This window comes from Narcine bancroftii, chromosome 1 (assembly GCF_036971445.1).
Source record: "Narcine bancroftii isolate sNarBan1 chromosome 1, sNarBan1.hap1, whole genome shotgun sequence".
NCBI lineage: Eukaryota > Metazoa > Chordata > Chondrichthyes > Torpediniformes > Narcinidae > Narcine > Narcine bancroftii.
This window is the reverse complement of record NC_091469.1, coordinates 462,185,176-462,257,264: the sequence shown is the minus strand read 5'-3', so window position 1 is coordinate 462,257,264 and position 72,089 is coordinate 462,185,176. Positions and strand designations below refer to the sequence as shown.

At 41.8% G+C, this 72,089-nt stretch overlaps 1 protein-coding gene and 1 long non-coding RNA gene across 2 annotated transcripts in view; both read right to left on the bottom strand.

Annotated features, from left to right (window-relative positions):
* The window catches only part of LOC138751840 (uncharacterized), a 15,508-nt gene extending 12,761 nt beyond the window's left edge, over positions 1 to 2,747 (bottom strand). Inside the window, exon 1 of the long non-coding RNA XR_011350227.1 lies at positions 2,594 to 2,747. This is a non-coding gene — a long non-coding RNA (uncharacterized lncRNA). The remainder of the gene's footprint in view (positions 1 to 2,593) is intronic.
* Positions 2,748 to 13,016: 10,269 nt separating this feature from the next.
* On the bottom strand, positions 13,017 to 23,760 carry klf6a (Kruppel like factor 6a). The gene is made up of 4 exons (XM_069914673.1): positions 23,413 to 23,760; positions 20,238 to 20,814; positions 17,021 to 17,144; positions 13,017 to 15,435 (listed from the first exon to the last, which is right to left on the bottom strand). The coding sequence occupies exons 1-4, from the start codon at positions 23,512 to 23,514 to the stop codon at positions 15,384 to 15,386; spliced, it is 855 nt and encodes a 284-aa protein (XP_069770774.1). The 5' UTR covers positions 23,515 to 23,760; the 3' UTR covers positions 13,017 to 15,383.
* Between the last annotated feature and the right edge of the window lie 48,329 nt (positions 23,761 to 72,089).

Sequence of the window (72,089 nt, the reverse complement as noted above, 5' to 3'; positions counted from 1 at the left end):
TTGTAACTGCCTGCCTGCCTGTACTAATCAAGGTCTGTCTGTGGCACGCTAGTTTCAGATACCCAATCATGCCCTTGTTAAATCCAGACTAGACCACATTGGAACAAGTAAAACACGTGGGTTTGCAGACTCCATGGTTGAAGTAAAAACACAATCCTGGAGAAACTCAGTAGGTCAAACAGTGCATTTCACCGAGAAAAGATAAAGATACATAACCAATGTTTCGGGCTTGAGCCCTTCATCAAAGTATGACAAATTCAGGGTAGCCATCCGAACAAAACAGTTGGCGGGGAGGACATGGGGAGGAGCACAGTCCCAAAGGCAGGAAGTAATAGACAGATAAGGGAGGGAGACCACAGCAGCATGCAGGCAGCGTGGCTGTGGAAGCGAGTCTGGGTGAGTACATGTCATACTGCAGTGGTTCCCAACCTTTTACTTTCCACTCACATACCATTTTAAGTATTCCCTATGCCATAAGTGTTCTGTAATTAGTAAGGGGTTGCTTAAGGTGGGATGTGAGTAGGAAGGGAAGGTTGAGAATCACTGCTCTAGACCCAATTGTTACTGAAATATTTTGCTTGAGAAAAATTGTCATTGGCCCATTTCCTTTGGAGTCATGAAACCGTGCACATAACGAGTCAATTTGGAATGATTTAAACAGTGACTTTCTAACTTTTTCTTTCCACCCACATACCACCTTAAGCGATCACTTTTTAATCACAGAGCACCTATGGCATAGGGAATACTTAAAGTGGTATGTGAGTGGAAAGAAAATGGTTGGGAACCACTGTCATAAAGTGTGAGAGCTGCAGGGATTACAAATGGAGAGCAGTGAGGGACAGTCCCACAGAATTGCCTTCAGAGAGCAAAGGAGAACCTCTTCAGAATGTGTTGTACTTCTGCCTACTGCAAAAGTCAGTGAAATCTCTTCGAGGAATGTCTACACTGAAGACGTCTCCTTTGCTCTGTGGGATTCTCTCTCACTGCTGTAATCCATGCAGCTCTCAAGCTCTACGACCATGCACCCTGCACCCCACCCTAACTTGTACAACTCAGATGCCAGCACTACCTGTCCTACATTTAACAAGGGCATGCTTGGGTATCTGAAACTAGCGTGCCACAGACAGACCTTGATTAGTACAGGCAGGCAGTTTCATTTCCACAGCCATATTGCGGTCTTACTGGTGTTCCCTCCCTCCCTTATTTACATATTACCTCCTGCTTCCCCACCACCCCCCATCATTTTGTACGGGCGCCTGCCTACATTTTATAAAACCTTGATGAAGGGCTCAAGCTCGAAACATTGGTTATATATCTTTATCTTTGCTCTATAATAAAGTACTGTACACTGTTTGACCAGCTGAGTTTCTCCAACATTGTGTTTTTACATTGGAACAAGATTTGGACCACTTACCCCAATCAATTCTCCACCCTGCACCCACCCTAACTCGTACAACTCAGATGCCAGCATTACCTGTCCTACAGAATATTCAGTCTCTCTGTGGTAACCACCAGAAGGGTAGTAAGCCAGAGATAGGGCCATTCAGCCAAGCTTAAATCCAGTCCTCACCCGACTCCTTTGCAAGTGAATTTTATGGCAGGAGTAACTGACTCATGACTGGAAACAGGAAACCTGACTGCTTATTGTTTTCCATTTACAGGGGGTGTGGAGGAGGGACAGGACAGGGATTCTGACCAGCTGTGGCAGTCTAACTATTGTTCTGTGTGAGAGCAGCTGACAATACAGACCAAGAAACTGAAGTGGGGGATTTCTCGTCTGAATGAATCTGTACTATACTACACAATACTACACTATGCATTCCTCAATTGAGCCATCTGAGTATTCAACCTTCATGCAGCACAAAGAAGAAAAACATTAATCAAACCTGAATTGATTAATGATTCCATATGTGGAAAATTAAAAGTTAATTAAGGTATTTGTTTGAACTCCAATACTGTACGTTAAAGAAACCTCCCTCGTGACAACAGTATTCATTGTGAATTCGACTCTTTTCTGCATCATGGAGTCTTAGAAGATTTTTACATGGTAGGCAGGCATTTGTCCCCTTCTGATTGCGCTGCCAAAAGTTGATTGCAAATTAATCCCAATTCCCAGATCTATATCATGTTTAACTGGTAATCCAGAAACATCTTAAATAAATGAAGGGTTTCTACTTCCACCTTTCAGATGCTAAGGTACAGGCCCTCCTATGAACTGAGTGAATCCTTAATCCTCCTCTCATTCTTTTACCACTATCTTTACATCTATACTAAAAACTGAAATGCTTTGCCTTGAACTTGGAACAAAAAGCAAAAGGAAGTGGGATGCCAATATGAGGAAGACAAGGGAATATTACCATTATTTCCATGCCTGCAATATCCTGATTGTTCAGTTAAGTTTTATGGTTATTGTCACTGAGTTTTGTTACAAAGTAGTAAAAACTAAGGTGTTTATTCGATCATTAATAAAACACGACAGGAGCGAGAAAAGCTGTTTCCTTTGAAAAAAAAACACTGACAAGTTTGGCAGTCACCAAAGGGTGTATTAGTCAGAAAGCCAACATAAACACCACCCATAAGTTATAGACATTACCTCCATATGACTCAAGCAGTCTTAATTTTGTCCAACTATTCTTTCAACTCCGATGGTTTAAGAGCAACGCGGCAGGCTGATATATGACAAAAATGCTTTCAGATTAATTTAGTTTCAATTTAACAATTTTGCCCCACTTCCCTTTCAGATTGTTTTACGTGTTACTTGTTTTATTTTATGCCATAACTTTCAAAAGACAGGAGGTGTGTCAATGTCTGGATATCTGATTGGACCTTATGCATTTTATTAGCCAATCAAGCTGCAAGGAGTAAAAATGCAACTGTCTGATTGGACATTTCAAATTTAAAACCTGGTATGCTTCATTCAATAGAAAGGTTTAAATCGGTGTACGTTTCTGGCAAGGAAACTACAAAGTCCATAAAGGAAGTATATTTAGCATTGACAAATTAAAGTTGTTGATGTGTTGTCATCATAAATCACACAGTTATTATTTTAAAGCATGACAGGCACAACAGCTAAGACACTGTCATTCATTCTAAAAATACCTCGTCCATAATTATCACTCAAGAATGTGACTGCTGAGATATTGGGAGTTCATTTTATTTGCGCACAATCCCAGATTAGCACTTTTCGGCAGGAACTCAACAGGTTGTTCATCTGCCCTTATGATTTGGGTCCTGATAAAAGCCACAAGAATGGCTGGTGGCTCAACTGGCAGCTTGACTGTTGTCAGAATGTAGGGGAAGGAACACCCAGGACTAGTGGGGTGGGCATGCAGTTTCATGACATAATCACCTGTGCTGATGAAAGACGTGGGAAGAAGTATGGAAGTACAGTGGTGTATGAAAGGAACTTTGGAGAGGAGAGCTCAAATGACTAATGACTGTCACCGATGCAAGGAAGGAAATGGGTGCATAGAAGCTCAAAGGGAAAGGGATCAGGCTTATTATTAGAGTATTGTTGAGTAAATTGGCAGTGGCCGTAGCTGAAGGAAGTCACTGATCCTCTTGTAGGAATGCCTCTCCTTGCTGTCTCAGCTGCGCCCTAAGCCATTTAACATGACTGATCTTATCCAACATGACTCACAACGTCCCCTCAACTGTGGTCACTCAGAGGTAGGATGGTGTGGAAGGATGAGCTAGACCAAGTGCACGAACAAAAGTTATATCTCACGATGTTGGTTGAATGAAATGTCCCAGAAAACCATCTAGAGCAATTCATTTCATGTTACCCCCTGCTTCCTCTCCCTCTGCCGTGACTCATGCTTGGATACAGTTCCAGAGACGCTGGTTTCTTTTTGTTCCTCTTGTGCCGCCTTGAAATACGACTAGCAATTCAGTACTGAGAGGGAAACAACAATGCAGTTCAAATCTATGCTTCCACTGATACATTCCAGCAGAGATCATGACCAGAAACATTAGTTAATTACTTTGCCTCTTAACCTTCACCCAACTTCAGACATTTATTTTTCTAAATTTATTCACTCTTAACATGCAGACAGTCACTTGCAAGACCAGAATTTATTGCCCATCCCTCAATACCATTGAACAGAGTGAATTGCTCAGCCATCCCAGAGGAGAGTTAAGAATCGACCACTTTGCTGTGAAACTGAGGCACCTAGAGGCCAGGTTAGAATGGCAAAATCTCTTCCATAAAGAGCATTGTCAAACTAGCCCGGGTGTCTTGCACCACATTACTCTGTTTATTTCAGATTTGTCCCAATGACCTGATTTTGAATTCTGCTTTGTTGGGCCTAACGCAGTGACTCTTTTTTTTTGCAACTGCACCCAGTTAATCCTGAAAAACCATCCCCCATAAAGATCACCTCATATTTCAATTAAGACTGATCAGACACGGTACCTCGATATAACCTTGTTCCATAATGAACAGTATTTGCATCTTCTAATCCATTGGGATGCTGCTATATTTGAAATAATTAATTTATGTCCCAATAAAGCATTTGGCAAATGCAGAAGAAGCTACAGACAGCGGCGTCTGAACTAAGAAAACAGATCCTTTTAATGCCTGCTGTCAATGGCATGAATTCAACTGCTTCCAGTAAGTGGTATATTTATCCCTGTCATTCTCTCAGTGAGAATTGTAGATTTCTTGATCATTCAAAGAATTCCTTTCAACAGAGATAATGGGACAGCTACGAAAATTAAAATAGCTGGGTACTTCTTTATCTTTGTCCAATTGTTTCCTTCCTCATGGCAGATTTCTAAATCACCGTGCTTTTTACTGTTCCGGGGATATGTATGTGGGAAATTCTACTGCTGTACCTTGAAACAGAATATCATGTTTATGGAGTGCAAGGAACATTTGATTCATGTTCCCTGTATATTCATTTAATGCTGCATTCCCTTCCAACCAATCTACTTGACAATTTTAGGTCACTTCCATGAATATAAAATCCCCCAGCCAGTCATATCTTTTGTTCTTGGTCTGACTTTGGTGCAGTAGCAATACTGCTAAGTAGATTGTTTTACTGTGGCACATATTGAATTATTGTCTGAACTGAGAACCAACAAGGCTCTTTTCTATCTTTGAAACATTGAAAGTTCACATCTATTTATCCTCCATGTTTAATGTATTGTTAGACATTTCTTATGAAGGTAAGTTGAGGTGAAATAGTATTTTGGCGCATTGTACATTTTGATAGCGAAGGTTCAAATCTTTCTTGCTGGCTGAATAACTAACCTTGAGCATAATGCGATGACAATGGAAGATGGAACAATATGGAAACTATTATTCACTTTAGTCAAGTAGAAAAAAAAACTGATTGATTCTTGATCACTATCCCCTTTGAGAGAATGCAAATGGCTTAACAGCGAACTTGCTGGAGAGATTCATCAAGATGTCAAAGAGCCGTGGAGGTCTATAGCACAGAGAGAGGCCCTTCAACCCAATGTGTCAAGCTTGCCCCATTTGCCCGAGTTCAGCCCATATCCCTTTTAACCTTTCCTGTCCATGTTTCTTTCTAAACATCTTTTAAATGTTACAATTGCCCACACCACTGTTACACACGATGAACCCTTCATCCTCTGTGTTTAGGATGTGCCCTTCAGGTTTCTTTTCCCATTACACCTTAAAGCAATGCCCTCCACTTTTTGATTCCCCAACTCAAGGAAAAGTCCATGACTTTAACAATGCCCCTCATAATTTTACGAACCACTGAAAGATCCCCTCTTACCTTCTACCATCCAACCTCTTATAATCATTCAAGCTTTCCAGTCTCAGTAATGTTCTCTTGAATCAGCAAGCTTTCCAATTAAATGATACCATTTCTATGGCTGGAAGACCAGAACTATTCACAAAACTCCAAGTGCAGTCTCATCAGTGTCACATAGAATTGTATCATAACCTTGTACTCAATGCCCAGACCGATGAAGGAAAGTGTGCTAAACATCATCTTCACCATCCTGGCTAGCGGTCTCATCACTTTCTTGAAAGAATGTGCCTGTATCCCCAACTCTACTGTCCTACAAACATTATTCAGGGCCCTGCCATCACAGTGTAAATCCACCCCTACCAAATTGCAGCACCTCAAATTTGTCCACATTCCTTGGCTCACTTTCTCAGTTCAAGGCATAAAGACCTCCTTAATGTAATGCCCTTATACTGTTTTAATTCCACTTTGCTGCCTTGTCTTTAAAACACCATAGGCTGCTCTTTTTCACTTATTGTCAGACTGCACCCTGCACTTTTGTTTAATTATCACACAACCTGCTCTTTTCTCTCTCTGTCTCCCTCTATCTCCACAGATGCAGTCTGAGTGCTACCTTGTTTTCTTTGCCTTTCTCCATTGGTGTGAAATGACTATTTAAAATGCAGGATGATCATCATTTTCATCTAAACAGAGAAAAATCTCAATGTGTTTGAAGCACCTCAACCACTACCCAAAATAAGATCAAACAGTAAACTAGAAAATTTGTGTCAAATCTCATTGAATATACTTTTTTTCTTCCAGGACTTATAATTATATCGGAGCAGCAACAAAGTGAAATAACAACTCAAAACCTTTTTTTTGCTCAATGTGTAGCATTGTTATGCATGCTTGGACTTCTCGTGTGGGTTCCAAGACTCCTTTCATTATTTCCAGTAAAGTGCTGGAAAGCTGACCAGGCCATCTACAAGAAGGTTTTAATTACTGATGAGTGAATTTCTTCAAACATTATATTACAAAGAGGAGTTTTGTGCAACAAGTTGAGCATTTCAGACAGAGGTCAAGGGAACATTGCCATGACTCTTTCTTAAAAGAGTCCACCTGACCCTTTTTGATTGTGGTCGAGACCACGCTGGCTCTTGGGTATGTTAGTACGAGAGACAAATAAACGTTAGACCAACTCAGCAAGAGCTCAGGGCTGCTTAGAGGGCCAGAGGGCACAGTGTCAGAAAAAAAGGACATCCATGCAGAACAGGGATACGGGGGAATTTCTTCAGCCAGGGGGTCATGAATCTGTGGCTGAAGGCTGTCATTTGGTATATTTTAAGTAGAGGTTGATGTCCTTGATTAGTAGGGAAACAAAGGTTATGGAGAGAAGGCAGGAGACGGGTTGAAAGGAAAACTATATCAGCCAGGATTTGAATGGTTGAACACACTCAATGGGCAGAATGGCCTCAATCTGCTCCTGTGGTCTACAATCTATGAGGCAGTACTGCTGCGGCTGAGTCCTGTGATAGGATCACGGACATATGGACACTGTGGTAGGGCATGCAGTCACAGATACAAAGCAAGGCCAGACAGCGGAACACCAAAAACACAGCACTTCCTAGTCAGCTAAATGCATTCTATGCTCACATTAAGCGGGGAGAAGCAACATCCACCACAACTATTTCAAGCGTTCCTTCACCCATGGTCACTGCTTGAGCAGTCAGGTCAGCCTTTTAGGGAGTGAACCCATTGAAAGCGGCTGGCCCAGATGGTGTTTCTGAACCTGTTACTAGAGCCTACACAAATCATCCAGTGGACTTATTCAATCACTCACTGGAACAGGCCATAGTTCCTACTTGTTTTAATAAAACCATCTTGCCAGTACTGAGGTAAAGTACAATAATGGGCCTAAATAACTATTGATCGTGGCTCTGACATTACCCCATCATGATCTGGTCATGGCTCACATCAGCGCCAGCCTTGATCCATTTCAGTTCGCCTACCAGCCAAACAGCCTCACAGCAGTTGCCATCTCCATACAATCCTCGAGCACCTGGATTCCTATGTCTGGCTACTGTCGATCAACTGCTGTTCTGCCTTCAGTTCCAGATTTTCCAGCAAACTTCAAAATCTTTTCTTCTGTCCCACTTTTCCAAATGGCAGCAGAGAAGATGAGCAGCAGCATCTCCTCCAAAATTTTGCTCAACTCCACTCCCCTATACACATGACTATTCCACCAAATACAGGTCCAACTCCATCTTCAAATTCCCTGACAGCCCACAGACCTGGGTTGAACATCAAATAATGGTGAGGTAGAACACAGAAAGGAGAGTAAAAGTCCAGTGGCATGGGGCCAGAATAATAATCTTTCTCTCAATGTCAGCCAAACAAACCAATGACAGACCTCAGGAGTGGGAATAGAGCCCAGACCCCTGTCCTCATCGATGGTGCAGAAGAGGAGAGAGTAGGTAGCTTCAATTTCCTGAGAATAAATATTTCCAATGACCTGACCTAGACCTGTCGTGTTGACACAACAAGAAAGCACACAAACACCTTTACTTTCTCAGATGGCTAAAGGAAGTTCAAAGCATTCTCTGTTTCACTTAGCAACTTCAACAGGTGCAACCATTGCAAGCATACTTGCTAGATGGATCGCAGTGTGGCCTTGTTCTGCTCAAGGTAAAAAGAAACTCCAGAAGATGGTGAACCCAGTTCAGAATATCAGTTCAGCAGCTTCTTCCCTTTCATTCCCCCTTGTTTCAAAAAAGCCACCATCATACCAGTACTGCAGTAAAGCACAATAATGGGCCTAAACAACTATTGATCATGGCTCTGACGTTTCCCCATCATGAGGTGCTTTGAGAAGATGGCATGGCTCACATCAACGCCAGCCTTGACCCACTTCAGTTCGCCTATCAGCTAAACAGCCTCACAGCAGATGACATCTCCGTACAATCCTCAAGCACTTGGATTTCCATGTCTGGCAACTGTTGATTAACTTCTGCTCTTCCTTCAGTTCCTGAATTTTCAGCAAAAGGAACTTTCATACTGAAAGACCCATCACACGCTGAATACACTCTTTTCTTCTTCCTCTTCACATTGGGAATAGAATTCAATAGTGTGAAATCAAGCACCAATAGGTTCAAAGACAGTTTCTTCCAAGCAGCCCTTAGGCTACTGAATGAAGCCCACAACAGTCCTATCATGTTGTTCTTGCTCTGTAATAATTTATCTTTTCACTGCAAAACTAAAATCTGTAATGGTTCTTCTCATGTTCTACTTTGTATGGTCGTACGAATGCTGGAGTTGACTTGATAGTCTGCATGCAGAAGAACTCTTCTCACTCTACGTGGTAGAAATGAGGAAATAAAGATACTGGCAGTGAATAATCAGGACCTGTATAATTCAATAATAAGCATTGTTCTAAAAAGATCGCTAATAGCTCTGCTATTTCAATGCTGGTGACACTAATTTGAATCCAGCGCTGTCTGTAAGGAGTTTGTTCATTCTCGTGGGTTTCCTATGGGTGTTCAGCTTTTCTCCCACACTCCAAAAACCTATAGGGTTTGTAGGTTCAATTGGTGTATTTGGCCGCATGGGCTCATGGGCCAGAAGGTCTGCATCTCTAATTTTAAATGTAAACATTTTTTACTATTTTGTCCACATTTTCTGAAGTGGGACGCATTCAGTGCAGTCTGAATTACTTTCAATGGGAATCCAAATGAGATGTCCCCATATATATTTTCTGCTGTTGAACAAAACCAGACGAGGCCCTGAAGGTACATTTCTGGAGTAGCAAGCAATTAACATTTTGCTGAGAGTGGGATGGACTTGCTAGACCTAGCATGAGGTGGCTCACTTGGCTAACGCATGGGGTTAGAAGGTTGCACTATCACAAATAGTGAAGTTACATCTGTATTCTTTGGAGTTTAAACGAGTGAAAACCTAAGATTCTTTGGCAGCATGGCAGGGTAGATGTTGAGATGGTTGCACAAGTGGGAGAGCTTAATTGAAGGTTTAAGGTGAGTTGGGGTGGGAGGAGGGGGGTGGAGAAGGAATGAGGTAGAGAGATTTAGTAGCAACATGAGGGCTAACATTTTTACACTGAGTGTGGTGAGTGTAGGAATGGGCTGCAGGAAGAGGCAGCTCTATTACTATTGCAATGTTTAAGAAAATAAAATTGGGCAGGTGCATGGATAGGATAGGTTTAATGGGATATGCAGGCAAGTGGGACTAGTGTGCATGGCATGTTTTGGTTGTCTTGGGCAAGTTGGGCTGAAGGGCCTGTTTCGATGCAAGATGACTATATGAACATGGACATCATTAAGTTGGAAGGGATACACCGGAGATTCACTAGGATGTTGCCATGACTGGAGGACTTGAGTCATAAGGAGAGGTTAATTCGACTGGGTCTTTATTTCCTAGAGTTTCAGTAGCTCAGGATGACCTGAGAGAGGTTTTATAAAATTATGAGGGATATGGATAAGGTGAATACTCAACATTTCTTTCCCAGGCTAAACAATTCTAGAAATGGAGGAGATAGGTTTTAAGGTGAGGGTAGAGATTTAAGAGTGGCCTGAGGAGCAGCATTACACTCAGAGGTTAGTCCATATCTGGAAATGAGCTGCCAAGGGAGGTTTTTAAAGTGAGAGGAATTTACAGTGTCTGGAACACATTCTGACAGATATATGGATAGGAATGGTTTGCAACGATATGGACCAAATGCATATCAATGCGACAAGCTCAGAATTTCAACTTGGTCAATCTGGACAAGTTGGCCCAAAGGGGCCTATGGCATAGTTCATGCTCCTGTAATCTTGTGGTCTCAGCATGTTTTCTGACAAAATCTAACACGAATGGAAACCAAGGTGCACCAGCCTCAAGCCATTTTGTTCCTTGTTAAGAGATGTGACTGCCTCCCACTGGACACACCTTGCCCTGAAAATCCATTCAAAAGGGACAGAATGCCAGCTCATGGCATTGCTCCTGTTCATGTCACATATATTCATTGGAATTTAGAAGAATGAGAGACGATCTCTGAAACATTTCAAATGTTGAAACACATGGAGAGTAGATGTGGTTAGGTTGCTTCCCATGGTGGAAGTCTCAGACGAGAGGGCACAAATTCAGGACTAAAGGGCATCCACTTCAAACAGAGATAAGTAAGAATTATTTCAGCCAGAGGGAGGTAAATTGTTGGAATTTGGCCAGTTGTTGAGGACAGGTCATTGGGTGTATTTAAGGCAGAGATTGATAGGTTAATGTTATAGGGAGAAGGCCAGGGGCAGTGGGGCTGAGGGGGAAAATGGATCCGTTCATGATTGAATGGCAGGACAGACTCAATGGGCTGAATGGCCTATTTCTCCCCTATATCTTAAATAGTGCAGTGGATGCTTGAGAATAAAAAGTTAAGAATACTTTTTGCCCGGACTTTTGCTGTCGCCTCACAAGTTCAAACGTTCCTTAACATCATTTTCAGATCGCAAAATCCAACCTGGAGCTCTCTACTGGTAATTTATCTTCAACCTCAAACATAAACCAAAGTATGGCTAACGTGTTTCCCTCCATCTCCAATCTTTGATTTATTTCCGGCCCTTACTACATCAAGTAGCTCAGATTATAGTAACTGTTGGCCATTCCAAGCTGAATTCATCGGGATTATAGCACAGAGGGAAGGGAGAAAAAAACAAGGCCAATGTCTCTTTATTAAAGCCTTGTGGAAACTATTTATTCTTTATACATGTATTTAATTTATTCTAATACAGTCGACAAGCATGGAACACAGGCTGACCCTGTTTGGCCAGTTAAAGATTTATTCAATTAGGCCTACTGTCCTTTTCATACACCCATGTGATTTATTTCCCACTTCAGGCATACACCCACTGTGAAAATTCCTACTAACTCTATTCCTATAATTTCTAAAAATGTTATGAGTGACTGACCCACAGTAATGTTTTTCACATTTTTGTAATTCAATATGAATAGCTTTAAAATGTCCCTTTTATGTTCCTAGTATTAATCTTTCATTTTTTTAAAAAAGAAATCCTGCCCCCAGTAACTGGAATTATGCTTTTCCATTATCTCTCTCTCAAACCTTTACAATAATTTTAAATATCGTATTTGGTTCTTCACTGCTTCTGTAAATACAATCAAAAATAGGATCACACCGTTCTGTTTTTTTAAATTTCATTTTTGAATTGAATTCTTATTCCTTTTTTTAAGGTTTGGAAAAGTTAACGCCACAATCGGCAAGGGTCAAACAATGACCTTCAATTTTATTTATTCCACCACAGCTTTGATCCTTCAGTGCTAGACAGAAAGCAGTCACTGAATATCACAAAAATGAGTTTAAACCAGATAACCTAGCTTCAACATTATCTTAATGAAATAAAAGGTGAACAAGAATTCATAAGGTAGATTTGAATAATACAATCAAGAATGCGTGGTGTAGGCATTCAAAAGCAACTTGCTGAACTGACTAAAATATCGCCAAGCAAACTCGCAATGAAAAATATCAGCAAATGTATTCTGATTGATTGCTGTAGACAGCACCACACTGGTGACAACAGCACTCTACCAGGATTAAAGCTTGATCAATTAGGCTTCAAAAATGCTGATTTGTTCTGGCCATACCCGTTTTCCTATTAAATGCATTCCATATATTACGGGAGGAATTTTCATTTTGAAATGCATCAGCAAAAAAAAAAAATGGCTTCTGTAATGCTGCTTTGAAACCAAATTCAAACTAGTCTCTTTTCACCTGTGGCCCCTCAGCAGACTTTTGTTTCACGCGTCAACGGTTCTGACCTGCTCAGATGCACGTCATCGGCCGAGCTGAATTTGGAGCCAATCCAGCCATTTTCCTTCATTTACAACGGAAGAAGACTGGCTACTCCTGCTTCCATTCAACAGCAGATGGAACACTGGCATATTAATGTTGCTGTCTGCATCATCTTCTTTGGAAGTCAGTCCTTGACCTCCAGCAAGGGAGCTCAGGTAATAGAGGCAGTGATGCGTGGTGGTATGATTGATAACAGGCACTCATTGTGCAAAGATCACAAATGTAAACCCACATCCTATCATTTGACGGTGCTGGTTGCTGCAGTGTTCCAAGAGTAGCCCATAAATATGACATTATTCAGGATTCTGGCGTGCTCGATGCTAAATTATTAAACAACACATGCATCAAGGTTAAACTTGCAATCAGACAGACTGGCTGTCACTAAAATGAGGGCCATGTTAAAATAAATTTTAAATTAAAAAAAGCTCCAGAGACTCAATAACACCAGGAAGAAATGAAGAGGCACATTTTGTTAAGGATTTTCCATTGTTTTTACAATAAAAAATACATTCATACAGAAATATAACAATCTTGCAAAAAACAATTTCAAATAAAACCTTGTAAAAAGATTTCAAATAACAAAATTTTACAAAGAGATTGGAGATAAACAGGGTTTTTAAAAAGAAATGTGAAACATCAATAATAAGAACAATTTTAATTGCAACCCAAGGTCATACGGTTTCATTAAGGCTCCATTATCCACAGAACAGTACAGATACTGTTCATTGGCTAGTTAATAGAAAAATAGTACATGGCCTAACCTTTTCTTCCAGTGAATTCAACCATATTTTGTTTAATATATATTGCATTAAAAAGCACAAGCTGATTCAAGTTTTTAAACTTTCTGTCAATGGCATTCTTATCTAGTGGCTTGTACAACTAGGTAGAGCATTGCATACACATGCAGAGTTTAAAAAATGCTGTAAATTTTCATCAAAAAAGCAGCTGCCTCTATGGTTTTTGGCAAATAAAAAAATGCATAGAAGGGAAAGTGTGTATGTCTCTGCCCTCAAAACCATGTGTTTGTGTAAACATTATAGTAACATCCAACGGCCCATTCCTCCCCATCAGCTCCAAACCCAACGATTTAATCAAGCAGTTTCCCGATGTTCAAGGATTTATTTTTTGTGCGTTTTTAAAACACCCAGGTGATTAAAATTCAGTAAGCGTACTTCTAGTCAGCCTTCTCACAACTGTGAAATACAATGGCTTTCTGACTATGTTTGCAGCCCAGGCAATCGCATTTCTCTTGCCCGCCGAGATGCATCTCAGCCAGCCCATTGACGAGTCAAATTAAGATATTGCTCCAGACAGCTCAATATCTAATGTACTGAATCAACAGGCTAACATAAAGGAAATTAGTGCTAGCCAAGGGCCCAATGAGCCACTTTGTCTGATTCATCCCATGCTGGAGCCCCTCCAATGTCACTGTTAACCATTATAAATCTTCTATTTTACTACATTAGGGTTAAAGTGAAGATGCATTTTCAGAATTAACAGTGCTTTACAGCCAAGCGATTTGTCATGGTCATCTTTTATGCACAGAGTACTAGGAATGTGTTACCATTAAAGCACATCAATATATATTTTTTATATAATATAAAAAAGAACACCTTCAATGAAGTTACTATATACTCAATAGATCATTTTAAAACATTATATTCAGTCAAAATAAAAAAATAAAACTAATATTTAATACTTGGGTAGACAAAAATTGGCATTTTATACTCAGAAAATTAAAGAAAAGTATTTTTTTATTATTGTTTCCATGTCAAAGACAGAAAGAGGCATAGAGTACAAGATCATGTGATAGGGAGCCTTAATGGAGCCCAAGTCACCCATACCCCTGTCTGGTGACCCACATGTGATTGCTACACTCACTGTAGCAAGGTCACTTACATAAGGCACCATTATTTCATGTCAACAGTGCATTAACATTTAGAAACCAGAAATTAGTCCTCAGGCATAAATAAAAAGACCCAAATTAGCTGCTTAAGTAAATCAGTTGCTAAGCTATAGTGGTATTCAACCAAAAAACAGTCCAGGCTTCCTTTACTTTATGTAACATTTGCCCAAACCTATTTTTTTTTCTTTTAAACTGCACATAATCGGAATCAAATTGCAGTCCCCAATTACAAAGAAAGAAAAGTGTACAATCCCCAGAATCATGCGACACCTTTCTGTTTATCATGAAAGTTTATAGTTGTGTTATATCCTTAATACACAGCTTATACAATGGATTACAAATTAGCTTTTTTTTTGTAGCAAGTGAACAAGGCTACTCGACACATTGCACATTTATCAGCTGCACCAGACACCAAAAGCTCCTCTCACACGGGAAAGGGGTGAGTCTCCTGTCCAGATTCAGTGCCTTGCTTAAGGCATGGAACAGCGAAGACATTTGGCGGTCATCCCATCTCCAGGCACGTCCCTCTCTCTGCTTTTCTCTCTCGTTCGCGCTCACACACACTCATCCAGCCCACTTTAAAGCAATCTTACCTCACCACAAGAAAAAAAATCATCGCTTCCTCATCATACAATCAACCCTAGTCAACCCTGTTCTCAGTGCACATGCTCACAGCGGGGACTTGGCAGCCACCGGACAAGGTTGAGTACCAATGTACATCCAGGAAAATTTCCAGATACCATCCACCACAGTTGCTATGCTGCCTCGTACTCTAAACGGTCTTTGAGAACACCCTGACAAAAAAAGGTCCTGGAGGCTACTGGGTAGGGTGCAAAATGGCATGCTTTGGCTGGAGCATACGTTCCTCCTTGTGTGGCAGTTCAATTGTGAAGCTGAATCGCCAACCGACTTTACTGTGGACACCCTCTCAGATGTGTCTCTTCATGTGAAGGGCCAAGTGATCAGACCTGGAGAAACACCTGGAGCAGGGACACAAGGAGACAACATGAGACAAATTACTCAAGAAAAAGTTTTGTATTTTAAAACTACATTTTATTTAATGTTAGTGGGAATCAAAACTAATTCAGAATTAAATTCATAGCAACTAAAAAGATTGCTTCAAGAGCATCAGAAGTCCATTGATTCAGTAATAACTCACAGAAAATGCTGGAAGTACTCCGCGCCAGGCTGCAACTGGGAATGAAAATAGTTAACGTTTTATGTGGAAAATGTTAACACTTTCTCTCCCCACAGATGTGGTCTGACAAGCTGAGCATTTCCAGTGCTGGTTTAGTTAGATTTCTACCACCTGCTTTGTTTTTAAATTGACATGCATGGCTTCAGAGTTGAATCATCATTTGGCTTCATTCTTGGGCATGCTTTAACTAATTTCCAATTTTGGTCAATGTCATCAGTGCTTATAAAGCTTCAGGATGTAGATCTGATTCAGTCTATTGGATACATCCACTGTATTTTACACTGGTTTAGGATCAAACATGCACTGATTCAGGTTCAGCTCAAACGGATTCCATTCCCAAAAATCATTATTCTTTTTCCAGAAATTACCACACATTAGTTCAATGATGAAAGGCATCATTGGTGCACAGCAGAAAGCTTGAAGAACTTCAATCTCACACAAATCAAACCCCCGGCTCACAAAACTTTACAATGATCAAGTGCTAAACTTCAGCAACGGTAAACAGGTTAAAAAAAAAAACAAGCTATTAAACTATCGACGTTGACCAATAAGGCTGCAGTCTTTATGTATATTGTGGTCCTAGCTGAAAGCCTGCCTGGGCAATGAAGGCAAGGAATGTAACCAGTGTAACACAGAGTGACCAGGCAGCACTCAATGCCATTTGGTCCACATTGTGCACCTTTGCTTTCAAAGAAATTGTGAACCAATAGACAAGGATTATAAACACTCAGGATATTCCTATTGTTCTCCGAGTAGTTCTAGAAAATTTTAAATTAATTTTAAATAGAAGTAACTTTTCCCCAAACAGATTTTAAGGTGTCATAAAGAAAAATAGAAAATCTTAAAATCATATTGGACTTCAAATTGAATGTTTTAGTTTGCCCAATTGGATCAGCATGGTTAAAATGGCGTTAAATCTACCTCTGACCTTTGCAATCGGCAATTTGTGATGATGCCTTGAAAACAATTTGCTCATGAGGATGGTCTAGGCTTGGGAGTACTCACTTAATGGCTCCGTGTATTTGCATCTATGTATTTTATTATGGTGTTAATTGTCAAGAAAACTGGTGATCTGTTTGAGAGTTTCTTTTAAATTTTCTATCCTCTTTAACTTCGTAAACACATATGAAATGCAACATTCCCTACTTTTGAACAACCCATGAAAAAACTACCCCCAACCCTCTATAATCTCCCTATCAGCTCATTATAAACTAGCTCTATTAACTAGCCAATGAATTCAATGCGCAGGGAATCATACAAAAGTGGTCATTTGCTTGATATCGCAATGCTAATCCTTGGTGTGCAACAAAAAAAAACACAAAAAAGAAGATGGACCTTTGATTGGAGTGATTGCAACATGCCCATACCTGTCACAATGAGTGCATTTAAACGGTTTTGCCCCAGTGTGTTTCCTGAAGTGCCTTGTAAGCTCATCACTTCGTGCAAATCGCCATTCACAGCCTTCCCAAGAACACCTATAAGGCTTTTCACCTGCGGACATTAAACAAGGGCACGTCAAGCAGCAGAAGGCAACTGGAACCTGGCTGACCATCTGTACCATTTGCAATACGAAAAAAAAATATTGGCATAGAGGTTTGATTATTACACCTTCTAACATCCACCTTCTCTCACCACTCTCCCCCCCTCCCCCACCAAAAAAAAAGTGCCAGATTTCAAGTAGCAGCCAGTAGAGATAAAAATTGCAGGTAGCAATTAATAGTTGTGGTTTTCCAGAAACCAGCTATTGAGAAAAGATGAGAAAACAAAATGATATACAACCAAGGATGACAAAGTAAAAAGAGATCAGTTAGTGATTGATGTCATGCAATGCTATTGGCTCCAGTTATTCTTTCACAACCACCATGCATTTGAGTGACAATATTTGCCATTTCACCTTTTAATTCAAGAGTGCAAATACAGTAAATTACATTAACATGTAGCACATATTTAAGGACTGATTGCACAAGCTCTTCCTGAGCAGGTCCTATTTATGACTGTCAACAACATAGCAAACCATTGACAGCAGTTGTACTACAGAACACTTTGATTTTATCATAATCCCAACAAAGGATGATTCTCCTATGCCACTGTACGCCTGTAAGAGAGCCATATTGAAGCAGAGGGAGCTGTGCGGGGGTAGACATTTCATAACTCGTAATAACACTGCAAGCTGGCAGTTAAACTATACAAGAATTTTTTTTTTAATTTCTGAGGGAAGTACTTGTATTGGAGAAAGAAAAAAATTTTTAATCAGCTCAGACACAGTGTCCAGCAACACTTCAAACACCTTGGCAATATACCTTAATAGGGATAATTTCAAGGTTACTACCATTATGTTTCCTGAGAAATCAGAGAGGACCATTTAAAATCTGTTACAATATTTCCAAGTATTCCAGCTTTTTATCTCCGATATATGCCTGCTTCACGTCCTGTGGAATAACTAGAACTCAGCCCATTTCCTTGTTTTGAAAGTTTACAAATTACCCTTAGCAGTGTGTATCCTTCCGTGTGAACTGCCTGGGTGTAGGTTTACATTGGCTTTAATGGAGCAAGGCCAGCATTCTACCAGTTGTATCCAGGGAATTCACTGTAACACTCATGACGCAAGGAAGGCTTTCAGAAGTGTCCCCTTTGCTCTTGTGCCTGCTGAGCCACAGCTTCAATGGCAGTTAGCGCAACGCCACTGAAACACTAGTGATTGGGACCGGGGTTCGAAACCTGCCGCGCTGTCTGTGAGGAGTTTACGTTCTCCTCACGTTTAGGGTTCGTCCCCCCCCCCCCCCAGAGGCTCTGGTTTCCTCCCATTGTTCAAAACTGGGGGGGGGGTTGTAGACTAATTGGGTGGCACAGGCTCCTAGGCTGGTAGGCCCTGTTCATGTGCTGCTTGTCTAAATTTAAATTTAATGAATGAGGTGAAACTGAATTCACAATTTGTGGTTTTGGGCAGGTGATTTTAAAACAAATTCTCTTTCCTGATCTCTCAAGGTTTGAATCGATAAGATGCAACAGCATCGTAAAAACATAAAATATCAGAAATAGGAGTAGGCCATCCAGCCTGCTCTGCCATTCAATATGATCATGGCTGATCTCATCATCGACTCATCTCCATCTACCTGCCTTTTCCCCATATCCCTTCATTCCTTTCTTATATAAAAATTTATCTAACATCCAAAAAAGTGGACGTGCAAATTATGCATGGTTTTGTCAACATCCGATCTGAAGAATGTGCATCACTAATTTGATAAGTTTAAACGACCGCACAATAATGACTCTCTCATAAACTATTGGCTTCTGGTGGTCCGAAGCATCAGCAAAGATTGGCTTTTTTTGGATATAGAGGAGCAAGGCAAACAGCCATCACATTTTACAGTATCTTGGAGGTTTCGGAGTACAATAACATTATTTTTTTTAAAACCACAGGCAGCCCAAGCCAGGAAAACAATCGTAATCATCCATGCATTTTAATGAAGGGAACATCTGCAGTATGGATTACCAAATCAAATCAACAGAAGAAATGGCAAAGTGACTGCTTCATCAATAATCCTCCACACAGATTGCACCAGCCCCAATGGGAAAAAAAAAATTCCTTTCAAAGCAAAGAGTAAAAATGACTCTAAGCTGACTTGCAGCAATCCTTGTGCTGTCAATGATGTGAAAGCAGGATTGGATGTTTGGGGAAAGTTTTGTTCTGATGTTATAAAACTGCATGGCCAATAGGCTTCATATAGTCACCCACTTTGCCAGTCCTCTTTCAGATCCCATACCACCACGAAGGCTTTCTGGAAAGAGGGGTCTCTTAATCAAATGGTCATGATCCACGAGCTCGTGATCCGCAGGGGGGGGGGGGGGTGGGTGCAGCTAAAATAACTAGGGAGAAGTGTTAACAGTCTATGCATATGCTGCATTTTGGGCCATTTATTTTCGTACCTATTTAGTCAGACGTCTCACATACAATGATAAATGAGTAAATCTGAACTTCGTCAAATGATTTGTCCCACTTTTGAATGGCCAAAAGTACTATTCTGCCAGTGGGGGGGGGAATGGAATCCATTAAATTGCTTGGCAATTCTCTTTCTAGGAAGAATGTTGTGTCTAAATGTCATCGCAGGATGGAATTCACACGTGGGTCCTTTGGTTGAATGCCCAACACTTCAATTATACACCTACTCAACTGGTTCTTTCTTGCCATGCCAAACAACAAAAACAAAATTGAAGAGACTCTGTCTTGTTCTGGGTGGTTTGACCCAACAGAAGAGGTTTAATTCAACACTCATAGGAAAACTATCAGAGGACTTGTAAAATTACATATCACAGACACAAAGGTTTCCTATCACATATGTGTGCTAGTTCTTTGGAAGAATGCGTGCAAATTGTCCTCTTCTGTCTTGTCCAGGTGGCTGTGCAAACCACTGAATAGGTTTTGTAAACAGCTTTAGTAGCAGACCTAAAAGATGAACTGCATTTGACGTGACTCAATCCAGTTGCATGCCTGAACCAAAAAGGTGAATTTTAAAAATTAAAAAAAAAGGAAACATTAACAACAATTGCAACATTCCTATGATCCACATGCAAGTGTCCACTAACCTGTGTGAGTTCGCTGATGTGCTTTTAGGTGTGAACTTTTGGTGTAAACTTTCCTACATCCATTGAACTGACACCAGTGGACCCTTCTCCTACCATCAGGTGAAGCCTCTCCATTTACAGGACTAGATTTTTCCAATGATTTTGTAGCATTTCCACCACGAATTTTAACTGTATTCAGCTCAGGAATGTTTGCTGGTGGGTTGCTCCACAGTTGCGGAGAAGATTCCTTGGTTAGTTCTGGAGATGAGGGAGGTGTGGAAAGAACTGGAGAGTTTACATTTCCAGAGTTCACGAGGACAGTATTTAAAGGGTTTGAGGTATAGTTTACCGTGGGTGAAAGTTCCTCAGAGCTGTCCAGGGACTCGCTGCTTACATCAGAGCTCATGCTGTTGGTTTCCAGGTTCTGACTTTCCTGCGTCTCCTCTTCCAACAAGTTTGCATTTTTCTTGTCCGCTTCATCCTTGTCGCCACAGACCATCATGATTTTGCTTAAGAGGTCATCCTGTCCATCAAATCTAAATTCAGAAGCCGAAACATAGGGCTCACTTTGAAGGTACCGCTCCAACTCCAGGCAAGTCTGAAAGATAGAAATTTGAGAAGGTTACCTAAAGGAGGTCACGATTTTGCAAAGGATTCTCGGAGTCAGCTTTGAAGACTTGCAGCCACCAATTCTCGCGTACCAATTTAAAAATAAAATCACCAATGAGGATTTCTAAAACAGATTAAACATGGCAAAGGTATCCAAACAAGGCGATTCAAGACCAAGATTTTTTTTTTAAAAAGACATTTCTTCACCCAGGAGAGAGTAAATAGATTTTATTTTAGCCCAGAAGCTAAGTTGCCTTTGTTATCAAGGAAAGAACAATAGATTTTTTTGGATACTAATAGATGTGGGTTAGCACAGAAAATAGGTCCTGAAGCAAAGATGAGTCATGATTTTTTTCTGAATGGAGGGACAAAGAACCAAATGACATATTCGTACTCATGATATCGTGAAGGCAAAATGCACTGTCTAAATAATCATTTTAATTAAAATCCTTGTTCATATATATATTTTTAAAAATCAATTTGACCTCAATCCACAATTTTAAATTCCACTGAGCGGCTTTGGTGAGATCATTAACTACATATTCAAATAAATATGCCACAGTGACAGGGATGTCCCTTTTAATGGCAGCAGCTACCTTATCATGAAAGAGAACCTCCTTCCTTTCAATAGAGATGCACAAGGCTGTGCCATGGGCGTGAAGCAGGTCTGGATCTCTCCTTTTTTGTTTAAAAAAAAGAAAAATCCTCCAAAACCCGTTTGAGCCAATGCTCTGCTACCTAGTGGAAGTGACAGCAGAAAAGCCAGAGGAAGGTTCAAAGACTCAAAGTGCAGGCCTGCTAGAGAGAGAGAGAGAGAGGCGGAAAGGACCGCAGCTTCCTCTCTGTGTGTAAACGTGACCCCTCAACGATTTCCAGAGACTTGCATGCTCAGGAATGGATCTCAACAGCTGATAGTCAGTCCAAGAAACCTTGGCCTAATTCACCTTTATTGCATGTTGATCAAAATACCAATTAGAATTTTTTTTTTGGGGGGGGGGGAGTTAAAAGAAAAGCATTGGAGGAAAGTGGTGCTCAACAGGATGCAGCAGAGGAAATTGCTCTGGAATGCTGTCGGGAAGTCCCATAGTACAAAACATTTTCTCCCTCTCTCTCTCCTCCCCCCTTTGGTCAATAGGGAAAGCTGAATGAGTCATCATACTATTTCACCCAGTGGATAGGATACTTCCTCGACCATCTGCAGGAGGCAGAACGGCTACCTTGACGATAATTCGCCTGTTTTAACCACAAGGTGCTGGGCTCAGCATTTATCACCGTATTGTCGGCAGCCAATGAATTAATGCAGTAAACAATTTTTTTTTTAAAAAGTGGAACACGTGACGTTCTGCATTTCAAATTCTTGAAACTACAGAAGGAATCTAAGAATTGAAACATTGCATTCAACTCAACCTCCAGTATCACTGGCCAACTTTTGTTTTTGGTCTTAAACACTACAATGCAGTGGGCTCATGGGTTGTTTTCTCATTTGAAGCAGTCCTGCTATTACAGTCATTTCTCTTCCTCATTTTGTATTTCACAATAGTCCACTGGCGATTTGTACAGGATCTATGGGTTTCTGGGCGTAAGGAACTTCAGTGAAATGACCGTGTTCATTAAAGGTTTGGCTCCACTCGCTCCTGGATGTTCGGAATCGAAACAAGTCTCCTCCTCCAGACCCAACCTTCCAGTAAACACATTGAAGCTGCAAGACCGAACTGTAGTACAAAAAAAAAATGTTTCTCAAGGCTCTGAGAAGACGAGTCTGGCTGCCTGCCCAAATCCCAAATGCCTGAAGGAAACTACTTGGATCAATTTCAATCACGTACTGAATGTTTCAGCTTCTTTGGAAGGGGGGGTGTGCGGTGAAGGGGGGGGGGGGGGGGCATGCAATTACACAAGGCAAGGGGCTTTCAAACAAACTGCTGGCGTGCAGTTCCAAACCATCTCAGAGTGATTAGGATGAGCATTTGAACTGGGTTTGTCTTGTGCCATTCTCTCTGGTCATCTGTGTCCTGACAGCAAGCTACTTCAAACAACATTCCTTTCAAGCCAGAGTGGTAAATAGAGAATAAAACCACCAGAATAGGAACTGGCAAGACTTCTCCCCCCCCCCCCACCCCCCCAGAACACAAAAACACACACACATCTCGAGGACGAAACGTGGAGTGTAGTCGATCAGTCAATATTCAGCTTTTTTATTTCTCTCCTGGGCGATTTGACAGTTGCTGTCACTGGGCACCTTCGAGACTGGAGTTGGCGACAAGTCTTTTTAAGTGCAAGGCACTTTCGGAGCAGCAAATCCTCGCCCAGCTGAGAGACAACAACAGTAAGAAACGGACAGAATAACGTCCCAAAACAGATACATATCTAGGCTCCCCAAGGCTCAGGGCACAGGCTCTCCCCAAGGCTCGGGGCAGAGGCTCCCCCCAAGGCTCGGGGCAGATGCTCTCCCCAAGGCTCGGGGCAGAGGCTCCCCAAGGCTCGGGGCAGATGCTCTCGCCAAGGCTCGGGGCAGATGCTCTCGCCAAGGCTCGGGGCAGATGCCCCCCCCCCACACACACACATATACACACACAACACATATAGTCACCTGCTGCCAGTATTCTTCAAGTGATGCCAGCCCTGAGAAGTAGCCAGTATCGTGCACAATCTGAAGCTCTTGGAAAATGCTGCACCTCGGGAGAACATCCATGCCGGTGACCGTCCCCTTGGCTCAGTCTGGCCCCCTCCCTCGTTTGCAATGGGCGGAATTCAAAGAGAACTTTCTCCGCCAACCCAGGTTTGCAGGGCAGATGCAGAAGGTGAAGCCGAGCCGACCGTCAGAAGGAGCAGGAAGAGATGGAGTGAGAGCAACCCCTTGTCTCTCACTCACTCATATGCATGAACACACACACACACCGTCAGCGCAGCTCCACTTCCCTATTCAGAGCCGAGCCCAAGCCGAACGGCCGCGCGGCTCCGCCTCTCTCCCTCCTCCTCCTCTCCCCCCCCCCTCCCGGGCCCTGGCTCCCCGCCCCCACGTGACCTCGCAGCCCCGCCCCCCCCTTGGCCCCCTCCGCCCCTCGACCAATGGCGCCGCCCCGAGTCGCCGCGGCGCGCATGATGTCATGAGGGGCCAATGGGAGCGCAGCGACGCGCCGCCCAGGGCTGGCCCCGAGTGCCGGCGAGCGGCTCGTCAAATGCCACGCCGGTTCCGATTGGCCGACGGGGGACACGCAGGCCCTGCCCCCTCTGCTGCCGACCGATTGGTGGAGGCGGCGGCATGCTATTTTTAGCAGCGTATATAAGGCGGGAGCCCGGAGCGGATGGTTGGAGCATTGAGTTGCGGCGGGTTGCAGGCTGGGAGCGCTGTAAGCTGCTCGCGACTGAGCGAGGGCAGTTTTGCCAGTTCTCAAAGTTGTAGCCAGCTTGTTTTGAGCTCGATGTAATTTAACTCTATGGCTCCTGCATGGTATAAAAGTGCATTCAGAAGTATTCTGATGCTGCTTTGCAATTCAATCTCACCGGACAACCAACTTTTTCTCCTGATATCAAATAGAGGGCTATAAGAGACAACTTCAAGCTGAATGCAAAGATGATTTCCTATTTGCTGCATCATGTAGGAAGTTGGTGAACTATTAAATGAACTTCCATTGGATTTAGCAGATTTCCCCCGTGTCACTGTCCAATAGTCGCCGGCCAGCATTGATGGATTCTAGTTGCCCTGATACCACTTTTCCAAGATCACATTGAAAACTTTCACCATGTTTGTCACAGTCTCCAAGCTCAGCAGAAAATGAATTTTCAATGACAGGTTGCACTTTGTGGTTTTGCTGTCGATGTAATGCACAGCATCTGTCTATGTGAGCTGCTTTTTTTTAATAGCCTGACTACATCTATCCTGATGAAGCATGCACAGGCCTAAGACAATGTTGCATTGCATCTGCACTAAGTGTGTACCCAGGCATCTTGGACTCACCAAAACAGCTTGCTTTATGGGCAATGTACTAATAGACAAAAAAAAAGTGGCAGGAAATCACAAAATAGGTTTTATCCAATGTGATTTTTATGACCAGCACCTCAAAATCCATAAAATTGTTCAGAATACAAAATCTTTGTTGAGTGTAATCAGACAGATTTTCATTTCTAAGGCAGTATTATCCTCCAGTAAGTTTATACACACACACACACACACATGTGGAGAGGGACAAAGGGTTAACATTTCATGTCCATGACCAGATTGAGTGTTTACAGCATTATCTGTATGAGAACATGTCTGACATTCTGATCAATATTGGATGTCCCCATGAACTTTTAAAGAAACAAAAAGCCAGCCATTTTCATCATCAAAATTGTGTTGGAAGTGATAATCTTGTTTGATATTTGAAGTCCAGCTGCTGTATTTAAAATAAATCAATGTGTTACAATTTTGGAAACTTCAGTAAGGGTGGAAGCACTGGGCAAATGCTCTTCCTGTGTTGAGTAAGCCTGTAAAACATCAAGCAAATTCCCTTGCAAAATCATTGTTGTGACCTAATGTAATGCACATCTGTTCTTTACTTCCTCCATAAGAGGCTAAAAAGTTTTGACTTTACTGTAAGTGGTACAATCTGCACCAGAGGGGGAGCCATTCCTTCAGCTACTTGTCATCACAACCAATTTTGCAAGTTTACTGTTTGAAGTGATGGTGAGTGTTGAATGTCAAGCCAAATATGGGAAATGGATTATAATTGTATGCAAATCATGGAATGAATTCATAGATGTATTTTTTAACTATTTCTGGTGTTCTGAGGCTGTGGAGTGAAAGTTAACATGAAATTGCTGGACTAGACGAGGATGAGCTGGGATTTTACTGAAAGGCCTGGATAGAGTGGATGTGGAGAGTATGTTTCCCATGGTTGGGGGGAGTCTGGGACCACCAGAGAGAACAGTCTCAGAAAACAAAACAAAATAATTCCTTTTAGAACAGAGATGAGGAAGAATTTATTTACCCAGGGATGGTGAATTACAGAATGTGTTGCTGCAGTGGCGGTGGAGGCCATGCCACTGGGTATATTTAAGACTGGGATAGCAAGTTCTTGATTTCCAAGGGAATTAAGGGTTATGGGGAGAACGCTGGAGAAGGGGGGAGTGAAAAGAACAGTAAATTAGTCATGATAAAATGGTGGGGAGCCCTCAATGGGCCAAATGGCCACTCAATCTGGTCATGGACATGAAATGTTAACCCTTTGTCCCTCTCCACATGTGTGTGTGTGTGTGTGTGTGTGTGTGTGTGTGTGTGTGTGTGTGTGTGTGTGTGTGTGTGGTCTTGTGTAGTGTGGATAAGTCAGACATCAGCAATTTAACCTCCAAGATGAGTGTGTTTTTAAATTGGATGCCATCAAACAAATGTTAAATGAGGAGAGATTTGGAAATGGTGACCTCATACTTGGAAAAAATTGAAGAGGATGATAGGAAAACACAGTTTAGGTAATATCAGAGCTTGGGACGTTGAAATCTACAATCATGAAAAAAAGTAAATACTGGGATACTGAGGGCAGAATTGGAGCAATTTAGAATAGTTGCAGAATTTTAGAAATCCCATAGAGGTTTTAGAAAATTGAACATAAGAAAAAGGTGCAATTGTTGGGCATGAAAGCGAGTGGATATGGTTGCACTGATAATACAAAATATGGAGCGTGGAATTGATGGTATTGTCTTATAAGGATCTCACATCAGGGCCAAGAGGCTTTCTTTTCCACCCTGATAAAGAAATTAGTTAGGCAAGTAAGTCCCTTGATCCTGCTCCTATCATTCTACAAGATCATCGATGTGTCAATCTTGACCTCAATACCACTTATCTGTTCTTTTCTCATACCCACTGAAATCTTTGCGGTGTAGCAGTAGCAACAGTGCTACTGAAAGAACACAAAACCGGACAGGTTGAGCTCAGTGAGCAGGACTGATTTATTGTAGGCTGCTGGGCCGGACTTATTCTCCCAGCCCGAACCTGGCTGAGAACCGCAATGGGGGGCGCTGACGTCATCCAGACATCACATGGTTCCCCCAGCACGGGCTTCTGAGCCCTGTGCTGAGAAGAAGGGGAAACCCCCCTGACGGTGCCATTTTGGCCAGCTGCCCCGCCGTGTGGATTTCAAGCGGGGCTGGTTCGCCTGCCTAGTGGTGTGCCACCACAGTGGTTTAAATTCCTCACGTCCACCTCAAATGTCATCATGGACCAACTCCATAGCTCTCTGGGTTGGAGAATTTTGAAGACTTGTAACCACGTTGAGATAAGAAATCTGAAATAGATGACCTCTTATTCTGAAACCATGCCTTTCAGTTCTAGATCCTCCATTAGAGAAACATCATCCATCAGAAGCTTTTATATTTTAATATGATTACCTTTCATTCTTCTTGTACCCCACCAAGAATAGAGGACCTTCTTTGCACTACCTCCAGTATTTGCCCATTCTTCCTTTAAACAGGAGTCCAACCATTTCTCCAACAGCAATCTCATATTTAGTGAAGTGGCATCAAGTGTTCTCTGTGCCCCTTGTAGTAAGCCCAACATTGAATTAACCTTCCTATTTACTTACTATACCTGAACACAAGATATCTTTGTACTGCAACGTTTTGTCATCTCACCCTGTTTAAATAATAATTGAAGATTAAATGTCAGAAAATGTCCAGTGCAGTGAGAAGGTTATCTCTAATATTCATATAGCTGTGTAAAGATACAATTTCCAGGAGATTGCGATGAAAATGGAGATCAATTAGTACCAGTGAGCCAGAAACATCAGAGATATATCTTTATCTCCTATGAACTCTGCGAGACTTGCCGAGATCCTCCAGCTTTTCTGTAACTTGTCATCAATTAATTCCAAGCAAGGGCAGCATTATAGCGCTGTTGTGTGGTTCATTCAAGACCCTGATGTCTGTCAGGAAGTGTATTTTAGCTAGCTGGTGTGTGCTTTCAAACTCTCAAGCCTTCATCCCATTGGGAGGTGGGAGAGAAAAGTGTGTACAGAGTCTGATGGGTCAGTACGCTGGCTGCCTTTCCAAGGCAGCAGGACGAGCATATAGAGTCCATTAGATAATCTCACATTTTTCCATATTAGACTCCATCTACCCATGCATTTAACCTGTTGGTGTCCCTTTGCAAAATCTGTTCTTTGTTGCCATTTGTTAATCTAAATATTTGTGTATCATTAAATTTAGTTGCAACACATCCAGTTCCTTCACTCAAGGTATCAATAAATAAATAAATACATGATGCCCTTGCACATCCTTGTGCAATCCAACTCTATGTTTTCCATTTCCTATCCATGCCAGTATGCTCCTCAAGTCCATATGATCTTACCTGTGCAGTAACTTTTTGAAATTATTTTATTGTCATGTAAGAAAAGAGAAAATGCAATATTACATGAAATTTCCTTTAGTCTACCTTAAGCCGGAGAAAGATTCGCCATCAGCAAAAATTGCCCGGTGCCCCTTACAGTCAGAGAAAGAGAAGCAAAAGAGGCCCCCCCCCAAGTCACTGAATGTCCATGAATTCTCCTCCAGCGCTTCCGCAGCCTCCATGGCCACACAGCCTTCAATTTAAACCATCACCAAACTAAGCTCCAGATCTAAACCTCTGACATGATCAGGAAGCTCTCAGTGCCCTCTCACAACTTGGTTCTGATAACTGGTTCCCCTTGAGCCAGTCTCCAGCCATCCCCAGCCTTGTGCAAGACCCTTGACCGCAGTCACCCGCAGCCTGTGAGGGTTCCTCGTCACGGGTCTCAGCTGTGGGTGGAGTCTCAGCTGCGGGTAAGGCTTTAGCTGCCGGTGGGGTTTTAGTTATCGATAAGGTGGGAATGTGGCTATCACAATTGAAATTTTAAAGCCTCCATTTTTTTTTACCTTGTCAACTCTGTGTGTTACAAGCTAATGTTATACTGCTGAGTCAGCAAAAACACTTTATCTTTAGAATCTACCATTAATATGAAAATGATTCTGGTCATAGAAAACATGAGAGATTAATGTCACAGCCAGAGGCTCTAGTCCCATTCTACTTCTGCATTTCTTTCATCATAACATGTAGAAACCTTTATCAATCAATCAATTCCATATCAAAAACATTGCTCCAAATAATGTTCCACTTGTATAATATGTTGTTTTCCCCAGTGGGTATATAATCTGTATTGTTGGGTATCATGTTAAAATATAAATGTTTGAGCCATCGAAAAGGTTATTTACAGTAAAAAAAAAAGGAGCAAATAGTTAACTTTGTGGAAAGGCCACATGTTGATCATAATTTTAAAAAAAAAGATGTTGAGCATCTTTTTCCCAATGAATAAATCAGCAGGAGCTGTGGTCGTGGTTGAAGATGCTTTGGCTTGTGGTAGAAAACAGGTAGAAATCAATGAAAAGGAATTTATGGAACCTAATGAATGGCATTGTATTGGAATCGAATCATAGAAATGGGGACTTTCAGCAAACCTTCTCCACGACAACTGCAATGCCTATCTAAGCTAATCTCATTTGTCTGCATGAGGCCTGTATTCCTCTATGTGTTTCCTGTTGATGTACCTGTCAGAACATATTTTACATTTTGTAATTGTATCGGCCTCCAATTCTCTTGCAGCTCTCTCCAGATATTCCTCACCCTATGATTGAAAAATTTACCACTCCTTGATTATAGGTGGAAATGGCAAATACCATGACTCACTTGCTCCAAGTCAAAGGGGTAGCTATGCCTGACTTTTTATTGGCCATGTGGAGCAATCCATGCTACAAGGCTAGACAGGTGTCTCCTGAACTCTTCCTCCACGACATTGTCAACTACATTGGTGCTGGCTCATGCACCCATTATGAGCTCATCATCTTTATCTACTTTGCTTCCAACTTTCACCCCAACCTTAAATTAATCTCTGGCAACATTCTCTCTTTTCTCGATCTTCCTGTTTCCAACTCGGGAGTCAAATTCTGTGCATATCTTTTCTACAAATCCACCAACTTCCACAGTTAACTCAACTACCCCTCTTCACACTCTGTCTCCTGTAAGGATTCTATTCCTCTCTCTCAGGATGAGGTCTTCTATTTCAGAACAACCGAGAGGTCTTCCCTCTTCAAAATAAAACAGCTTCCCCTCGATCATCATCAACTCAGCCCCTATCTCCCCTATTTTCTGCACTTCTGCCTAGCCCACTCTGCCCCTACATGTCTTCTTCTTTTCTTTTCTTTCTTTGGCTTGGCTTCGCGGACGAAGATTTATGGAGGGGGTAAAAGTCCACGTCAGCTGCAGGCTCGTTTGTGGCTGACAAGTCCGATGCGGGACAGGCAGACACGGTTGCAGCGGCTGCAGGGGAAAATTGGTTGGTTGGGGTTGGGTGTTGGGTTTTTCCTCTTTTGCCTTTTGTCAGTGAGGTGGGCTCTGCGGTCTTCTTCAAAGGAGGTTGCTGCCCGCCAAACTGTGAGGCGCCAAGATGCATGGTTTGAGGCGATATCAGCCCACTGGCGGTGGTCAATGTGGCAGGCACCAAGAGATTTCTTTAGGCAGTCCTTGTACCTTTTCTTTGGTGCACCTCTGTCACAGTGGCCAGTGGAGAGCTCGCCATATAACACGATCTTGGGAAGGCGATGGTCCTCCATTCTGGAGACGTGACCCATCCAGCGCAGCTGGATCTTCAGCAGCGTGGACTCGATGCTGTCGACCTCTGCCATCTCGAGTACTTCGACGTTAGGGATGAAAGCGCTCCAATGGATGTTGAGGATGGAGCGGAGACAACGCTGGTGGAAGCGTTCTAGGAGCCGTAGGTGATGCCGGTAGAGGACCCATGATTCGGAGCCGAACAGGAGTGTGGGTATGACAACGGCTCCGTATACGCTACATGTAACAAGGACAGAATTCCCCTTATCCTCACCTACCACATCACCAGATTTTCAGATTTATTGTCAGAATTACCACGAATTGGTAATGCGAAAAGTAAACTGTACACTGCATGAATATGTAAACAATCTAAAGTACTGTAAACAGATGACCAATGTAAACAAATTGACTGTGCAATATAGGGAGAGCAAAGAAAATCAATAAAGTAGACAAGTAAGAGTCCTTAAATTAGCCCCAATTGAGTTTGTTGTTGACGAGTCTGATGGTGGTGGGGTGGTAGGCTGTTCCTGAACCTAATGGTGTGAGTTTTGAGGCACCCACACCTCTTTCCTGATGTCAGGAGCAAGAACAGAGCATGTGCTGGGTGATGTGGGTCTTTGATAATTGCTGCTGCCCTTCGACGGGATCGTTTTGTGCAGATGTACTCAATAGTGGGGAGGGTTTTGCCTGTGATGTCCTGGGCTGTGTCCACTACCTTTTAAAGGGCTTTACAATCAGGGGTCTTGGTGTCCCACATACCAGACCGCGATGCACATTCCACATGCAACACATTAACCTCTGAACTTTCTCCCACCTACAATTTGGTCCTACTGTCAGACACATCTTTCCATCTCCTCCCCTCTCCACTGTCCACAGAGTCTGCTCCTTCTGTGATTCCCTTATCCACTCATCCCTTCTCTTCGTAGCAACTCCTTTGATCACAGGAAATACAACATTTGCGCCCACACTTCCTCCCTCACCATCATTCATGACCCCCAAACAATCCATGGAAATGAAGCAACTCTTGAGAATCTGCAGGGGTCATCTACTGGATTAATTGCTCCTGTTTTAGCCCCCTATGGAGTGACTGAATGTGGCTGGCTTATTGTTTTATTGAGCACCTTCGCTCTGTCCACTTCAATAACAAGGATCTCACAGAGGCCAACCATTTCAATGCCACACTCCACTGGCCTTGCAGACATGTCTATCCATGGGTTCATGCACAACCAGACTGTGGCCAGCTGCAAATTGGAGTAGCAAGACCTAATATTCTGCCTGGATACTCTCCAACCGGATTGCATTGACACCGACTTTTCTAGTTTCTGTTCGGCCCCTCCCATCTCTCTCTCTCTCTGACTCTCTTTCCCTATCCCTCTATCTTCTTTCTTCCAGCTTCCCACGCCTTTCAGAGAGCTATCTCCTCCCCCATTACTTTCCAACAGCATTTTTCTCATCGACCCTCCTACCCATATCAACGTATGACCTCTTGGCTATGGGCCTGTGTCCCTTTCCCCTACCTTTTTACTTGGGCACTTGCCTGCTTTTTGCTCATGCTTGGCAAAGAGTCCAGGCCTGAAATGCTGTTATGTATCCTTTCCATAAAAAATGGTGTATCTTAAACTATAAGCACCACATCTGCAAACTTCCTTGTTTAACTCTAATGTCCCAGAATTCTTTTGCTGCCCACTTCCATGTGTCTTTTGTTGTCAATACATTTTTTTAAGCCTAGTAGCCCTAATATTTCTACTTAGTTCATTTTGTTGTAATATTACTTGGGACATTTTTGCTAAGTTAGAAATGCTCCGGTAGGCTTGAGAAAATGGTTAGTAAATGAACTGGAATCTATGCCAAAGAATGGATGATGAAGAACTTTCAATCAATCTTGCATCTACTGCTCGCCAAGTATTTTGGCCTCTCGTCCTTTTTCCACAAGGACTTTTAGCATGGACTCAGCATCTCTTCAGTTACCTATGGATTTTTTTTCTGTTTACTCCTCTATCTCTTTGCCTTACTGAGGTTCTCTTTTAAAAACAATTTGCAACATCTTTTTGTCTTTCTTCCTATGTAGCACATCGCAAATTAATGCACATTCAAGATTCTGTCAAAACACATTATACTCTTCAAAAATTTCAGAAGTTCGATTTGAGATATGAGATTATGGGAGTGTTGACTCCAGATTATCATGAGAGGAAATGATTTCATAAAAGGCACAAGAACATGCAGTGCTTTGTGAAAAAATGGTTGCTGAAGCTGAGATAATAGCATCCTTCAATAGGAAAGGGGATAAATATTTCAGAAAGAACAAGAAATGGAAGAAAAAATGGTCCCAAAAGAAGGCATCTGAAGGTAAAATAGGCAGCATGCCTTCCTCTAATGTCATATTATGAATGGTTAAAAACTATCAAGGAACGCTAGTGAAAGGTTACACATTTATAAGAGGGCCACGATGACATTCTGAACTATAAATTTGGAAAGGTGCTGAATGTCAAGACATTTATGGATTCTAACATAATTTTGAGTTTCAGAAGTACTTGCAAAAGCTACAACATTGCCCTGTTAAGTGAAAGTGTTTTCTAAAAAATCTTTTTGCATTCTGATCTGACTCGCTCTTGATTTGTTGTTAGATCCGATGCGCTATTTTCGATAATTACCTTGACCATCAATTTACGTAGCTTTACATTGTTCTGATTAAATCACGTCACTGAAACCTATTGGAATACATTTTTTTAAGAATGTTTCTCATCTGAATTGTCTGGTGAATCCAAATATAGCTCAGAAGCATCGAGGTGTGCGTGCATAAATCACATGAACTTAAAAGTCAGGTCGAATGAGTTGTGAGGAAGACAAGTGGCACATTGGCTTTCATTTTAAAAGGATTGCAGTTTAATAATAGGGAGATTTAGTTACAGTTGTTTGGAGTGAATGTAAGTCTATGCCAGGAATACTGTACTCTCTTTTGATCCTTCACAAGGATATAGTAGTAGTACAAATGAGAGTTACAAGGCTAATTCCTGGGATGTCATAATCAAGAAAAGTCAAACAGTAAATGAATGTTTTCTAAGATTGCAACAGGATATAAATGACTTGGGAAAAGTGGGCCAAGCAATGGCACATGGCACTTCCCAGACAAGTGCAAGGTGTTGGTAGGTGAAACATAGTGAATGATAATGTCCTGGAGAGTGTCATAGAACAGTCATTTATGAATCCAGCTGCATTGTTTACCGAAAGTGGCACCCGATGTAGACAGAGTGGTGTTTGGCATGCTTGCCTTCATCATTCTGGGCATTGAGAAAAAGGGCAGGGGGGACATTATGGTACCACTGCACTTGGGACTCTGTTAATCGCTCTACAACTGGACCCTCAATTTCCTGAATGGTGGACGAACAACAACCTTGCACTCAATGTTACCAAAATTAAGGTGCTGATTGTTGGCTTCAGGAAGGAAAGACATAGGTGTACCATCCAATGATCAATGGGGGATCAGAGATCGAGAGGGTAAGGGTCTTTCCTGGACCCAACACACCAATGGCATCGTGATGAAAGCACAACAGTGCCTCTATTTCCTCAGGAGTTTGTGGAGCTTTGGTATGACATCAGAAATCTTGGCAAATTTCTACAGAGGTGTGGTGGAAAGTGTGCTGACTGGCTGCATCACGGTCCGGTATGGAAACACCAATAAACCTGAGCGTAAAACCCTCAAAAAAAGGTAGTGAACACAGCCCAGGACATCACAGGCAAAACCCTCCCCATTATTGAATACATCTACAGGCAACACTGCCATCAGAGGGCAACCATCAAAGACCCACACCACCCAACACACACTCTGATCTCACTGTTACCATTAGGAAAGAGGTGTTGGTGCCAGAAGACTCGCACCACCAGGTTCAGGAACAGCTGCTCCCCCTCCACCATCAGACTCCTCAACCACAAACTCAACAAGAAGCTCATTTCAGGACTCTTACTTGTGCACTTTACATCCATTATCTGTTTACAGTTCTTTTATTTGTTTACATGTTCACATTGTGTACAGTTTAATTTTTGCACTACCAATTAGTGATAATTCTGCAGGAAGAAGGAATCTTAGGATTGTATGTGATACCACGTATTTACTCTGACAATAAATCTGAAATCTCATCAGCATAACCAAATCATTGCAGATCAGGAACATCACATCTTCCTCGCTGACCATTAACATCTCAAGGCATCTAAAGGCCGTGTGTTTAGTCCCCTGCTCTATTCTGTCTAGACTCACAATTACGTAGGCACATTAGGTTCCATCACAATCTATAAATTTGTTGGACAGAATATAGGTCAGAGATCGAGAATCTGGATGTGTGGTGCCAGAAAAACAATCTTGTTCTCAACATCAATGAAACTAGATCTTAAGATGTAGTTTAGGAAAAGAAATTGAAGGGACTTCAAACCTATCTTTGTTGAGGGATGGTAGTCGGGAAGGTTTTACCTTCAAGTTTCTGGGAGTCCACATATTGGACTCCTCCTGGAACCAGCTCATTGAGGCAACTGTAAAGAATGCACATCAGTGCCTCTACTCTCTAAGAAGTCTGCGGTGATTTGACATGTCATTGAATACTCTATCAATGTCCGCCAATGTCCGGACATTGGCGACTTCAGGGGTTTCTACGAGGCTCTAAAGGCTGTGTACGGCCCCTCACCCCAAGTCCAAAGCCCGCTGCGCAGCTCAGACGGCAAAGTCCTCCTCAGCGACAAGATCTCCATCCTCAACCGATGGTCAGAACACTTCCAATCTCTTTTCAGTGCCAACCGCTCAGTCCAAGATTCCGCCCTGCTCCAGCTCCCTCAACAGCCCCTAAGGCTAGAGCTGGATGAGGTTCCCACCCTGGATGAGACATATAAGGCAATCAAACAACTGAAAAGTGGCAAAGCAGCAGGTATGGATGGAATCCCCCCAGAAGTCTGGAAAGCTGGCGGCAAAACTCTGCATGCCAAACTGCATGAGTTTTTCAAGCTTTGTTGGGACCAAGGTAAACTGCCTCAGGATCTTCGTGATGCCACCATCATCACCCTGTACAAAAACAAAGGCGAGAAATCAGACTGCTCAAACTACAGGGGAATCACATTGCTCTCCATTGCAGGCAAAATCTTCGCTAGGATTCTACTAAATAGAATAATACCTAGTGTCGCCGAGAATATTCTCCCAGAATCACAGTGCGGCTTTCGCGCAAACAGAGGAACTACTGACATGGTCTTTGCCCTCAGACAGCTCCAAGAAAAGTGCAGAGAACAAAACAAAGGACTCTACATCACCTTTGTTGACCTCACCAAAGCCTTCGACACCGTGAGCAGGAAAGGGCTTTGGCAAATACTAGAGCGCATCGGATGTCCCCCAAAGTTCCTCAACATGATTATCCAACTGCACGAAAACCAACAAGGTCGGGTCAGATACAGCAATGAGCTCTCTGAACCCTTCTCCATTAACAATGGCGTGAAGCAAGGCTGTGTTCTCGCACCAACCCTCTTTTCAATCTTCTTCAGCATGATGCTGAACCAAGCCATGAAAGACCCCAACAATGAAGACGCTGTTTACATCCGGTACCGCACGGATGGCAGTCTCTTCAATCTGAGGCGCCTGCAAGCTCACACCAAGACACAAGAGAAACTTGTCCGTGAACTACTCTTTGCAGACGATGCCACTTTAGTTGCCCATTCAGAGCCAGCTCTTCAGCGCTTGACGTCCTGCTTTGCGGAAACTGCCAAAATGTTTGGCCTGGAAGTCAGCCTGAAGAAAACTGAGGTCCTCCATCAGCCAGCTCCCCACCATGACTACCAGCCCCCCCACATCTCCATCGGGCACACAAAACTCAAAACGGTCAACCAGTTTACCTATCTCGGCTGCACCATTTCATCAGATGCAAGGATCGACAATGAGATAGACAACAGACTCGCCAAGGCAAATAGCGCCTTTGGAAGACTACACAAAAGAGTCTGGAAAAACAACCAACTGAAAAACCTCACAAAGATAAGCGTATACAGAGCCGTTGTCATACCCACATGGGTATGAATGATGGGTCCTCTACCGGCACCACCTACGGCTCCTAGAACGCTTCCACCAGCGTTTTCTCCGCTCCATCCTCAACATCCATTGGAGCGCTTACATCCCTAATGTCGAAGTACTCGAGATGGCAGAGGTCGACAGCATCGAGTCCACGCTGCTGAAGATCCAGCTGCGCTGGATGCGTCACGTCTCCAGAATGGAGGACCATCGCCTTCCCAAGATCGTGTTATATGGCGAGCTCTCCACTGGCCACCGTGACAGAGGTGCACCAAAGAAAAGGTACAAGGACTGCCTAAAGAAATCTCTTGGTGCCTGCCACATTGACCACCGCCAGTGGGCTGATAACGCCTCAAACCGTGCATCTTGGCGCCTCACAGTTTGGCGGGCAGCAACCTCCTTTGAAGAAGACCGCAGAGCCCACCTCACTGACAAAAGGCAAAGGAGGAAAAACCCAACACCCAACCCCAACCAACAAATTTTCCCCTGCAACCGCTGAAATCGTGTCTGCCTGTCCCGCATTGGACTTGTCAGCCACAAACGAGCCTGCAGCTGACGTGGACTTTTTACCCCCTCCATAAATCTTCGTCCGCGAAGCCAAGCCAAAGAATACTCTATCAAACATCTGCGTGTGGACTGTGAAAGGCAGCTGACTGGTTGCATCTCAGTCCAGTTTGGAAACTTGAGTGCCCAGGAATGCAGAGGGCTACAGAAAGTGGCAAACCCTGCCAAGTTCATCACGGGCATTGCCTTTCCATCATTGAGCTACTGCCTCAAGAGGGCTGGCAACGTCATAAAATAGTCCATCACACTGATCACAATTTTGTTTTTCTGTTACCTTCCTGCAGAAGGGTACAGGAGCCTGAAATCTAGCACCTCCAGATTCAAGGACAGTTTTTAATTCGAAAGCTTATCAGATGTTTGACCCTCCCTCTACTAACCTCACCCTAACCAAAAACAACTCCAGACTCACCAAAAGATCTGTTTGCAGCACTTTTCTTTTGCATTAACCGTAACTGTGATTTTATTAATCTATCCTTTGATAATTTACCTCATTTTTGTTTTGGCATTGGTGGTCATTAAAATTTCTATTCTTGTAGTTGGTATATCTTGTGGATCTGTTTGAAGGCAGCAAGTAAGAATTTTGGTGCATCTATGTTTATGTATATGACAAGAAATACACATTGAACATTGGGGCACAATGTAGATTTCCGGTCACCTAGCTATACAAAAAAAATTGTTAAGCTGGAAAAGGCACCAAAATGAGACACAAAAATGTAACCGAGACTGGCAGGCTCAAATTATGAAGAGAGGCTAGGACTTTTCTCTCTGGAGCATAGGAGGCTCTGGGGGAATCTTGTAGATGTTTATAAAATCATGAGGGGAATAGAAAATGGAAATAGTCACAGACTTTTTCACAGGATGGGGTCTTGAAGTGACTCGGGAGGCATTTTTTTCCATTCAGGGTGGTGAGTATATGGAACAAGTTGCCAGAAGAAACGGTAAAGGCTGTCGAAATATTTTCACTGGTAGGAGAGTGACAAACAATGGAACATAACCACAAAATAAGGGGTTGGTCATTTAATGAGTGACAGAGATTTCTTCTCTCAGAGGGGAGTGAATCTCTGGAATCTCTTCCCGTAAGAGTGGTGGAGGCCAGGTCATTAGATTATATTTAAGGTGAGAGATTGAGGAGTTGAGGGTTCAGGGGAACTGTCACAGAAGAGTGAGTTGAGGCCAGCATAGGTCAACTCCAATCGTATAGAATTCCAGTGCAGGTTTGAGAGGCAATTCCTGCACTAGTGTTATTGAAAAATTAACTGACAATGTTCAAGGTGGAGACAGCACTGCACCTAAAGTTGTACACCAGTATTTTCTGCAAAATGTCATGTAGAAGTGAGCAAAGTGAATTTGATGGCATTTCCCAAAAATGTTCCCAGGGTAGCTTGCCAGCAATGAAAAAAACTTTTTCAAATCCAAAAGTTCTGTCTTGTGTGACTGAAAGCAAAATGTCATCTGTTTGCAGCCTTTAATGCAGATGATCAATCTCTCCTTATCTAATACTTCTCCATCATTGTCCAATTATAAGGTACTGTACATGATTTATTTAATTATAATCTTACTTGTCACAGCCAAAAAGCCTCTTTTATTGTCTTTACTCCTGCACATTTACTTTCAGAAACCTTCAGTCACCTGTGATTGCAGCCTTCATCTTTCTCAGGTGAAAACGCAATGTTAGGTTCAACAAGTGTGCTGTTGCCACCCCTCTTACTTCACCGGCACTTCTCCTAACCTGTGCCATTGATAGGTATAATTTTTCCTGTCCATCATTCAATATCAGATGATTGAAATGTCATTTCTTTAATTACTGTCACAAACATACTTGCTTCCAACCATTAATTTCAAAAGCCAATGAACCAGAGCCATGTATGAGGATGACCCAGCCTGATAGCATCCTCATATCTGACCCTGAACTGTGTTTTGAGTCCCATTACCAAGACTATCTACTTGCCCCACTCTTAAGACCTTCCATCAACAGTCTGGTTACTGCATGTTCAACTTTCCGATACTCTGTGAGCAAGTCTCCGACCTTAACCTTCAAAACTTTTGAGCTCCATTAAAATCCTGTAATTTCTAAGCAAACTAAGATCTAGTCGCTGATTCCCCCTCCCCCACCTTGATGCCTCTTGACCAATATTGGCTTTTGGTCAACTGCATCATTTAAAATTCTCACACTTGCGAGGAGGTGAGATCCTATTTATAAATTACTGATCCAAATAAATTCAGTTCTTTTAAGGTTGAACTGTTTAGATTTCAAAATCACTTTTTCCCAGATAACTTCTATTTTGTAATGACATGTACTGAATGATGCATGGGGGGGGGGGGGGGGGTGGAGAGAGAGAGAGAGAGAGAGAGAGAGAGAGAGAGAGAGAGAGAGAGAGAGAGAGAGAGAGAGAGAGCGAGCACAGTTTTAACTTCACTGTGTCATTAACAAGGATTTCAATTTTCAACTTGCATTGATGGAGAATCCAGGCTCAATCATTAATGAAAAGTGGAAGGTATTCTATACTTGAAAAAGAATAATGAACATCATTTTAATTTATAATTATAAGATGTAACAGGTTTTGTTGAATTATCCGAGATCACCAAATCAGAGTCCATTAAATCTGCTACTTAAAGCTTTGTTCTGTAAAATGTATATGTGTAAAATAATGGTGCAGCAATTAACAAATTGTTTTTTTTATTAGGGAATGTAGAAGGTAGCATTTTAAAATTTATGCTTTAATTATTGAAGGTGATGTCATTCTAATATTGTGGATTTTTATATTCCACCAAAAAAATTAATAAATAATGAATTCTAAGTATCTAGCTACAATTTTGCCACAGCTGCTAGAAACTAGCTATTTGTATAAAAAGGAGTAGTCTTCCTAGTGTATGACTCTAATGGTAGTTTTCAAGAAAACCTGCAGATGCTAAGAAATTCAGCAGGTCACTCAGGATCCATAAAAAAGTAAAAGGCAGTTGACATTTGGGCCTGAGCCATCTTCAGGTTTACTAAAAATCAGGCAGTCATCAGACCAAAAAAGTAGTGACTGAAAATCCACCACCAGACATACTTATATTCCCTTCCCCTCTCTGCTTTCAATCGGGACCCCTCCCTCCATGATTCCCTCGTCCATTCATTCCTTCCCACCACACACCTTGGTATCTTCCCCTGTGACCGCAAGAAGTGCGATGCCCACTCTTGCATCTCCTCCCTCAGGGCCCCAAATAGTCCTTCCATGTGAAGCAACACTTGTGAATTTGAAGGGGTCATCTACTGCATCCAGTGCTCCCTCTTCTACCTCGGGGAGAGTGGACACAGGTGGGAAGATCACTTCTCTAAATGCTGCAACAGTAAGAACCTCCCAGTGGCCAACCACTTTAATTCCATACACACCATTGCAGCACTTCCGTGTCTGTCCATGGCCTCCTGTCGTGCCAAGTTGTGGCCACCCACAAATTGGAGAAATAATCTTAACTTCTATCCCGGTGGTCTCTAACCAGATGGCATCAATATTGACCTCCAATTTCTGTTAATCATTCTCCCCAGTCTCTTTTTCCCCTCACTCCACTGCCTTTCTTCCTATGGCTCCCTACTCTCTTCCCTTCCTTCCCTTATCTGAGAGCTATCTTTCTTAGCCCTCTGCCCTCTTCTTCCAGCTTCTTTCGCTTTACCCTCCCACCTGTATCCACCTATTACATCTTATCTGTTAGCCTGTGTTCCTCCCCCTTACCCCCCCCCCCACAGGAAATCTGCCTGATTTTCAATGCACCTGCATAAGGGTTCATGTTCGAAATATTGACCATCTTTTATTTTCTATGGATACTGGTTTTCTCCTGCAATGTTGTGTACTGCATTTTCAGTCATCTTTATGGAAAATATTTGCCAAGAGATATTTCTATGTGAGATATTCACAATTACTGATGAGGGAAGGTAGTTTTCTTGCTTGATATGTTTATGATGAATTAATTGACATTACTCTGGGTACAATAGTTAAATCACTCACAATGGCCCTGTTTACATTGTTTCTCAGTGGGAAGCACCATTAGTGATACTTGGGGTCCAATTGAAACCGACTGACAGATGTCCATAGGTTATAAATTAGCCTAACTGAGACATAAGTTGCAGAAGATGACCTTTGCGTTCCTAAATGTCTGCATTGGCAATATATTTACATCAAATTTAATTTGGAATGATATGTATTTTAAGCCTCTAAAATGGCTAAAGTTCACACAGTTAAACAAGCATTTCAAAGAAGTTGGCACCAATTTTGTGCCAGCATGCATAATAACTATTACAGAATCTTAAATTTAAATTAAATTTAGACATACACCATGGTAACGGGCCCTTCCAGCGCACAAGACTGTGCCGCCCAGTTAATCTATAAGCCCCGTATGTTTTGAAAGGTAGGAGGAAACCAGAGCACTCAGAAGAAAGCCACACAGACACGGGAAGAATGCACAAATTTGTTAAAGACAGTGTTGGATTTGAACCTGGGTCACTGGTATTGTAGTAGTGTTGTGCTAATCACTAACGTGCCATCCAAAGTCTTTTTACAGAACTTTGACAATAATCACATTCTTGTACAAATTAAACCCACTTGTTTAAAACTTGGTAATTCCTGGAAAATTCTGACATGATACCAGCGTCATAGATTATAAGATGATGCTGATTGATGGGAGGCATGGTTAGCGTGGCAGTTAGCGCAATGCTGTTATAGCATCAGCGATCGGGTCCAGGTTTAGAATCCCACGCTGTCTGTAAGGAGTTTGTACGTTCTCACCATGTCTGCTTGGGTTTTCCCAGGGGCTGAGGTTTTCTGGGGGGGGGGGGAAATATAGGTCAATTGAGAGTAAATGGGGCAGCATGAGCTCTTGGTCCAAAAGGGCCTGTTACCGAATTTCTGGATCAGCATGCAATTGTCAATATATCAATTCCAGAAAGTATGTTCGAACAACAATTAAAGTAAAGCATAATTGAAGGTACTATGTAATGCAAGTGAATCTTGTGTTTCTATTCTTTCTGATATAATACCCCACAAAAAAGCTTAATTGGACAAAATAGGCAGAGTAGATTTGTTCTCCAAGCTCCCCATCTTTCTCTTCACTACCAAAAATTGATTTCTTATTTTCTTTTCTGTACAGATAGTTTCAGATACCCTGGATTGAAGAACAAAAAAATCAATCAAGGCCACCAATCTTTAATTGCTATCCAGTGACATTTTTGAATGGTGCAAAATGTTCACGATGGTTTACGTAATTTAAATTTTGTCTGTTTTTTTTTCCTTCACAGTGGAATAGGCTTCTCAGAAGTATTGTCCAGTTTCATAGGTTTTAAAATAAGCTACCATTCAATAGAGTCTTGTTCACGTTTCTGTGCACATCATTGGATTTTCACTTTGAACCTTGGGAACAGCTGTGTTCCTATAATAAATTGCTTTCTTAATATCCTGGGGTAATATTTCAGGATGTCAGTCGATTTTCTGCAATGTGCAGAGGTCTTTTGGTAATAGTCTAAATAAAACTTGGCAAAATGTGTCATTGCCTTAATAGTTTCCCTCACCACCAGTATTACAGCGAATCAGATTTGGAAAGCATTTGTTATATGACATTAACAGGTAGTGCAGTGTTCTGACATGAGGAACATACTTTTAAGTAAATCTACAAAGAAACATCAGCTGACGTAATGATGAGAAGGATAAAAATTGTCCTCTCTGTTTCTGCTTTGTAGGAGAGAAATCATTGGAAGGATTCCGATCACAGTCCAGTGATTTCTCTGGAAAATGTATGCATGAACACGCAATTGTATTATCCAATAACTGACACTTGTTAACCAGACATTTTTGTGAAAGGTGAACTCTTTCAAATGAGCTGTCAGCACCCAAGTAATGGTACCAACCAACATTTGCATCATCACATTCTGGGGAGAGTGGAGAATTAATGGGAAGATACGAGAGAGACCAATTCTGCCACCCACCATCTGCTTTAACTTTCTCTATCACATCCTCCCTTTCCACCCTAAATAATAAGTCATAGAGTTGTAGAATTATTGAGTTGTACAGCACAGAACTGGCTCCACGGACCACCATATCCATGCTAAGCATTTTGCCCATCTTCATTCATCTCATTGCCCTCATTTGGTCCATATCCTGCTGTACCTATTCTATTGCATTGTCTCTGTAAAGCCAGAGACATTACAAGGTGGAGAGCAATTTAATCATGGCCTGCCTGGCACGCCAAACAACATGACTGGGTGCTAAAATTCCAGAGTGAATCCTTGCTTGGGCTGGTTTGTCCTATATTTTGAAATGGTGCAGGGGCAGGGTTCCCACAGGTCAATTGACTTTGGAATCTAACCATGTTTCATTCATCTACTATCTCTTACATAGCATACTTATTGGCATGACGTGCACAAGGAATATATCAACCTACACACACACACACACACACACACACACACACACACACACACACACACACACACACACAAACACACACACACACACACACACACACACACACACACAACGCACACACACACAACGCACACACACATGCACGCACGCACACACACACACACGCACACACACACACACACACACACAGACACACACACACACACACACACACACACACACACACACACACACACACACACACACACACACACCTTGCAATCAAAGGATTTGACTGCACATTGAGAAGAAGTCTCTGCTGTTCACTTTTCTACCGTTTCATTAACATATCCCAATGTAGTAAGTAAAATTGTGTTTTCATCAAAACACAAAACACATCAGAAACTCAAGCCTGGAACATGATTATTTTCAAGTTGAAGTACCTTGTCAAGTTGCAAGCTCCAGGGTTGGAGTTTGTTTTGTGAGCAGTCCATCCAAACAACCCGCACATAGTACAGCAAGTGAGACTCAGTACAGAAATGCAGAGTTACAGAGGGAGAGAAGTTGGTACAGAGACAAGGCAACATAATTATACTCCTATGAGGTTCATTCAGGTGTCTGATAATGGCTGGTAGGAAACTGTTCCTGAATCTGCGTGTTCTCACGCTTGTGCATATTCTTCCCAACAGGAGGGGCTTTATGAGCATGTGGCTGAGGTGAGATAACATTTTTAGTATGTTTAGTATATGTGGGTGGCAAGGTTAGCGTAGCAGTTCGCGCAATGCTGTTACAGCACCAACAATCAGGACCAGGGTTCGAATCCCGCACTGCCTGCAAGGTGTTTTCCCCAGGGGCTCCGATCTCCTCCCACCATTCAAAAACATACTGTCATTTGGGTGTAATTGGTCAGCATGGATTCGAGGGCCAAAATGGCCTGTTACTGTGGTGTATGTCAAAATTTAAAATTAAAATATTTAATTTAAATTTTAAATTTAAAATACGTTATCAGCTTTTCCAAGGAAGCAGGATGGGTAGATGGAGTCAATGGAGGGAAGTGGGGAGGTGCATGTGTGATGGCTGGACCTGTGTTAAAACCTTCTGCACTTTCTCACAGTCTTGGGTGGAGCAGTTCCTGAACCATGTAGTGATGCACCATGACAGGATACCTCCAATCGTCCATCAGTAGAAGTTTGTTAAGGGATGCTGGTGACATGCCAAATTTCTTGAAAAATATTCCATCATTTACATTATAAAAGGCTAAAAAAATGATCTCTTGACCTCCTTGATGATCAGAAAAAAAATGAAAGTTACCATTGCCAAGGTGTGTATTAGAGACTGAAGAAATTTGTTCTTCATATGGCCATTATATAGGGTTCATTGTGGCAGTTCATGAATAGCAGTTCTAAGAGATCTGAGCAGGAGAAGTAACCTCCAACCAGACCAGCCAGTGCCAAGGAGCTGGTTCACTATTGGTGGAGTAGAATCGGGCAGTCACACTGGAATGGTATGGAGCGCAGGCGACTAAGACAGGTGGGGCAAGCTTGGCTAGATAAGGCAGGCTCAGTCCCAGGCCATGGGTGGCCTGACAGCTTCTTGCAATAGGGGTGGAGGAGATGGGATGGGGTTCAGTCAGCTGGATATGGGGGCTCAGCTTCAGCATCAGCTGGGAGCCCCTTGCCTCGAGACATCACGTGGGAACGAGTAATCAGATGGAGTTGCATCAGAGGAGTCAGCTTGAGTCTCAGCCACGCACAGTCTCTGAAGGGACTGTTTTTTTTCTCCTTCTATTTTATTTGTTGCAAGATGGCACCAGAACAACCCTTTGCCAGCCCTGAAATAGCATGCAAAAGAAAGGTTTACATTATTTATCAGCAAATGTGTCAATAATAAATAAATAACTTGAAATCTCTCGTCAGGTTCACCGTCTTTGGTGTAGTTAAAATGCATGTAATATATCATTGAGCAAACTGCTAAAAAGTGGATGAAACAATATTGTGTAAAAATAATAAGTACACACATAGCTCTTGCATGACATCGTGATCATACACTCTTCTGAAAAGCAGATGTCTGGGAAAGTAACTCCCAGTGAGTAAAGTGCTCACAGCTATTTATTTTTTTCACCTAATAATAGTCAATAGTTCCTGAACTCCTTCAGTGCAACCAGACATAGCAGGAGGAACTTCATGCAAGCTATAAAGAGAAGTGGGGAGTGCATAATAAGAGTGTAGTTGAGGAGAGATGCCAGCAGGATAGATATTTAGCAAGTTATTGTCATTGAGAACGGTTTTGGCTTTCATAGAGTCATACAGCACGGAATAGGTCCTTTGACCCAATCGGCCAACTTGGCACTCTGAGCGAATCTCATTTGCTTGCATTTGATCCATATCCTATTTACTGTGTCAGTCCTGCCTGGGTCTGACTTACGAAATTCCAACACATCAGACTTGGTCAGAGTTAAATTCCACTGCTTGGTGCACCTTCCCCAACTAATCGAGATCCTGTTGTAAACTGAGTTATCCTTCCTCAGCATGAACTCATGGGAAAGTTGGGCATTTTGTATGAAGGAGCAGGGAAAGCGAGATGTGGAGAAATGAGGTCTTGGAGTCATTGAGGAGATTGTGGTGTGCTGCAATATTTTGACTGATCTACCCCATTTCAAATTCTCCAGGTATGCCAACTTTGAAGAAGTTTTATTCCTCTCTCTGAAGGGAGCTCTGTGAGGTTCACTCACCCTGCTCACCAACAATACTATCTACTGTCCTCCGGCTCTTCTTCCACCTGTCTCTCCACCTCTCACTCCTTCTATCCAATTCTTCGTCACCTCTGTGCTTCTCCCTGCATTCTTGTCCCTCCACAGTTTTAAATTTATAATCAAACAATTCACATGTAATTAAAGTCCACATACCCAATTTTATTTAAAATTAGTTATATACATTTGGTTTGACCATGTAGAAATTACGACCCTTTTTATACATACCTGTAGTTGCCCTGATTTCAGGGCACCATAACGTTTGGCTTCAGAGGAGTTTGTGAATACTCAGGTATATTTAATAGCTTCATTGGTGCAGGTATCAGAGAGCTAGACTTGTTTCTAAGCTTTTGATCAATGCTGGAGTCTGTAGTTGCCATTTTTCTACACAAGGACCAGAGTTGGGCGAATGAAAGTCAAATGAGGCTGAAAATCAAGAATAAAACAGTAAGAGGCATTGCCCAAACCTAAGGATGACCAAAATCAACAATTTGGAACATCATTAAGAACAATAACCGTACTGGTGATCTTGGTAATTGCAAAGGGACTGGTATTCCAAGGAAGACCTCCATTGCTGATGACAGGAGAATTCTCATCAGTTATGAAGGAAAATCCCCAACTGCATGTCTAACATTAGAAATAATCCTCAAGGAGGCCGGTGTAGATATGTCAATGACTACTGTCCATAGAGGACTTCATGAACAGAAACACAGTGGCTACACTTGAAGATGCAAACCATGGTAAAGGTGGTAGGCTTTGGATCTTGGGAAGTTCCTTTGTGTCTCCACACTTTGCTCTTGCCACCACTCTGATACAGATTAATCTTGGTCTCGTTTATCCACAAGACCTTTTTTTCACAGAATTCTGCAGGTTCTTAAATACTTCTTGGCAAACTGTAATCATCCTATCTTTTCTGTGGCTAACTGCATTTTGCAGTGTAGCCTCTGTATTTCTTTTCATGAAGTCTTCTGTGGATAGTAGTCATTGACATTTGGAGCCTTTCTTATAACTCATCTTCCAATCTAGGCAACATCTTTATGTATCTTTTCTGCACCTTTTCTTGCTTTATCACATCTTCCCTATTGTGTGGGGACAGGCCCTACAGAATGCTCCAAGTGCAGCCTAACCAGAACAAGGGGTCACAGACTAAGAATAAGGAACTGAATGAGGAGATATTTTATTGCTTAGTGAGTTCTGAGCATGTGGGTGCCAACCAAAGCTAATGAGCCCAGCCAACCCATCCAGATATACCACCAGACACTCGGTCACAGCATGATGTTGCAAACTCAGTGAAAATGGGGGACATCAATGAGAAGGTGATGCTATGGATGAAGTAATGTAGGAGAGGCCATTTGCAGTGACCTCCTGCCTGTTAAGGCCAGTTGAATAAGGGGTGTGAAAGAAAAGCAGGAATAGGGTACTAAAGTCATACAATCAGCCATCATCATATTGAACGGTGGAAAAGGCTCAAAGGGCTGAATGGCCTCTTACTCCGATTTTCTATGATTTGAGACAAAGTTTCAAACAACTATCACATGATGACTCTACTCAATGCCTCAGATGATGAAGGCAAGGCCAAACATGTTCCTCACCACCAATGCTCCCTCTAATTTTTAGTCGTCAGTGTGCACAAAAATCCTATCTTGTGCAATGAATGCTTGTGCAAATGTAAAATTGAAATTGTTTCAAGGTAATTTTCACACAGCCTATCTCTCATGGCTAATAAACTGTTTTAACATAATACAAGTATGATTGCATTTGACAAAGTAACGTATTTAGTTAAGATTTTATACTATACTTTGAACCACTTTATTCAGTTTGTACGCACATTAATTTCCTTTGCGTGCTGGTTGCAAAATGTGTGTGTGTGTGTGTGTGTGTGTGTGTGTGTGTGTGTGTGTGTGTGTGTGTGTGTGTGTGAGCACGTGCGCATGCGCGCGCGCACGCACACGCGCTCAGCTTAGAGGGAACAGTGCTAACCACCCTCTAAGTCTCCCTGTGTTGCACTTTTAGGGACCTATGCACTTGTAGCCCAAAGACTCCAACAGCACAACACACCTGCCATTCGCTGTGAATGGCCTGCCCTGGTTTAACGTCCCAAAGCGCATTTCTTCGCTTTTGAATGAGTTAAATTTCATCTGCCATTCTCTTGTTCACTTTCCTGATTTGTTGTGCGTTTATGAAAAGAAAAAAAATACATTGGTCAGATGGCATGGTTGGAAAGGGAAATACTCCCAGTCTGAACCAGTAAATATTTCTCTTTGTCCAGATGCTGCCTGATAACTAGTGCTTCCAACATTCTCTGTTTTAATTTTCTATTTTTATTCTCCACCCTTTTGCAATAATGACTAACATTCTACCAAAGTTAATTAATTTTTTAATTTGTATCCAGTGATCCCAGATCCCTCTATGCTGGGGTAGTCAAACTGGCTTAACACAAGAGATACAAACGATAAACTTCAGATGATTGAGAGAAGCAAGATATGACAAAATATTACATTCATATTTTTACTCTTTCATGCAGATTTTCATACAAATATTTTATATAAATATTAAGAAATACATTTATGTAATAATATTTATTCATGTATGTAGTTTTCAAACTGCTAATTTATGTCAAAGAGTCGCATGTGGCTTACAAGCTGCAGTTTGGGCACCCCTGGTCCATGCAGCTGCTTTCTGCAGTCTCTCTCTAAACAATATTTAGATATTGTATTCTTCCTACCACAGTGGATAACTTTACATTTCTCCACATTATCTTCGTCTGACAGATTTTTGTTCACTTTCTCATGTCTCTTTGTTTCCCCCTCACAGTTTAGTTTCCCACCAAGCAAAGAGCAAATTGCTGGAGGGACTCAGCAGGTCAGGCAGAATTTATGGATGGAAATGATCAGTGGACATTTCAAATTGTAACACTGCTTCAGGGCTCTCTCTTCCAGCTTTGTGTCATCTGTAATTCCCAGTTGTGAAAGATGATGTTGAGAGATGATGAATGAAATTCCTCTTCACTATGTTTGTACATGCTTTAAATGGCCTGTTAAAGAGTCAGTGGTAGTTTATTTTGAAATCCCGTGACCGCGGGGTTTGGGCCCATGATAGCGGTGCCTGGGATCGGCAGCAGCCTCGAGGGGTTGCAGATTCTAGAGAAACAGAGGATTGGCACAGGGCACCATAAAACTGGGAGATCACCCCCCCCCCCACCCTGTTTGAGGAGAAGCAGAGGAGATGACCCACAGGACTGTGACCCCGCCAGCAGACCAGCTCTGAGTCTGAAGAACTCGCAGGCGGGCAGACTTGAGGCAAGGAACACACATAGGCTCAAGGTCAACTGTAGTCAATGGATTCACTGTGGACTGCTGGAGGGGTACCAGATATTGGAACCGGGATGCAAGAGTGTGCTGGAGGCTCCCCGATCGTGTCAGAGGTGTGCATCTGGAACTCAGGTTGCTGATGGTTTGGACTGAAGGCTGTGTGGCTGCGGAGGCTGCAGGATCACTGAAGGTGAAGCCATGGACTCTGGGGGGACTCTCTTTTGCTTCTCTTTCTCTGGGTGTAAGAGACACTGGCAATTTCTACTGAGAGAGAATCTTTTTCTGTCTTACAGTAGACTAAAGGAAATTTTGTTTAATATTACATTTTATGCTTTATTAGATAACCGCAAAATAAACTTGAATCTTGAATTTAGATCTTCAATCAGGAGGCTTGAGGTTCTGTAAGCTCTTCTCAGATAGAGATGGTACTAAAGCTAGACCAGATAGTTTGCTGCAGAATCCTGCCAGTGTTGCACACACCAGGGGGAGAAATCTTTGAACGGTTTATTCCACTCAACCTCTCTGCCTTTGATAAGTTCACTTCCATTCTTGGCTCTCACTGGATTTGGGATTTGGGTGTCCGTGTCATGCGTCTTCTTTATCGCATTCTGCATGTTACGCTTACCAACACTGATGGAGCTCCGACTACCCTTTATTCTATCTTCTTTAGGTCAAAGCTTTTCTGTAAGATATTTTCATTCAAGTACTCACAGAGCTGCTTTATCCAAAAATAGCTCTTCTCAGACATATAACTTGATGTTGTCAATCATTAGGACGGCAGAGTATCATAAAGTAAATGCACTGCCATGAGATCCATCATAATTAGCACATTAAATAGACTCTTGGTATCCCTAGCAGCAAATTGAGGATTAATTTGATGAAATTTTTATAATAAAACAATTTAATGTTTACACAAAAGGGTTCTTCATTAGGAAGCTCCATCATATCTCAAGAGAAAAGGAGCAAGTCCATGAAAGTGGGAAAACTAATGTCCAACAGTTGACAAGTTCTAAATTGGAGCAAAGATTATTTGGATGGCATCAGATGGGAACTTAAAAAAAGCTTGTTTGAAAGAGGCTGATATGGGGGAAGAGGCATATGGGTAGTATGACAGGGAGAGCACAGTGCCAATGCTGAGGGAGGAGAAAGGATGGCAGGATAAGGGAACCTGAGCTGTCAGAGAAGATTGAGTCTTTGATCAAGAAATAGAAGTAAGCATAGATCAGGTACAGGCAGATGGGATCAAACAAATCCCTTGAGGAGAATGATGGATATAGAGGGAACACAAAAGAAGAAAATCAGGAGAAAAAAAGGGAACATGCAATGTTCTTGGCAGATATGGTATAGAAGTATCCTAAGAGATTCTTGAAGTATACAAGTAGTAGAAGGGTTACGAAGGATAACTTGAGAGAGACTGGGTCCCCTTAAGAGGCAGTGTTGTCTGAAATGAATAATTCTCATCTCTATTTAGGTCACAGACTTGAGGCAATTCAGGGGAAAAAAAAAGTCCTGAAACACAACAGTATTATGTAAGAGGAGATACTGTTGGTCTTGAAGCACTCAGGGGTGAATAAATCCCCAGGGCCTGACCAAATGAATCCTTGAATGTTATGCGAACCTTGGGAAGAAATTGCTGGGCACTTGGTAGAGGATCCTTACACATGGCTGGGGCACTAGAAGGCTGGAGGGTGGCTAATGCTCTGCCTTTATTTAAGAGGGGCTGCAAGGACAATCCAGGGAACTACAGATCCGTCAGCTTAACATAACCAGTGGGAAGTTGCTGGAGGGGACTCTGAGAGACAGATTCTAGCTTAATTTAGATATATATCTGCATAATACCTCACCCAAGGACTGAAATGGAACAGTCAGCCTGGCTTTGTGTTTGGGAAATCAGGTCTCACAAAATGAATTTGGTTGAAGAAGTGTCCAAGAGGAATATGAGGACAGGGCCATTGATATCTACTGCATATGGTCTTTAGTAAAGCTTTTGACAAGGCTAGTTGAAAAGGTGAGATCACATGAAATTAATGGCGAGCTGATCAACTGGATACAAAATCGGCTTGCTGGGGGTGTCGGAATGTGTTTGCGGAAGTTGTTTATCAGGTTAGAGGTCTCTGACCAGTGGTGTGCCATAGGGATCAATGCTGGGTTCTCTGTTGTTTGTCATGTATTTTATTGCATTGAATTATTTATTGTCATGTTTTTTCTGAGATACAGCAAGCTATCAATGCAAGACAACCCATACTCAGGTGTGCAGGTAGTGAGCAATAATAAAACAAAAGTGCAGGAAGTGGTGTTTCTGTAAATTGACGAGAGCTGGGCATGCAACACAAAGTACAGCATGTAGAGAAAAATACCTTTGAAACAATGCAAGGCATTATCTTTTACAAAAAGAAGCCCCAAATATAGCAGTCCAATAACAGTAGGAAAGGAACAATTCTCGAATCTGAAGGTTCGTGTTTACAAGCCCATGTTTCTGCTGGCTGACGGAACAAGGGAGAAGAGAGTAGGATGGTGGGGGGAAGGTTCTTCAGTATGCTGGAACCTTCTGAGACAGTGGAAGTATAGTCAGCAGTTGGTTTGTGTGATGGCTTGAACTGCATTTATACCTCTGGTGTTTCTTGTGGCCTTGGACAGAGTTCCTGTTCCAAGACGTGATGCATCTGCATAGGATATGGAGCATCTGTAAATCTGGTAAGAGATCATGGGGACATGCCAAATTTCCTTTGGCCTCTGTAAAAGTAGAATCATTTAGATGCTTTCATAGTCATAGCATTTTTGTGGTTGGACCAGAACAGTTTGTTGATGATATTTTCTCCTAAGAACTTGTAAGTTTTTCCCATCTCCACCACAGCACTTCCAATATGTTCAAGGACATGTGCTCCCTTCTGTTTCCTGAAGCTAATTACCATATCCTTTGTTTCGCTGACATTGAGGGTAAGGGTATTATCCTGACATCCTGTTGTCAGACCCTCAATCTCCTTTTATACTCCATGTCAACATTGCTTAAAAACTGGACGCAAATGATGGTGCCACATGCTAACTTGTAAATGAAATTAGGGTAGCATTTGGGCCACAAAGTCATGAAAACAAGCTACCAGAGGAAGTGATAGAGGCAGGTACAATTACAACATTTAGAAGATATTTGGACAGGATTGTGGATAGGAAAGGTTTAGAGCAGTAGTTTTCAAACTTTTTCTTTCCACTCACATACAGTACATTTCCCCATATCCAAAATTTGGTTAACCGATAAGTTCAATTGTCCAAACTTCTTTTTGGTGGCGACATGATGTCACAAGTTGAGAAAAACATTTCACCCAACGTGATTATGTGGGGATCTGATGCGCTGTTAGTGCCATTTTGAATCTGACGGAGCTCTTGTGTATTGTACAATGGCAAAAGGGTCTGCAGGTAGCACTGTTGATGTCAGTGAAAAGAAAAGGAGGAATCATTTATCTTATTTTGTAAGCAAAGATCATGTTGTTTTAGGTAAGAATTAAACATTATTTCATGCTTGAAAAGTCCTCCTTTGTTTTTGGTTGTTACTTAACCGCTGATACAATAATTCTGCAATTGCTACTGGGCTACTTAATGCCATTATTTGGTTATTCGAAAAATCCAGTTAACGGAAAAAGCTTTTCAGATATGAGGAAACGTACTGTACAATCGTGTAAACCCTACGCCATCGGTGCTCTGTGATTAGTAAGGGATAACTTAAGGGGGTATGTGAGTGGGAAGGAAAGGTTGAGAACCATTGCTCTACACCCAATTTTTATTGAAATAATTTTGCTTGAGAAAAATTGTAATTGGCCCGTTTTCTTTTGAGTTATGAAACTGTGCACATATCAATTAAGTGCAAATAAAACAGTGGTTTTTAAACCTTTTTATTTCCACTCACATACCCCACTTAAGCAATCCCTTACTAATCACAGAGTATCTATGGCATAGGGATTACTTAAGGAGGTATGTGAGTGGAAAATAAAGGTTTGAAAACCACTGGTTTAGAGGAATATGGACCCAAAGCAGGAAAATGAGATGAACTCAGTAAGACACTTTGGTTAGGCATGGTTAAGCTGGGCCAAAGAGACAGTTCCTGTCCTGTATAACTCTTCAACTGATGAGATTGCATTACTCTTTTTGTTTGGCAGTGACATGATGGATTAAATGGGTTTCCACTGTTTTGTGTTTTTAATTATTCTCTGGAGAAAAGGAAAGCAAATGGAAGAGTTAAAATCCAGCCCAGTGACCAAAATAGCAAAAAAATGCAGATGTCTAAAAATGGAACGTATGCTCAGATGCTGACCTAACTTGCTCCTGGTACATGCCAGTTACTGAGCTGGATTTTATTTCTAATTCAACACTTCCAATCAGTCCAGCTCTCTAGCTCAGACTCTCTCCCTGTCTTTTGCTATCTATCTCCCCCTCTCTCCTGCTGTTGTGCATTCCAGACATATATGCATGCCAAATAGTACAGTGCCTGCCACGCAGATTCAGGGAATGAAATCTCTGGAGATTTGTACGTACTTACAAAGGAAATGCTTCAGTAGACCAGTAACACTTTCGATGAAATGCGTTCCGTAAGAATCTATTTTGATTTAAACCTCACTATTAAGTTTTATGGACCAATCTTGTTGCATCTATCATATTTGAACAACGAAATCATTTCAACCTACCAATCAGAATTACAGTGGCTTAAATTTCCAAAAATTCAACATAATACTTTTCAGCTGACTGCCTTGTATATCACATTTTCCATTTTCAGTCTCATACTGCACCGTTAACAAGAAGTAACAGCATCTAATCCATTTAGTGGAGAGAAGTCACAACAAGCTTTTGGTGCATCCAAAATCATGCCTATTTTCTTTTTCATATGCCATTGCAACCGAGCCAAAATTTAGGTGCCTGTTTGCTGCCAATTTAAACCATTTTTTCTGGCCACAGTTTGGCTGAAGATCTGCCAACGTATTTGCAAACAAAGTAACATGTACAAATATGGTGGCCTGCTGATTAACTGGTTCATTTGAGGTGGTGAGAATGGTGCTTGATACTTTTTTTTTAAAAAATGGTTGGTTTTATTTGTTATCAATGCTCCACAGGCAGGGAGTTGCATATGGGTTCAATGACAACATGAGCCATGCATCGAAATGGGTGAGAAATTGCAGAATTGGATTGCTTGGAAGCAAAGATATGATGTTGGAATTCGTGGTTATAATGAGAACACTTTGTGGTCATTGATCTGGGGGGTTTCTCCAGAGGACAAAAAAAAATGAGGATGTTGGGAGGGGTGGTATGCTGATTAACACCATTACCTCACTGTCACAGACACCTTGTGCTCAATCCTCATCTCAGGTGTTATTTGTGTGGAGTTTGCACTTTCTACCCATGGCCATATGGGTCTTCTCACATAAGCCAAAGATGTGCTTAGCTGCTCCGTTAATTGACCAGTGTAATTTACCCGCGAGGTAGGTGAGTGGGAGCAGAATTAGTGTTACTGGGAATTTGATAGAGTACAGATAAATAAGCAGGAGGATGGATTTTCTCCTTGAGCTGACATGAAGTCAATGGACCTTTTGACACCCCCTCACCCCATTTTATATTAAAAAGTAATGAAATAGGTACTTGGAATGCAACAGAACAAGGATAAGTTTGGGCTTGCTAATTTAGCCTGTTTTGTGCCCTTCCTACAGTGGCATATGTCTCCTATGGTCATCAAATTTATTGTCACCTGATTGTACAAATGCAACTCGATGAAACAGTGTTCTCCAGTCCTCAGTGCTGAACATGCAAACACACAACCAGACATAACACACAAGCAGACAAATGAGGCATATGCAGGAGAAGTATTTATATATAAATATATATATATTTTTGTACATATGGGAGTCTTGGATGGTTAGTACGAGCAGTTCCTTTGGTTGTTCAGCATTCTCACTACCCATGGGAAGAAGCTGTTCCTCAGCCTGGTGGTGCTGGCTCTGATACTCCATCTCTTCCTTGAAAGATGCTGTGCGCAGGGTGAAAGGGGTCCTCAATGATTTTGCATACCCTCTTCAGAGAACGATCCCCATAGATCACATCGACTCCTGTGATCCTCTCTGCCACTATTATTATGCTGTCCATTGATCTCCGATCCATTTCTCTGCAGTAACCATACCACACTGTGGTGCAGCCAGTCAGGACACTCTCAATAGGGCTTCTATAGAAGGTTGCCATAATGGTGGCAGGTAACCTTGCCCACTTCGGTTTCCTCAGGAAGTGCTGTTGTGGATTCCTGGCAAGTGGGAGGTTGAGTATCCACGACAGGTCACGAGTTATGCGAACTCGAAGAAACCTGGTGTTCTCCATTCTCTCAAATGCAGAATTATTGATGCGTAGTGGAGGGTAGTCATTCCTGGTTGACCTGAAGTCCATGAGCATCTCCTTCATCCTGTTCACCTTGAGACTCAAACACCATTTCATGAGATTTTTGACCTCTGCTCTTTAGTGCGGTTTATCGTTGGTGCTGATGAGGCCAATCACTTTTGTATCATCTGCAAACTTTGAGATACTGTTGGAGCTGGATCTGGTGTTGTGGTTGTGGATCAGTAGGGTGAACAGGAGCGGGCTGAGCACACAGCTCTGAGGTGCACCAGGGCTCAGCGTGATGGTGCTCAGCGTTTGGCTACCGAGCCAGACTGACTGTGGTCTTTCTGTTAGGAAATCCAGGATTCAGTGGCAGAAAAAGGTGTTGAGACCCAGTAAGGACTGATTTTATGGGAAATCATATTAAATGCCAGCTGAAGTCAACGAACAACAGCCTAGCATATGAGGCATCGTTCTCCAGGTGGGCCAAGACGGAGTGAAGCAACAAAGCTATAGCATAGTCTATGGAACAGTTTCTTCTATAGGTGAATTGAAATGGGTCCAGCATCTCTGGGAGGTATGCTTTGATGTGTTCCATCACCAGAAGTTCAAAGCATTTCATAATGGTTATCAGAACCCCAGGACAGTAGTCATTGATCTATCATGTTATCCTTCAGCATCCTTCACTCCAGGGAAGACAAATGCAACTTGTCCAATTCCTCTACATAAATAAATTCTTTCAATTTGGGCAATACCCAGGTGACTCTCTTCTGCACTCTCACTAGTGCAACTACATCCTTCCTACATAAAAGCAACCAGAGCTGTTCATAATATTTCTAGTACAATCTAACCAATGTTTAATAAAGTTGCAACTTAAAATCCAAACTTTTATATACCATGCCTCAAACTACGAAGGCATCTTCACTACCTTATCGACTTGTATTGACACTTTCAGGGAGCTATGAACTGGAACATCAAAGTTCCTCTATTCATACATATTTCTTAGCACTCTACCATTGATAGTACATGTCCTATTCCTAGCTGAGTTCCCAAAATGTATCACTCACACCAGCTGAGATTAAATTACATCTGACAATACTTCCCCCAACATCTAATCTGAGATGTATCCTGGTGGTAACCTTTGACTACCTTCCTCATTATCCACAATTCCATTAATGTTTATGTTATCTGCAGACATGGTAATCATATCTCCTACATCACATCAAAGTGGTTAATATATTACAAGCAACAAAGATGTCCTTGTGGCCAGAAACTACCAATTAGAAATGTATAATCTACCCCTTATCACTAAGAAATTTGAATCCAATTAGCCTTACCATGTGGGGCCTTGTCAAATGCCTTTTTAAAGCTCATATAGGCAAAATCGTTCTCCATTTGACAGACCCACATTCAGGTGCGTGGATGTTAAGCTCTGCAATTTTCTTCTTTAAACCACTCTTACTCCTCTATCCTTCTGATCTTTTAGATCTACGTAAATCTTTCGTAATCCTATATGTGTTAAGTTTGATTGATTTTGATTGCTTTGAGACTACTGTGACTGGAGTGATTTCAGGGAGGTCATGTAAACATCAAGGAGTACAATACACAAGCTCGGTGACTGGCTACATTAGCAAGTGCATTGAAGATATCACAATTATATTCTGGAGTTCCTCACAGAAAGACCATAGCTTCTCCGGGTTGACAGCAGTACATCGAGCACCATCGGCTGAGTACGGACTCACCTCAAGGCTGTGCACTCAGGCCACTGATGTTCACGTGACTGACCCCACGACTGCATCACCAGTTCCAGTTCCAGCAGCGTCATCATGTTTGCAGATGGCACAACAGTAGTTGACTTCATTGGCAACGACGATGAGCCACGCTACAAGGAAGAGGCGGAAAATCTTGTGAAATGGTGCAAAAATAACAACCCGAGTCTCAACGTGAACAAGACAAAGGAGTTGATCATGGACTTTCAGGAGGACCAGGAGTGACCACCCTCCACGACACATCAACAACACTGTAGTGGAGAGACTGGAGAACTCACTGGAGTTCACTTAACGAGCGACCTATCCTGGACGTAGTACATCTCCTCACTTGTCAAGAAGGGGCCAAAGCAACTGCACTTGCTGAGAAGTTTGAGGCAAGCAAGGTTTGTGCCAACCAGATGGTCGGTCCACTTCCTACAGGTGCTCTATCGATAGCACCCCTGCAGGCTGCATCACAGTGTGGTATTGTTACCGTTGATCATCAGATTGGAAGTCACTCCACAGGGCCATAAGAGCGGCAGAGATAATCAGTGTGTTCTCCTTCCCCCCCTATCGAAGTCATTTACAAGGATCATTGTCTATAGAGGGGTCACAATAGCAGTGAAGCCTCCTATCACCCCATACACAGCATTTTCCAGGTACTCCTGTTGGGAAAGAGATGTAGAAATATCAGAGCTAGGACACCAGGCTGAGAAACTTCTTCCCATGGATAGTGAGACGGCTGACTGAATGATGAACTGCTCACACAAACCCTCCATGACTCTAATATTTATATTTAATAATATCATTGATTTAGTTTAATATTTGTATATACCTACTGTGCGTCTGTACCATTTGTCTGCATCTGTGTTACGCCTGGATGTGTGCTTGCAGTGTTTTGCCCTGGGGACTGGAGAGCGCTGCATTGTCAGGTTGTACTTGTTCAATCGGATGATAAATAAACTTGAACTTGATTATGTGGAGTGCCCCAAAATCAAATACCACTTCAAAGGTGCTGTTAATGGTAGCTGTGGATCTTTTGGTAGGGTTTTTACCTCTGATTTGGAAGGCTGAGAGCACAAATCCCTCTTGAAAGGGTTCAAAGCAAAACTGAATGGATACCCGACTGTGCTTCCTTTGTAGCAGACATTAAACTATCTGATGTCTCAGCTGAATAGAAAAGTTGCTTGGAACTATTTGGTAAACGTACTCTGAAACCTCCTAACGTGAACCAGTGTTTGTCTAAAAATGCAACCTTTGAAGTGCCTTTTTATTGTTTTAATGATGCGTCAGAAGTATGCATTTTTGTTATCAATGAAGATCGTCAACAGTATGGTCATTGTTCAAGAAAATGAATAACCAGTCCTTGTTAGTAAAAACACAACGCTGGAGAAACTCAGCAGGTCAGACAGTGTCCTTTATATAGCAAAGATAAAGATACAAAACCAACGTTTAGGGCTCGAGCCCTTCATTAAAATCTTGATAAAGGGCTCAAACCCAAAATGTTGGGTATGTATCTTTATCTTTGCTATATAAAGGACACTGTTTGACAAGCTGAGTTTCTTCAGCGTTGTGTTTTTACTTCAATCATGGTGTCTTCAGACTTCAGTGTTTTAATCTGTCCTAGTTATTCATTAGATCTTTTGTGGAAAAATAACGTAACTTTTTTTTACAATCTCATTTGGGGCATAGGCGTGGAGTGGTAGACTATTAATGCGGAGACTGAAGATTTGAAATAATAGTAACATGTTGGAAATATTCAGCAGGTCAAAAAATATCTCTAAAGAAAGCAACGTGACGAAAGAGAAGTTTATTTTCACTCTTCAGATATTGCGTTCTGAGAGTTTCTAACAATTTTTCTCAGAATCCTGGTTAAGTTCTAGACTATCAAATCTGTCACAGCCTGTAATTTTGGTATTATACCTCCAACTTCATTAGCCATGGAGAATGGGTGACCACTTCGTTGACCACCGATGTTCTAAACCTGAGCTTCCTGTAGCCAACCATTTTAACTCCCCAAACCATTCCTACAATGACACGTCTGTTCTCAGTCTCATCCATTGTCAGGGTGAGGCTGAATGTGAAATTGAGGAATAGAATTTACTAATTTTAGCATGCCCCATCCTCACCTGATTTCATTGTTTCTATCTCATCTTTACCTACTCCTGTACTCACAGTTGGTGTAACGGTTAGCACAACACCTTTGCAATGCCAGCGTTTGGGACCGGGTTTCAAATCCCACACTGTCCCTAAGGAGTTTGTACGTTCTCCCCATGTTGGCATGGGTTTTCCCAAGATGCTCCGGTTCCTCCCACTGTTCGAAACATAGCAGGGGTGTAGGTTAATTGGGTGTAATTGGGCAACACGAGCTCATGGGCCAAAATGGCATATTACTATGCGGTTTGTCTTACTTTTTTCCTCCACCCCCCACCCCAATGGATTTTCCCTCTACCTATCTCTCTACACCTATCAACCCTGGACCCCTCCCCCAGCTTCTTTCCTCCCCATAATATTGATGAAAATTTATATTTTCATCTTGAACTTGATAAAAGGTTTTGACTCAAAATATTGGCTGACCATTTCTGTCCATGCATGCTGTCGGATCTGCTGAGTTCATCCAGCAATTCTTTGATCAAGATTCCAGCATCTCCAGCTTTAACCTTAAGCAATCTGCATGCCATAAATGCTCTGATATTAGTAAGGGATAACTTAAGGTGGGATGTGAGTGGGAAGGGAAGATTGAGAACCTCTGCTCTAGACTCAAATTGTTACTGAAATACTTTGCTTGAGAAAAAATTGTAATTGGCCCAGTTCCTTTGGAGATATGAAACTGCACATAACAAATTAGGTACGATTAAAATAATGGTTTTCAAACTTTTTTCTTTCCACTCACATACCACCTTAAACAATCCCTTACTGATCGCAAAGCACTTTTGGCCTTAGGTGGAATGAGAGTTTAAGGGGATAGTATGAAAACCACTGATCTAGATAATCTCCATTAATGAAAATAAAGGCAGTTAACAAATGTGAGAGTTTCCTCTATTCAAAAAAGTGAATAGTCATTACTGTATAATCATCATATTCTTAACAACCTTTGCCATCTTATTTGAAGCTTAGAGGCATACAGCTGATAAATAGATTCTTGCTCTCCTCTACATTGGAGAGACTGGACACAGACTGGGAGATGGCTTTGTTGAGCACTTTGGCTCTGTCCACCGCAATAGTGTGGATCACCCAGTGGTCACCCATTTCAATTCTTCATCCCATTGCCTTGCTGACATGTCTGTCCGTGGTCACGTACTACCAGCTTGAGACCACGCGTAAATTGGAGGAACAGCACCTCATCTTTTGACTGAGAACCCTCCATCTGGATGGCATTAATAGTGACTTCTCTGGCTTTCGTTAAAACAAACCCACCTCCATTTTACCCCGTCATCTCTCCTTTCCTTGTTTCCTTTTGCACAGACATGATAAATTCTACCTAATTCCTTATCACATCCAATTAACACCTTTTGTTGGTCTGGATTCCTCCCCCTTGTTTGAATTCTAAGATGTTCTGATATTTCCCCTTCTGCCTTTTCTGATTTTTCCTTGAAGAAGGGCTCAGGCCGGAAATGTCGGCAATATATCTTTGTCTCATATAGATGGTGAAAAGACCAGCTGAGTGCCTCCAACATTTTGGTGTGTTTACCACAATCACAGCGTCTGCAGGCTATTGCATCTCAAATAAATTCTTCTGCCCTCCATGTTCACACACACCTCTCTGAACATCTTTAATGAAGGTGTGGCCATTGGAATTGCAGGTGGACATGATGAAATAACCACACAAGGCGTTTCTAGAGTGAATCAAACAGATTTACTCTTTATCACCTGCGCAACTTTTAAAAGTCAGAAGCGTGCGCTGACTTTTAGGTGTTTGACCTCTGTGACGGACTGTTGGCTGCTGCAGTAGGGAAAACTTGTCCACATGAGCTGATTTAAGCCTGTCAATAGTGAAAGACTATGGCTTCCCTCCAATGTCTAAAATGCAGGTCGACCTAGTTTGTCTGACTATCCTATAAGTTCCTTCATAGGGTGTCAGTAAAGGTTGAACAAATGTTCCCCCTCAGACAAAGACATATTCACAGTTTATGAGGTGTTCAGGCACAAAAGAAGGCTGCGTGTTCAGATCACATCAGGGTCACCATTTGTGGCCACTGGAATCACAGTGGGCACGATGAAATAACCACACAAGGCATTTCTAAAGTGAATCAAGCAGATTTACTGTTCATCACCTGTGCAAACTTTTAAAAGCCAGAATTCTGCACTCGACAAACACTGACATCATCACACACTGACGTCACGTGACTGGTTCGATGCCTCCTGTAGTGCCACCATTACGCCGCTACAAATATAACCACATAACCATTTAAGGAGCGGAAACAGGCCATGTCAGCCTTTCAAGTCCGCACCAGTTCACTCGAACAACTCCGCTAGCTCAAACCTCCCGCTCACCACCAATAACCCTCCAACCCCTTCACCTCCATGTACACATCCAACCTTCTCTTAAATGACAGAAGGGACCCTGCCGCAACTCTCTCATTCGGAAGTTCATTCCATTCTGCCTCCACTCGCTGAGTGAAAAAGCCACCTCTAATATTTCTCCTAAAATGTTGCCCCCTTACCCTTAACTCATGGCCTCTTGTTCCAACCTCTCCTGCCCTCAGGGGAAAGAGTCTGTTTATGTCTAGTCTATCTATTCCTTTCATAATTTTAAATACCTCTATCGTCCCCTCTCAGTCGATCTAAGGAACCTAATGAATCTTCTTAAATTCCATTGATGCAGTGAAGGTTCAAGCTTATTCAACTTAGTTATGCTGGGAATGCAACTCTCAAAAGCTTCAAGTGTCAATACCATGGTTTTTGCCTTCATATGCTACAATATCTTCATTAAGTGATTAGGTTTGTGATTTAGCTCAAATGTAATGGATTGGTAATGAAGTTATGTGAAATAACTTTCGTTACTTCCCCAAATTGTAACTCCAATCACTGAATGTAGGTAATGATTGCACCCAGATATTCAACAAATACCAGGGTAGGGTTACAATTATAGTGTTCCAGACTTTAAATGCAGAGATCCAAGATTGCTTGGTAAATGCACAGATGGAAGGAAATTATTATATAAACTGTTGTATATAATATTTCACCTCAAAGTTGCATACTTTGAATTGGCTGCTAATTGATTTTTTAAGTGCAACATTTGCATCTCACAATGTGATTTCTGTGGCTTAATTTGAGAGATTTGACAATGTGTTTTTAGACCTAAATTCATTTTTATATTGTTGGACACACAGCAGTTGGATTTCTCCTTTTAATGCAATCAATTATTCTCGAGCAAATTGTATCCATTCTGAAGATTTTGTTTTTTCTACAGTTTCTATTAATTCAATCTACAATTACATTCGGTATCTCACATGAACCAAGGCTTTGGGCCTGTAGAAAAAGTTATAAAAGTTATAAAAGCATCTCCAAATTATTCCTTGATTGATGTAAAATTGATAAACTGATGAAATTTAATCAGCTCAGCTGAAAATGTTTTTCACAAGAAGTTTTTACTGACGACCGATTAATAATCTGATTGTAGATCAATGAAAATCGCATTGAACAAAAATGATCTTTATGTTACATGTTTTATTTCTATATTATCTTTCCACACATATTTGTACCTGAAAGTTCCAGGTTAATGTTTGGTGTCTGATTGCAAGTCCTGAAATGAGATCATCCAGCAGAAACTCCCAATGGCCATTGGTTTATCCAAGATCATGGTCAGTTTCATGGCCCTTTCACTGTTTCTTATGTGCGTGTGTATGGGTAATATACATAAAGGCCTTGCATTTCATTTCAGTTCCAGTGTGTGTGCAATGTTGGGGGGAAAAATGTGTGTGAGGAGGGTCTCCAGGATCCAATTCATTGATATCTGACTTTTATATCTTTTATCCAAAGTTTTTTTTTCAAATACATCTTCAGCAAACAGCTATCAGGCTCTTGAACTTCCTTGCATTGCCCGAACCATAGCATTGCTACAAGATCACCACAGATCTATCTGAACTAATGAACAAAATGCAACATTTTCACTTTCACTAATATTTATTACAGAATTTTCCCCTTCCTTTCATATTTATTATGCATTTTTTTCTCTTTATGGCATTTTACTTGTACTTTAATTTGTTGGCACATTTTATGTAACTGAAAAGCGACAGCAAAGAAAACATTCAACATTCCAAATGTATGTGACAACAAGCACTTCAGAACATTTTCCTGTTTTCTCTCATATTGCATCTTATCTTTAAAGGTCTCTTAAGCACCAGAGTTGATAATGATAATGTTTATCATCATGGATATACAATGTACATCTACACCAAATATTTTATATACTGCTGACAAATGGGAATTTTATTTAAAAAAAAATAACTCCAGAGGCATACAATAAATGATTTCAGTAAGGAAATAGATAATAAATATAGATAGATAATAAATATTCAGTTACATTTAACATAGAAAAAAGTGCCCATTGCCTGATTTTCTGAACCTTCCCATCCCTCTACCTTAAGCAAGAGTTTATTTAATAAACAGTGTAGATCGGCTCCATGCCTGGTTCATTGCACTAAGGTCTTAACCCAATTTCTCATTGTCTCTATGACTATCTGAATAAGGATGTGTCTTTTTTCTTAAGTTTAATTTGTCACATAATAACGAGTAAAGTGGGAAGGATTTTTCTCTGAGCAGACCTCAAACAGCCATGTAAAGAGCACAATTATAGGGTATAGGATTAGAATGAAAAGAAAAAAAATCAATCAGCAGCGAGCAAGGGCAGCATGATAGCACTGCTGTGGGGCTCATTCAGGAGCCTGATGACTGCAGTGAAGAAACTGTACTTCAGCCTGTTGGTATGCACTTATGCACCCTTAAGGGTGCATTTCCCAATGAGGGAAAGGTGAAAAGAATGTGTCACGGGCCTGATGGGTTCTTCAGTGCGTTGGCTGCCTTTCCTGGGCAGTGGGAGATGTAGTTGGAGTCTTTGGAGAAGAGGGATGTTAGCTTTGTGTTCTGAGCTGTGTTCCTAACGGAAGTGATCTGCACCTTGTACCCACCTTAATTCAGAAGCAATTTCAGCCTTTATAAACAAACTCCAAAGACAATTTTAAATAGACCATTAGTAGAGAAGCATTCTATTTTAACATTTCAAACAAAATCCAGCAAATACCACAAACTGAATAATGAATGTATTACTGAATAATTTTGGGCATAACGACTTTGATCACTGGGATCTGGGTTTGCACAGAGCATAACTCATGAAGTAAAATCCTCTTCTTTGTGACACAATGCATGCTAGGTAAAATAATTTCAGCCTGACCTAATTCCTCCGTGTCTGGCACTAATGAGTTACTAATACTCTTGACAGACCATAACAGGAAATAGGAAAAGTCATGGGTAATGTAATGTAATGTAATGAGTGCTTTCCCATTCAGTCCAGATGCAACTCGCATTTTAGATCTTGTGAGGCAGTTTGGGCCACGTGAGGTAGTTTAAAATGTACATTGACACAAGCCTTGAAATATCTTCTGAACTGGAAGCTGTCCCAGTAACACTAAGAAAATTGTGCTGATAAAGAAAACTACATACAGTAAAACCCGTTATCCAGAATTCAAGCAACCAGCAGCCTCAAATAACTGGCAAAAAATTGTGTAAAATAAATAGGTAAAAAAATACAGAAGTTTAAAATTGGTGCATCTTGACATTAGTTCATCAATCACACAACACGCAATCTCAAGCAACCAATAAATTCACTTCTCAGGCACCTACCAATCCCCATAGGTACCGGCTACCAGGGCTTTTACTGTATTATGTTTTCAAGGTTCTTCTGAGCTTTCTTGAAGATGGTGTGCATGCCCATAGGCTGCTGGTACTCATTTGTTGCCATTTCCTATGGAAACATAGACAATTAAACTTTGAATTTTACCCATCGCTAGAAGTGACTATCGTGCAAACACCCACTCAGTTTCCTGAGAGAAGATAAAAACACAATGAAATTGGCTAAAAAGAAATGTACTGTAACCTGCTTTTTCACTCAGCAATAGTAATTAAGCAGGGCCTGTACAAGTCCTGATGGGACCTTAGCTAAATTGGCAAGGATGCTGACGTGTCCCCGAGAGGCAATCAAAGAAAGACTTCAGCTCTTAAAGGCACAGCCCCAGTCGTACAAGGCTGATCCAACATCCACTTCCACTATTATATAAGAGCCAAGAAGCTGCAGGGCTAATACAGTCACCTGTTAGATATAGAGGGGGAGACCTGGATATTCTAAATAAAATACCAGGATTGAGGTCCTATGTGCAGGGAGTTTGGGAGCAGGGATGGGGATGGGGATGGGGTTGGTGGGGGGAGGGTGGTGGGGAGTTTGAAGTTGAATAGATCAGGATACCCGCTAGGGCTAACATAGGAAAACCTTGGCAGATGGTGATCTCTTCCTTCCAGTTTTGAAAACCCTGCACAAAAAAAACATGAGTGAATCCGTGGTTGTTTATGCAGTCAGCAATCCTGCTGCTTGAGATGTTCCCTATTGAATACACAAAGCAAAGGAGACTAAATAATTTTGGTGCTGATATAATGCTTGGGTGAGCTTTCCAAAGCAGTCAAGAGCAGCAAATTGGGAGCCATAGCAGAGATCAGCTGCGCAGAAAGATCCAGTAGGTGTTGAATGCGACCTTGATTTCCATATCTGATTAGCATGGCTGATGAGAATGTTATATTTCCCTGTGATAAATTGGAATCAAATTATTCATTGTCATGTGTACAGAGATCAACAGGAAAGCTATTTTTTAACGTGCTAGCCAGGCAAATGAACCTCCAAATTGTACAACAGGTAGTGCAAGGATGAAAAAAAGGTGATGTCCTATAAAGTCAGAGCCTGTTGTGATGTTTCTTTTCATTGTAATGAAGAAACATGGGTTCTTTTAAAACAACAATACTTTATTAACTAAAGTACACACATGATCATGTGGGGCATCCATCTTGATCCAGCCCAAGCTGCCACAATCTAGTCTCTCTGACTCCCTCTAGTAGTCAGGAGGATCATTAGCACTCTATCATTACATCCCCTTTCCTTGAGATTTTTACTCTAACAATATGACACCCTAATACAGTATTCATTTCAATTTAAAGTACAACATAAATGTAAACACAAACATTGGCAGCATATACTTTTTTAATTTGCAGTTCTTTTTCTCTGTTGTGTGCAGGCTGGGTCTTTTGCATTGTTCCTGCAATGTCTCTTGTGATTTCAACAGGCTCTTTTGATTCTTTCTCAGTATTTAACCATCCTCTGTTCTGACATTGTCGGATCTTGGATTTACATCCTCTAGAACAATAGCCTTTTTGTCCCAAGTGTCGGAATCTCTGATGCCAGTGGCCCTAAGCTACTTGCTGACTTGTCATAGCTTGCTTTTTATCTCCATTGCAAACACTTTTGTTTTCATTCGACATCTTCAACATCTATGTTCTTGTTTGGGTCTGGAGAATATGGAAGTGTGGTGCATAATGTAGCTCAACGGGTTAGATGCTATGTTCAAGTGGTTAAGCTCTGTAACTCGATAGAGCTAGATACGGATCTGAGCCCCTGTCTAGTGCTTTCTTGAGCAACTGTTTAACTATGTGAACTTCTTTCTCTGCTTTACCCTTTGACTGTGGATGCAGAGGACTTCAAGTCACATGTCGAAAATCATACTCTTGAATTCTCTACAGCTGTAGCATGGTCCAGAGTCACTATAGTCAATTTGAGGAATTCTATGACTTGCAAAGATCAATTACATACATTTAATCACGCAGCAGCAGACATATTAGGAAGTAGTGCAATTTCCAGATAGTTCAATAAACAATTAATAACGGTAGGTAATTCATTCCATCACTGTCTGAGTAGAAGCCCATTGACAACACTCAGCTCAGCTCAGTGTAGTATGGCTGACATTCGCCTCTTCAGTGAAACATTTTATGTTTCAGCTGTGATCTGCTTGAATTTCATGTCAGATACAGGAAGAGATTCAGTGATCAGATTCACATGAAGATTCACTTCATGATAGAATGAGAAGAAGACGAAATCAACTGACCCAGTGTGTAAAAGTAGATGACACAATTTTCTTGTTTATTTTCATTGTGTGATGAACAGAATGAACAGATCAGTTCCAACTTTCTGTCATGGTTTTGCTGGTAAGTCAGTTATTATCATGAGTTCCTTTATCTGCTTTGCATGATGTTTCAAACAGGTCTCACAGATTGAATCCATCTTGTCAATGTTAGCATTTATCCCCAGCCAATAAACAGCAGTTCTGCCCCTCCTCTTGCATTTTTCCATTCCAAGGTACCCCTCGTGCACTCTTTTCAGCATCTTTTATCGCAGTAATTGAGGAATGACAATTCTGCTCTGTCTGAGTAGAAGCCCATTGACAACACTCAGCTCAGCTCAGTGTAGTATGGCTGACATTCGCCTCTAGGCATCCTTCATTCAGATTCTTGATGACCTTTTGTAGAAATGTGTCCTTTTATGTTTCAGCTGTGATCTGCTTGGATTTCATGTCAGATACAGGAAGAGATTCAGTGATTAGATTCACATGAAGATTCACTTCAGGACCATCACACTGAGCAGCCCCCCCCACCAAGGGCTGTGGGCTTAGTCCACTGCTGCTCACTCTGCTGACCCACGACTGTGCGGCTAAACACAGCTTGAACCACATCATCAACTTCGCTGACAACATGACCATGGTGGGCCTAATTAGTAAGAATGAGGAGTCAAGGTACAGAGATGAGGTACAATTGCTAATGGGCAGGTGATACATGATGTATTTAAACATTAATTATACAAAAGGGATGGTTCCGACTTCAGGAAGGCCTGGAAGGACCATGCTCCGCTGACCATTGACGGCTCCACCATTGAGGTCATCAAGAGTGTACACAGGCTATATATCACGCCCCATAAATTAAATAAATGGGACCCAACAGTATCAGATAGATGTTTTCGCAGTAAGAAGGAAGCAGGAACAACAGTACATGCAATTTGGGCATGTGAGAAAGTGGACAAGTTTTGAGAAGATCTAAATCAGGTATTAAATAAAATCACAAAAAGCAACATACCAAAAAATCCAGAGATATTTCTTCTAAGTAATATAAGAAGTAAAGAATTAGGCCTCAAATTGGATGAAGCACAAAAAAGATTTATTATGATAGCCTTAGCTGTAGCAAAAAAACGTATAATGTCAACCTGGAAATCAAAAGAGAGCCTGAGAGTACAGCAATGATACATAGAAATGGATAAATGTATTCCATTGGAAAAAATTACATATAATTTAAGAAATAACGTCACAATATTCAAACAAATTTGGGAACCGTACATGGAACACAACAGAGAGGGCCTACCGCGGACCACCACCCCCCTAAAATGATAGAATGAGAAGAAGACGAAATCAACTGACCCAGTGTGTAAAAGTAGATGACACAATTTTCTTGTTTATTTTCATTGTGTGATGATATTGTTTTGGGTTTATTGTGTTGTATATGTTGAACGTTTAGTGGGTAGGGAGGGGGGTGGGAAGGAGGGAGGGAAGGGAGGGGAAAAAAGAGGAGAAAATGACACTGTGTATATTCAAGAGGGAAATGTTTGTGTGTATTTTGGTTAATATGGTTCATAGTGTGAAGAATAATTTTTTTTTTAAAAAGTGTTAAGTTCCTTAGAGTGCACTTGGCATAAAATCTCACCTGGACCCTGACACCAGGTCCATAGGCAAATAAGCTCAGCAGCACCTCTCCTACCTGCAAAGGCAGAGGAAAGTTCATTACATTCTACAGAGGATGTATTGAGAGCATCCTGTGCCACTGCATCACCACCTGGTTTGGAAATGGAACCATTTTGGATCACAAGACCCTGCAGAGGATAGTAAAGTCCACATAAAAGATCATTGTGGGGGGGGGGGGTGTGTGGGCTCCTCTTCCTACCATGAAGGACATCTACAACACTTGATACGGCAAAAGGCAATAAACATTGTGAAGGACTCCACACACCTCTCATGTAAACTGTTCTCCCTTCTGCTATCTGGTAGGAAGTACTATATTGAAAACCCTCAGTGCTTGAAGTCTTGCCACCATAAATAGCAGTGCAATCTTCCAAGTATCAGGTTTGCTATCAAGTCAAATGGCATACAGGTACAACATGAATCTCTATTTGAACAACCTCGACTTATAGTCAAAATTTCCAGTCCAATTTATAGCATCAGGAGACTTTACCCTCTCGATATCTCTTTTGATAATGACTGCTGCACATTCTGCACACTCCTGGTGTTTCTACCACTCTGGTACAATGCACACTCATGGTACAATGTGATGTTTCTTTTTATGGTAATAAAGGAACTTGGGTTCTTTTAAAACAACTATGTTTTATTAGCTACGCACATGACCATGTTGAGGCATCCATCATGAATCCAATCCAAGCTGCCACAAACTAGTCTCTGACTCCCTTTAGTGGTCAGGAGAAAAACTAGCACTCTATCATTACACCTGTGAGTCCATTGTTCATTGAAGAAGACCAGGAGGCATATAGAGTCTTTAAGAGTTATCTCTGTGTGAATAGTCATCTCATTATCTCCCAGCCCAAGAACATTGCCCACAACTACTTAGCAAGTCATGGCCATCCATTGCTTCCAGAACTAGACTGTTGCCAATGCTTTTACTATTCAGGCAGAAAATTACTGGAAGATGCACTTTCTGTTAGTTATAGCAGATTATGTCAGCTTTGGCAGGTGTTTGAGCAGCCTGCAAATAAGAGCCCAACCAAGCCTTCCAGTCTCAGTAGAGTGTTGTTCCCTTAAATCATGGCAAGAAGCAACAGACTAAGACGGTGAGCTCTTAGTTGACTCGAGGCCAGTTCAACAAAAGACACGGATTGTGTCGTACAGCTCCAATATGTGTGTCTCTTTTTCTCTTTGGCTTGGCTTCGCGGACGAAGGGGGTAAAGGTCCACGTCAGCTGCAGGCTCGATTGTGGCTGACAAGTCCGACGCGGGACAGGCAGACACGGTTGCAGGGGAAAATTGGTGGGTTGGGGGTTGGGTTTTGCCTCCCTTGACTTGCTCTGCGGTCTTCTTCAAAGGAAGTTGCTGCCCGCCGAACTGTGAGGCGCCAGGATGCACGGTTGGAGGGGAGATCAGCCCACTGGCGGTGGTCAATGGGGCAGGCTTCAGCTCCAAATGCTGGCACATTCTAACAGTCTTCATGTAACTGGGACAGGTCGTGCTATTATGGTTTATGGAGATACTGCATTGACAATCGGAGGCTTCATCGAGCACGTTGAAACCTGCAATTCTGTTATGCATAATTTGCCTGGGAAAATTATTACTATTTTGTTTAATCTGGGGGCGTTTGTGGTGTGGGCAATGTGTTGGAACATGTGCAAACTCCTTACAGACAGCACTGGATTTGGCCTATGAATTAGGGTTTAATTTGAAAATAATTAAGTCAAGTTAACCATTTGGGACTCCTGCACTTGCACTCCCAAGTCCATTTGCCATTCCACTGTCTAAATTATCCCCCTGATAGTCCCTGCCTTCATTCGGTCTACCGTAGTGCTTAACCAGACAATTGCACCTGCTACATTTCATGCGCCACCCCTTGGGCCTTTGTCCCAACCTGTTCATGTCTTTCTGCAGAATCCTTGCTTTCACAAACTCTACTTGTTATTTCACCCTCCTTTTTTATTATCTATAAACACAGCCTCAAAGCCAACAATTCATCCCGATCATTATCCAGCATCGTGAAAAGTAATGGACCCGACACTGATCACTACGGAACATCACTAGTTACTGGCTGCCAGCCAGAAATGGCCTCCCTAGTCCTACCCTTTGCTTTCTGCCTGCCAGCAGTCATCTATCCATGATAATACCTCTCCTGCAATCCCTATCTAGCAGCCTTATGTGCGACATCTTGTTAAAGACCTTCTGAAAACCCAAAGTAAACTACTAATGCCTACACAGTCTTTCATAACCTTGGTTCACTTTCAGACCTTTCAGATTTCTAAGTGACTACACTCACGTCTGCTCCTGGACTCTCTAAAACTTCGGGTATGTTGCTGGTGCCTTCCACAGTGAAGACTGATGCAAAATACTTCTTCATTTCAGTAATCACACTAGTTCTCTACTCAGCCCTGGATCACCTAGACAACAGCAACACATACATCAGGCTGCTTTTCATTGACTACAGCTCAGGTTTCAACGCCATCATACCCTCAGTACTAGCCATCAAGCTTCAAATCCTGAGCTTCTGCACCTCCTTCTGCAACTGGGTCCTTGACTTCCTCATCAGATGACCATAGTCAGCACAAATTGAAAGCAACATCTCCTCCTCACTGACGAACAACACAGGAGAACCTCAAGGATGCGTGCTTAGCCCACTGATCTCCTTACTCTACTCCCATGACTGTGTGGCTGGGCAAAATTCAAATGCCATCTATAAATTTGCCGATGACACGATAGTAGTC

What these genes read in the sequence shown, in the direction of transcription:
- klf6a (XM_069914673.1), bottom strand. Translation starts at nt 23,514, where the DNA reads ATGGATGTTCTCCCGAGGTGCAGCATTTTCCAAGAGCTTCAGATTGTG. An exon ending in TTGAAGAATACTGGCAGCAG is followed by an intron (nt 20,815 to 23,412) that starts GTGACTATATGT and finishes TCTATCTTTCAG; the next exon opens with ACTTGCCTGGAGTTGGAGCG. An exon ending in ACATCAGCGAACTCACACAG is followed by an intron (nt 17,145 to 20,237) that starts GTTAGTGGACAC and finishes TAATGTCCGCAG; the next exon opens with GTGAAAAGCCTTATAGGTGT.